The 72,089-nt window shown below is 43.6% G+C and overlaps 1 protein-coding gene across 1 annotated transcript; it reads right to left on the minus strand.

The window, feature by feature from the left end:
• Positions 1 to 9,457: 9,457 nt before the first annotated feature.
• LOC141148298 (perforin-1-like) lies at positions 9,458 to 38,958 on the minus strand. The gene is made up of 4 exons (XM_073635591.1): positions 38,840 to 38,958; positions 18,533 to 19,099; positions 17,822 to 18,188; positions 9,458 to 15,224 (listed from the first exon to the last, which is right to left on the minus strand). Exons 2-4 carry the CDS (start codon positions 19,069 to 19,071, stop codon positions 14,508 to 14,510), a joined length of 1,623 nt encoding a protein of 540 aa, XP_073491692.1. The 5' UTR covers positions 19,072 to 19,099; positions 38,840 to 38,958; the 3' UTR covers positions 9,458 to 14,507.
• Positions 38,959 to 72,089: the final 33,131 nt, after the last annotated feature.

Genomic DNA, 72,089 nt, shown 5'->3' on the forward strand with positions numbered 1-72,089 from the left:
GGTAAAGAGAAAAAGATTTGCAGTTTTCCCAATCATAAATATGGGTCACAGATTTTGGATGCTTGAAGAGATTTTGGGTGGGAAAGAGCCTCCAACCCTGACTACAGGTACTTGAACCTGAAAGGGTTAATCCACTTGCAAAAGAGTGCTGAAAAGAGCAGGAAGCAGCCATCAGGTTCTCATGAGGTGTTGGATGGAACAGGACACAGTTGTGAAATGGCTGTGAGTTTTATGGATATTGAGACACTGCTAGGCTATTATGAATGCTGGCAATGCTGGTAATGCTGGCAATCAGTGCTGCCTATCAATGCCCATCACTGCTGTCAATCAATGCCCATCAGTGTCGCCCATCAGTGCCACCCATCATTGCCAATCAATGCCCATCAGTACCGGCTATCCATGCCACCTAACAGTGCCCACCAGTGCCGCCTATCAGTGCCCACTATTGCCGCCTATCAGTGCCCATCAGTGCCCATCAGTGCCCACCAGTGCCCACCAGTATTGCTTATTAGTGCCCATCAGTGTTTTCTAACAGTGCTCATCAGTGCCACATATCAGTGCTCATAAGTGCAGCATATTAGTGCCTCCTCATCAGGGCCACCTTCAGTGCCCATAAGTGCCACCTCATCAATGCCCACCAGTTCAGCCTATCAGTGCCCATTAGTGCCGCCTCATCAGCGCACATCAGTGAAGGCAAAAAATTACTTGGTTACAAAATTTACTGACAGAAAAAAAAGTAAAAAACATTTTTTTTTCAACATTTTTGGTCTTTTTTTGTAAAGAGTAAAAAACCCAGCAGTGATTAAATCCAACCAAAAGAAAGCACTATTTGTGTGAAGAAAATGGTAAAAAATCTGTTTGGGTACAGTTTAACATGACTGTGCAATTGTCATTCAAAGTGAGACAGTTCTGAAAGCTGAAAACTGGCCTGGGCAGGAAGGGGGTGTAAGTGCCCAGTGGGCAAGTGGTTAAACCTTGTTGTAGGATAAAAAAGTGCTGGTGATAAGCCAAAGTTTCTTTTTTTTATGTTTCAGTGTGATGGACTAGTTTGCTTGCTTCACCCCTTAAGGACCACCCCACACAGATATACTGCAGCAGGGCAGCCCTCCTGCTCGAAATCACGTACAGGTAGGTGATTTCGTGCAGTGGGTCTGGGGTGCGCGCACGCCACCGGCGACCCATTCCTGCTGTGATTGGACACAGTGGGAGCCAATCAGAGGGTCCAGGGGCCACAATGTCTGCTGGAACCCGCCGATAGCTCTCTGAAGGGGCAGAACGGCGATCTGCCTATGTAAACTAGGCAGATTGCTGTTCTGTGAGGGAGGAAGATGGAGATCTTGTGTTTCTGCTAAGCAAAAACACAGATCTTTGTCTTCCTGCAATCACAGCATTCCCCCTACAGTTAGAAAGCACTCCCTAGGAGCACACCTAACCCTTTGATCGCCCCTGATGTTAACCCGTTCCCTGTCAATGTCATTAGTACAGTGTCAGTTTATATTTTTTTAGCACTGATCACGGTATTAGTGTCACTGGTCCCCAAAAAGTGTCAGTTAGGTGCCCAATTTGTCCGTCGCAATTCGCAGTCCCGCTAAAAATTGCTGATCGCTTGTTTACTAGTAAAAATATATATATATATATATATATATATATATATATATAAAAATTCCATAGAAATATCCCATATGTTGTAGATCCTATAATCTTTGCGCAAACCAATCAATAAACACGTATTGAGATTTTTTTTACCAAAAATATGTAGCAAAATACATATTGCCCTAAATTGATGAAGAAATTTGATTTTTTAAAATTTTTTTATTAGATATGTTTTATAGCAGAAAGTAAAAAATATTGTTTTTTTATTTTCAAAATTGTCGCTTATTTTGTTTATAGTGCAAAAAATAAACACTGCAATGGTGATCAAATAACACCAAAAGAAAGCTTTATTTGTGGGAAAAAAAGGACATCAATCTTATTTTGAATAAAGACTGTTTGTTTTACCCATACATAGCTGGCTAGTGATCCAGAACCCCAAATATCACACTTTACATTAGCGTTTTAAAATAACAATTGAAATAATTTAGAGGTGTGATGAAAGGTTTAGTATAATATAACATGTTTGGTAGTAAAATAGTACATTGTTGGCAGCGGTCAATACATCAGACCAAAAAGGGGGACGACTGAATAGAATTCAGGGACAGAGGGACTTGATACCCAAAGAGGGACAGTTCATCCAAATGAGGGACAGTTGGGGCTAATATATATATATATATATAGTTTCAATGTGTTACATTCACCCTCTCTGAATTCCAGCAAATAGTCATCACCAAAGGCTTAACAACAACAAAAAAATGATCAACGGCGCGATCTGTGATACGACAGATCATTTTACTGGGCTGGCCCTGGTACCATGTGATCACTGTGACCAATCACAGAGATTACATGTCAGTTGAATACATTAGCTTTCATTCATAGCCAGTGTGTACTATTGTTATCTCTATGACTGGTCACATTAATCACATGGTACAGGGCCGACCTGTACCATGTGATAGCTGTGGCCAAACACAGCTATCACAATTGTACACAGTGGCACTCATGCCATTCATAAAAATTATTGCTTACAACAGTGACCATCACCATAATAAAATCACCATAAAAAAAATCCCCAAAGTTGTGACAAAAAATTAGTTTAAAAAAACTCACCATGCCTCTGAACTAAATACCTCGTGGTATCTACTTTCAATAAAGGAACATTTGGGGATATTTGTACTATCCTGGCATTTTAGGGACTCAAGAAACAGAGACAGGCAGTCAGTAAATCAGGACTGGTATATATATATATATATATATGTATATATATATATATATATATATATATATACCAGTGACGGCAAACCTTGGCACCCCAGATGTTTCCCATGATGCTCCACTACACTGCAGAGTGCCAAAGCATCGTAGGAAATGTAGTTCCAAAACATCTGGAGTGCCAAGGTTCGCCATCACTGATATACAGTATACTATAGTTTTTAGACTATAACTCACACAGACTAAATAATATACACTGATTTGAGTTAAATGTAACAGAATGCATTTTGGCCTAAATTTATGAAGAAAGATTATTTATGTGCAAAATCTTACAACAGAAATGAAAAAAAAACTTTTTTTTTTTTCCAAACATTCGGTATTTTTTTTATTTATATAGCAAAAAAACATAAAAACCCCAGTGGTGATTAAATGCCACCAAAGGAAAGCTCTATCTTTCTAAAAAAAAATCATAAAAATTGAATTTGCGTGCAGTGTTGCATGACCGTATAATTGCCATTCAAACTGTGACAGAGCTTAAAGCTAAAAATTGGCCTGGGCAGGAAGAGGGTAAAACTTTTCAGTATTGAACTTGTTAACCCCCCTCGTGCCTAAAGGTAAAACAAATCTAAATGCCTAAGCACAATTTTGCAACTTTGACATGTGTTAGTATCATATCACACGTTACACTTCAACACAACTACTTTGTACAGCCAGGTTGGGTTTTCATTTGGTGGTAAATGGTAATGGATATCTCCTGATTTTTTTTTAACTATTATTATCAAAGGAAAACTGACCCAAAATATTTTTAAAAAATATATTTTTTTATTTTGGCTATGTATTTCTTGGTACTACCATAACCTTCCACCAAAGAGCAACCCCAAATAAATTCCCCTGCTCCTGACAATCACAGTGATACCACATATGTGTAGGTTAGTTGTTGTTTGTAGTACAGCCCAAAAACAATAGTGCGCATTTTGCTTTTTTTATTCTACTTAAAACACACTGGCAGTAGTCGACACTGATTCAAATTACAAAAAAAAATCTGTCCCCCAAAAATGTGACTCTGACATTTGACCCTGACCTTGACCCAAACACTTACCCTGGCACTGACCTACATCAACTTTGATCTAGATTTTTTTTTGTATTTTTTTAAATTTTATTTTTGATTAATGTATTTTGTTTACACACATTTTGTTTTTTCTCTGCAAGAAGAGAGAGAGATACAATGTATCTTTCTCCTCCATTCACAGGGAAAGAAAACACGGGGACGGGCTTCACGGTGACTGATTACTGTGATAGTCAATCAGAGGCTATCACAGCGATCAGGTGACCCGGAAATCTCGAGTTTGGGTCCCAATCATTAGTATGGGGGGCCCGGGGCTCTCATGAGACCCCGGTCTCTGTGTTGGAAGCACGCAGTGTAGCACGCTCCCAGCACAAAGGGAGATAAGCAAATATGTGGCCCCCATGGAAAAAAAGCCAAGTGTAGTGAGGCCGCACATTCATGTTACGTCGGCGTGAAGGAGTTAAACATATGTGCAAAAAAAAATGGCTCTGGTAGAGAAAGGGTTAGATAATCATGACTTTACATACTTGGTAATCATGTGTTGGCATTTACATTTAAACAAATATGGAATATTTTATAGTGTGGGGGACATATGATAAGAGTTTCAGGTTCATTTCTAAATTCCTTAACTACCGATACTTAGATATGTGTGTTAGTAGCCACTTTCCTATTTGTGCAGATGCTGCCAAAAATAAAAAAGTCTGAAGACATGTTGACCTAAGAAGATTAAAAGCAATAACTTAACACCTTGTACTCTGTCCTTTATACTTCACCTTTTCCAGTAGGTTATTTTTTTTTTTTTCTTTTCTTTTTCTTTTCTTTTTTTCTTTCTATTTTTCATTTTCTTCTTTCTTTTTCTTCTCTGAATAAAATTGTCTCTGTGCCAACAAATGTCGAATGTGATACAAAATAGGGAGAATAAATTGATTCAGTTGCAGGACACACAAAAGGTATCTTTTTTTTCCAAACAAATAATTATCTTTATGTATGATTGTTGTATCTTCAAATGAACCTTCTACAGTAAATGTTTTTTTTTTATTATGAAGTGTAGATATTGACAAGTAAAACTATAGCTACAGTGGAACCTTTGATTACATGCAAAATCCGTTTCAGGAGAATGCTTGTAATGCAAATCACTTGCACATCAAAGCGTATTTCCCCATAGAAGTCAATGGAAACGAAGATAATTCATTCCTCATTGACTTCTATTACATGCAATACCGCATGTGGCCAGAGGTGGGGGGGGGGCGGCGGAGAGAGCCTCGGAAATACTTGGGAAATACTCAGGGACAGCTCGGAAAGCCTCGGATGGAGTATGTCTGAGTGTTTCCGAGTATTTCTGAGTCATTCCGAGTATTTCTGAAGGGCTCCGAACCATTCCGAGTGTGCCCGGCACCCCTGCACCTCTGGGTAACTGTGGTATTGCACAGCCCATTAGCTTGAATTTTGCTTGTTTTGCAGGACAACACTTGCAAACCAAGTCAGAATTTTTTAAAAAAAGTTGTTTTTTTTAAAATGTTCATTAACCGCGTTACTCGTAAACCAAGGTTCCACTGTATTTGCTTTTAACGGAGAAGTACAGCCAAAATTTGTTTGTATGTACTTCTGTGGATCACAGGAGTGCAGTTTGTTTTGCACTCCTGTGACTCGTCTTCAGCAGACAGTGGACTGAAGCCTGCTGTCAGCTGACATCTCAGAGCCGGTCCAGGCTCGGAAAAGATCCCAACCATATGCTCGGTATCTGCCCACATGTCTGGACTGCTCAGCCTCTCAGAGAGCCACTGAAAGCCTGAGCAAGCCGCTACAGCCCCTCCACAGCCCAGCACTCCAGAGAGCGATGGGGGGCAGAGCAGAATGAAGTCACCAGCTCTCTGCTCATGGAGCTCTGAGAACTGAGCGATAAATGGTGTTTGATCACTTGGTTCTCAGTCTTAGAGGAAGTGGGGGACAGATGCAGCATCCACCTACAGTAGGTATGTTGTCAATGTTCTTGTGTAGAGCAGAGATAGGACAGTGAGCATTTCTCTGTAGACTTACTATGGATGGTGAGGTGAGGCGATGATATGAGAGAAAATATCCAGAAGATCAGCCTCCATAACCATAAACTTGGTAATTAGGGCTGTAGTTGGGACCTCCTAAGTTGTTTGGGTTTATTGTTCTTGGCTAGGGATGAGCAAACCAAGCCAAGTTTGGCCAAATCAGCAGGAAGTCAATGAACCCCAAACTTAGTGATGAACTCCATTAAATAAGGATTTTTTTTTAATGAGGAAAAAATCAAATTTTCCACAAAATAGCTATTTTTCAAGGGAACTGGGCAAGCAATTGTTGAAAAAAACAAAGGCATGGGAAGCATTGCACTGCCACCGCATGTACAAAAAAGAAAAATGTAAAAAAAAAGTTCACCAGGGAGAGGGTCTATTAAAAGGCAACATTGAAAATCCAAAAATCCTTTAAATGACATGCTTGGGGAATGCCTCAAAGCTGCACATAATGTTATGAAACAATAAGATGCATATCTTTAAAAGTGACAGCGCACATTAACCGCTTGCCGGCCAGCCGCTGTCATTATTCAGCGGTAGGTTGGGCACGATCCCGTGAGCCGTCGTAGCTGTACGTTGGCTCCTTTAAGTGGGATAGCGCGCCCGCTGCACTGCGGGGGTGCCGATGCTCGTGGCCGAGGGTCGCGATGACCGCCGGCCACGAGCATTTGCAGACACGAGAGGCAGAACAGTGACATGTGTGTGTAAATACACAAATCCCTGCTCTGTTCTGTGAGGAAAGACAGATCGTGAGTTCCTAATAGCTAGGAATAACGATCATCTCCTATAGTCAGTCCCCTCCCCCTACAGTTAGAAACACACACAGTAACCAGCGGCTATTTTTAGCTCTGATCGCTGTATAAATGCCAATGGTCCCAAAAATGTGTTAAAAGTGTCCGAAGTGTCCGCCGTAATGTCACAGTCCCGATAAAAATCGCAGATCACCGCCATTACCAGTAAAAAAACAAAAATAATAATAAAAATGCCATAAATCTATCCCCTATTTTGTAGACGCTATAACTTTTGCACAAATCAATCAATATACGCTTATTGCGATTTTTATTACCAAAAATATGTAGAAGAATACATATCAGCCTAAACTGAGAAAAAAAATAGCTTTTTGTAAAAAAAAAAAAAGGGGGATATTTATTACAGCAAAAAGTACAAAATATTGTGTTTTTTTCAAAATTGTCACTCTTCTTTTGTTTATTGCACAAAAATGAAAAACCGCAGAGATGATCAAATACCACCAAAAGAAAGCTCTATTTGTGGGGAAAAAAAGGACGTCAATTTTGTTTGGGTACAGCGTCTCAATTGTCACTTAAAGTGACGCAGTGCCGAATCGCAAAAAATGGCCCGGTCATTGAGCAGCCAAATCTTCCGGGGCTGAATTGGTTAACAAAATGGAAATACATTACATGGGGTTCCCCTAAAAATCCACCCACACACTTAATCAGGCATGCAGCCTGGATGACCAGTAAAGGGAAAGCGATGAGTGTGCTCCTCCCTTACTGTATCACACCAGACCACATGCCTTTCCACATTGGGGGATACCTTGCAAAGAAGGTGGCAAATCCACCCCTCCCCCCCGCAACAAAACTTGTCTCAGTGTTGAGAGACAAAGGCCTCTTCCCCACATCCAGTCCCCCCAAAAGAATGTGGTGGTTGGGGGGAGTTATAAGAATCTGGAAGCCCCTTTAAAATAAGTGCCCCCCACCAGATATAATGAGCCCCTTCCCAGGGTAATGAATACAGGGGTATGTATTATCCCTTATTACTCATTTAGAAAAAAGTAAAATTTCCATTATTAAAAAAATGTAAACGATATCCCCTGATGTAAATCTATGTCAATCCTATCAAGATGGACATTTTATCAAAGATATGGCAGTACTGTGTTGCAGCAAAATCATGTAAAATTGCATATGAAGACCATGTGCCACTTACAATCCAGGAGTCAGTTCTTCTCAGTCCTCAATCGTCTTGGGCAGACAGAAGAAATGGGTGGACTCGGCTTCTGCCTTCCTGCACTGTCTTCTACGCACAACAGGAATCTGACTGCAGAATCCAGCATGAAGTCTCACAGTTTTTAAACTGGAGGTCTTTTTCTCACTCTATATTAGGGCATTTTAATAAGTAATAATAAAGATTTTTTTCTATCGAGTATTTTTAATTTGTGTTTTGAGAGACCTGAAGTTTCAAATGGTTAGCACTTCCGCCTAGCAGCACTAGGGTCATGAGTTCAAATCCCAACCACAGCACTAGCTACATGGAGTTTGCATGTTCTCCCTCTGCCTGTGTGGATCTCCTCTGGGTACTCCGGTTTCCTCCCACAATCCAAAGACATGCTGGTAGGTTAATTAGCACCTATCAAAATGAACCCCTAGTAAATGTATGTACCAGTGGCGGAATGTCCATTAGGAGCGCCCCCCCCCCCCCATCCATGTGCCTGACATATAATCTACATGAAGGGCGCCGGACGCATGGATTTCAATGTGGTGTTTTTTTTGTTTTTTTTTAGGCATGTGATTAGAGCCAGAGGCTCTAATTGGCTTCAAGAAGGGTGGGATCGGGGCACAGAACACTGCGCTCCTAGCCCACCCACTTGTGTGACATTAGTGAATTAATATTCACTAACATCTTCCTGCTTCTCCCGACCAATCAGGAAACAGCTCCTGAGACCCGATTGGCCAGGAGTCTTAGGACAGGTCTCAGGACCCGCCTCCTGTTTCGGCCGGGAGGAGAAGCGTTGGCCCAGGCAGCAGCAGCCTCTCCTAGAGCCCTACCCCAGACTGATTGAGCAGTGCACCGCCACCTCGTCCTCCTCCCCACACCTCTGGCTGTATAACGTAAGGAGGTCATGGATCATGCAGGGGAGAAGGGTGACGGCAGTGTGAGAATCATTGCCTATCGAGCCCTGGGGGGGTGTGCTAGTTTGGGAGTGAGGGGGCCAGGTCTGTTTGCCGCCCCCCTTCCCAAAAAAAAAAATGACCACCGGCTGTCACTGGTATGTATGAATTTGAGTTAGGGACCTTAAATTGTAAGCTCCTTGAGGGCAGGGACTGATGTGAATGTATAATAAGAATATAAAGTACTGTGTAAATTGATGGTGCTATAAAAGTACCTGTAATAAATAAAATAATAAATAAAAATATTGTTTAGCAAATATATGATATTTTTTTTTTTAATTCGGGGTAGATCTAATTTGAATCATCATAACGTTTTTTTTTTTAAATGATCCAGGCCATTTATTTTTCAGCTTTCTTGTCTGATTCCCTGTTGCCAATTTTTCTCCACTTCCTGTCTGGTAGAAGGTTGTCGACTCCACAAAACAGGAAGAGGGGGGTATCACTTTAGGGGAGCCCCAAATAGCAACAAGCCTAACCACAAAAAGAAAAATAATTTGGGCTCTTAATACACTTTAAGTGGTCACAGACACTCCGTAGCAGTCCACCTCTCCACTCTGTGTTCCTTAATGAAGATAGCTACAATATAAAGGGGAGTTAGTAATTGATATAATACAATCACATCAGGCACATAGAAAGAATACGCCTTACATTGCATTGATAGCTTTATTTTTGGTTTACATGGTATATTTATTTATTTTAAATAATTTTTAATAAAAAAGCAAGAAAAATAAATAATGATCATTCAAAGCACATTTTCAGATTTCAAAGAATCTTCATGTATGTTCAAATGTTATAAAAGTGCACTTGTCTGGTGTTCAGATACATTGATAGCTTCAGATTCAATACAGACTTTTAATTATATAATTGTTCATGTCATTATATAAAATCCTTGTTTTACAAATACATATTTAATACAGGGTGATGTCACAGAGCACTAAAGAGAAAGCACAGCAGCTGTTTACTTTCAGACTATCTCTCTGTTTAAAACTCCATTAAGCCTATTTCTACAGAGCAGGAGAGAAGGGGAGGAGAATTAAAGTGTACCGGCAGTCAAGCTATGAACACTAATATTTACATACTCTTAACAAGCACTTAATAAGCTGTTAACCACCTCAATACCTCCTTATAATAAACAGTAGGGAGGTAGACACTATTTTCTGGAGTGCTGTTTAACACACATGAGCAGCAAGCGCTGCCATTAATGGCTGTGGGCAAGCTGTCATTGGATAGTTCAGGTCACAATCACAATGTACAGAGACAAACAGAGTGGCTTTGCTTTGAACCAATCACCATCATCACAAGTGTAACAACTGCCAGCATTCAGCCCATGCACAACGGAGTAATGCGGGCTGAGCAAAAAAAAACAAAAACTGAAAGGTTGCCGTACTAAGTGAGGTTACTGAACTATTGTGTTCTCACAGGGGGTCCGCCACCCCCCCCTCCCGAACACACTGACCAGCGCTTACAGCCATTGTCTAAAAGTGCTGATCGAATGCTGGTTTTCCCGCATGCCCCTTCCATAAAAGTCGATCACTAGATCAGCTTCTGTCGGAAGGGCTGCTGTATACACGGGCCAAATGTCTGACGGTTTGTGTTGAACCAGCCAATAACAGCCAATATTTTAACCCGTGTGTACCAGCCTTAAGGAGAGTGTTGAATGTTTGTAAATATAGTAGGATGAAGGATTGCAGCAGATTCAAGGCAAAGGTGGGAGGAAAGATAAAGTGCAACTGACCACCGATTATTGGGCAATCGTTTTTTCAAAGGTAGGTGGCACTGACCACCAATGAATGTGGATTTTTTTAGTTTAAGGTGTGTGTGTGGGGTGGGGAGGGGTGGCAGGGTTAAAATACCATTGACCACAAATAATTATGAATTATAAATTATGAATTATAAAAATCCTTTTTTTGGGGGGGTGTTAATATTTTTTTTTATTATCTAAGAAAAACTGGCCCAAAATAGTAAAAAAAAAAAAAAAAAAATTTTTTTTAAAATATAACTGTATATTTCTTGCTACTACCATAACCTACCACCAAAACCTTTGACCCTGACCTTGACCTTTGGCCCTGAACCACTAACCTGGGGCTGACCTAGATCAAACCTTTATTTAGGTATTTTTGTATTTTTTTTTCTCTGCAAGGACAGAGAAAGATACAATGTATTTTTTTCGTCCATTCCCAGAGACAGAAAACACGGGGGTGGGCTTCATAGGGACTGATCACCGTGATAGCCAATCAGAGGCTATCACGGCAATCAGGTGACCTGGAATTGGATGTTCCTGGGACCCAATCATTAGAACAGGGCCTCGGTGAGACCCCAGTCTCTGTTCTGGGAACGCGCCGTGCGGCACAAAGGGAAATACACAAATATGCGACCCAAAGGAGAAAAAGACCAGTCCAGTGGGGCCGCATATTGGCGTACGGTCGGCGTTAAAGGGATTAATGGCCAAGTTTGCTTTTCAGGCAGAATTTCACGTTTTATAATAAATAAAAGCCTCTTCTAATGTATTTTTATGTGATCATTTTATTATGTGATCACCCAGGAAACTTCATATCCCATGAGGCACGGCCTATTACATCACAGAGTAGTGTGCATTTGCCACTCTGAAATATACCTCATTATTACACCACCTCTTTTTTTATTTTCACCCATTCTTACTTTTCACATCCCAAAAGGATGAATACCAGGAAATAATGGTGGAATTTTCTATAGGAGACCAGTGGTGGCTGGTGCACAATATTTTGGGGGGGTGGCAAACAAACCTGGCCCCCTCCCTCGCACTAGTACCCACCACCCCATCCCCCCTCCCCCCAGGGAATATGGACGGGAAGGGCCCTTTCACACTGGGGCCAGGGCGGCGTCGGTGGTAAAATGCCGCTATTGTAAGCGGCACTTTACCATCTGTATTCGTCCGCTAACGGGGACGGTTTTACCCCCTGATAGCGACCGAGAAAGGGTTAAAAACCACCGCAAAGCGCCTCTGCGGAGGCGCTTTGCCGGCGGTATAGTCGCGCTGTCCCATTGATTTCAATGGGCAGGAGCGGTGAAGGAGCGGTATACACACCGCTCCGAAGATGCTGCTAGCAGGACTTTTTTTACCGTTCTGCTAGCGCACCGCTCCAGTGTGAAAGCCCTCGGGGTTTTCACACTGCAGAGACAGCAGCGGCACTTTCGGGTCGGTTTGCAGTCGCTATTATTAGCGCAATAGCACCTGCAAACCGCCCCAGTGTGAAAGGGCCCGAAGGCGGTGATCAGCGGCACTATAAACAAAGAGCAACCGAAAATTAAAAAAAAAAAAACAATATTTTTTACTTTCTGCTATAAAACATATCCAATAAAAATTGTAAAAAAAAAAATCAAATTTCTTCATCAATTTAGGCCAATATGTGTTCTGCTACATATTTTTGGTATATTGATTGGTTTGCGCAAAAGTTATAACATCTACAAACTATGGGATAGATTTATTTATTTATATTTTTTACTAGTATTGGCAGCGATCAGCGACTTATGACTGCGATATTGAGGCGGACAAATTGGACACCTAACTGACACTTTTTTGGGGACCAGTGACACCAATACTGTGATCACAATGTGCACCATCACTGTACTAATGACACTGGCAGGGAAGGGGTTAACATCATGGGGCGATCAAAAGGGTTAACTGTGTGCCTAGCTGGTGTTTTCCTACTGTGTGGGAGGTGCTTGTACTAAGGGAAGGCACGGATCAGTGTTTCTCCATTACAGGAACACAGGATCAATGCCTTCCCTACTGACAGAATGACAATCTGCCTTGTTTACATAGGGAGACTGCCTATGTGCTAAAAAATATGCACTGTCACTGTACTAATGGCACTGGCTGGGAAGGGGTTAACATCAGGGGTGATCAAGGGGTTAACTGTGTGCTAGCTGGTGTATTAATGTAGTGTGGGAAGTGCTTTTACTAGGGGAAGGCATGGAACGACGATCTGCCTTGTTTACATTGGTGTGCGCAGCCTATTACATTAGGGTGTGCACCCCAGAGCAAAAACACACATGGGCGTATATCAGCAAAGATTGGTGTCAGTAAGGCAGTAGACAGTGTCAGTAGTTTTTTTAATTTTATTATTTTTAATTATTTTTTCCAATTTTATTATTTTTTCCAATATTTTTTATTATTTTTTTTTTTTCTATTCTTTTTAGGAGCCCCATTACGGGACTTGAAATATCAGGAAAAGAAGGGGCCTGGTAATGACATATTTACCAGCCCCCTTCCCCACTCCTGAGAGGAGAGGAGGGAAGCTAGCAGCACTGTAGGGGGGAGAGAGGAAGCAGGGGGAATCAGCACCACACAGGATGATTAGGGTGTGCCCAGGCACACCCAGCACACCCTGTGCGCATGCCTATGCTTGTTTACATAGGTAGATCGCCATTCTGCCTGTGTCCTGAACTATCAGCGGGTGCCGTTGGACATCGGGTCCATAGGACCCGCTGATCAGCTTCCGCTGTGAAACATCATAACTGGAGTGAGCCGGTGGTGGTGCGCCCCCTCGCCCAAAACCCAGAAGTGCAGGATTCTGTATATATATATATATATACGTGGTTCTGCACAGCGAGGCCGCCCTGTAGCAAGTGGTTAAATTATCACAGCACTGAAAAATGGCCTAGCAAAAGATGGGGTATATACAGGCTGGTACTGGAATGGTTAACTGCTTGCCGACCAGCCGCTGTCATTATACTGCGGCAGGTCAGCGCGATCCCGCGAACCGTCATAGCTATACGTCGGCATTTTACTAGTTAAAAAAAATAATAATAAAAATGCTATAAATCTATCCCCTATTTTGTAGACGCTATAACTTTGGCGCAAACCAATCAATATACGCTTATTGTGATTTTTGTTACCAAAAATATGTAGAAGAATACATATCGGCCTAAACTGAGGCAAAATTTGCTTTTAAAAAAAAAAAAAAGGGGATATTTATTACAGCAAAAAGTACAAAATTAGTTTTTTTTTTCCAAATTGTCGCTCTTTTTTTTGTTTATAGCGCAAAAAATAAAAACCACAGAGGCGATCAAATACCACCAAAAGAAAGCTGTATTTGTGGGGAAAAAAGAACGCCGATTTTGTTTGGGTGCAGCGTCGGACGACCGCGCAATTGTCAGTTAAAGCGACGCAGTGCCGAATCACAAAAAATAGCCTGGTCATTCTGCAGCCAAATCTTCCGAGGTTGAAGTGGTTAAACAAGTCCTCACTGACCTATCTAACTGCAAACGCCGTAGGGTACATCATCATTAAATAATTTCACAAGAGATCCAGTGAAATTGATCAAGTCATATAGCCGCACACTGCCCTCCTGATTTCCTCTGTGCCTGCTCTGTATTTACCTTACAAAAAAGGAGGCCAGCATCTCACTGTTCCCTTATATGTATTTCATCTGTGCATATAGCTGTCTTCCTGGAGTGCAGCTTTAAAAACAAGAAAACTATACAATTTTAATGCCAAAATATATATAAATCAGTATCAGAAATAAATCTATAGCCAGATAAATAAAAAGTACACCCAGTAAGTTTTAGGACCCAGCTGTTGGGGCAAAAACTAATTTCAGTGATCTAACACTTTAGATGCTCAGTAAATCATTTTATCGCAGAACATTGTAACTGGTTCCCTCTTAACCTTTTTAATAAGTTAAGTAAATGGCTGGACTATAGAAAACACGTCTAACTGGTGGAAGGAGCATAGTCTCTACAGAGGGGCCCAGTCAGGTGAGGGAGGCATTGTGCACTCACTGTAAAAGTCACACTGCCATGTTCAAAGTAACAAATGTTGTCCTTCACACCACTGTTGACTTGTTTTTCACATTTTCCAAGCAGGTCATCATCATATTTATTATCCTCATCCCAAACCTCCACCTTAAAGCTAGACACCAAACCGAGTTCCTGAACTCCAAGATCAAAACGTATGTTCCAGTTTGGATTATCATTGTTCCATATGGTCGGTGTCTGAACAGAAGCCAAGCCACTTATTTTTACAAAGGCATCAGTCCTCGAGCCGTAGTCACCCCAAAGGTTTGAGGCACCAAGTACAGTGACCACCACTTTGGCAAGTCCCCTTTTTGAGGGGCAACAGTTTATATTTTTTCCTTGACCACTAAGACAAATGCAGTTGCACTCTCTACCAGGACTCAGCTGTGAACCCGATGGACAAGAGCAGTTCTTACTTAGGGCCTTCTCAATAATATAATCACCGATTGCTTTCTGCAGGCTTTCTTTCCGGGGTCCTTTGAATGAAACCAGATTGTGGATGGGCTCCAAAGAGTAGGTTACGATATCGGGGTCAGTCTTTAGGCTTTCCATCCAAGTTTCAAAAGATGCTGCACCGTCTCCATTCTTTATGTCAAAGGAAAGCTGCTCAAATGTGATCTTTCCTCCTCTTACCTAAAATTCATGAAGAAGCATTAATTTGCTTATTGTTAGTAACACATGCTTATAAATAACAAAGATTTCAAGGCTCCCCATCCTCCCCCCACACCACCCCAACCCCGCAGCATTTGGGTTTAGTCCTCCTTGATGGAATATTCTACTATATTCTTACAATTCCCCAAACCTTATATAGGTTAGGACAGTAAAAGACCCTGCCTCTATATACATGAGTTTAGAAAGGTCACAGGACTCTCAAAGATTCAGTTTGAGAAGTGTCAGCAGATGTTTCGTGAGCAAATAAAAAAACTGTCTTAAGTTTTCTCTGGACTTCCAAAGGTTCCAAAGAGTATTGGGTGGGACAGAGCCTTCCGTCCTGTGTCCAGGCATTGCTAGTTGCCTACAGCTTGTGTAAATGCACAGGTGGTCAGGATTGTTATAAGCCAAATCTGAGCATAGCTCAGGTCAGTTGCTGCCATTCAGAGACAGACCCCCGTCAGGAGACCTGGTTGTCAGAGACTGCGTCCTTGCTGAGGGGGGCTTCTTACCTGAAGCACTGGGGAGGTCAGGACAGCTACGTGGGCCTGGGAGACCAAGAGAGGGTCTGGGAGGCTAGAAAAGCCAAGGCAGCTAGCAAGTCCAGGGAGGCTGGGGGAAGTTAGGAAGTCTCGAAGAGAGTGAGCAAACCCGGGGGGTTGGAGAACCATATTTGGATGTCAGGAGTGGGCTTGCGCAGCAAGGTACTACAATTGAAGCTGAGTGAGCCCAAGAGCCTGATGGCTGCTGGCTCACTCAGCCTCAATTGCAGTATGGCTCTCTATTTTTCATTAGTTGTGTTTGCTGGAGAAGAACCCCTGCATGGGAGACCTGATGTTGTAAGATCTTTCTTTCTGTTTCCTTTTAAAAAAAAAGGGCTGCCATGCCCTTAAACCAAAGTGCCAACTACCGTGGACTCACTGTAAAACTGCATTCACCACTGAGCTAAACACCCCCAGTTTACAAGGGTACAGTATACAGTTGTGCTCAAAAGTTTGCATACCCTGGCCGAAATTGTGAAATTTTGCCATTTATTTTGAGAATATGACTGATCATGCCAAAAAACTGTCTTTTATTTAAGGATAGCAATAACATGAAGCCATTTATTATCACATAGTTTTTTGGATCCTTTTTAAATCATAATGATGAAAGAAATCACTCAAATAGCCCTGATAAAAAGTTTACATACCCTGGAATGTTTGGCCTTGGTTCAGACACAGAAGGTGGCACACACAGGTTAAAATGACAATTAAAGGTTAATTTCCCACATTTGTGGCCCTTTAAATCACAATTAGTGTTTGTGTATAAATAGTCAATGAGTTTGTTAGCTCTCATATGGATGCTCTAAACAGGCTAGACACTAAGCCATAAGGAGGTAGAAAAGAACAGTCAAAAGACCTGCGTAACAAGGTAATAAAGGTCAGGTAGGTCAGGATGCTCTAAGCAGGCTAGACACTTAGCCATGAGGAGGTAGAAAAGAACAGTCAAAAGACCTGCGTAACATGGTAATGAAGGTCAGGTAGACCAAGAAAGATTGCAGCCACAACTGGCGGAAGAATTGCTCAGGATACAAAGAAATACCCACAGGTAACCACAGGAGAAATTCAGGCTGCTCTCCAAAAAGATGGTGTGGTTGTTTTTAAGGAGCACAATTCAACGATACTTGAATAAAAAAGAGCTGCATGGTTGAGCTGCCACAAGGAAGCCTTTACTGTGCCAATGCCACAAAAATAAAAACAATGAGGCATGTCAAGGTGTTGGGCATATTGTAACCAGGCTTTTTGGTGGCACTTGTACAGTAAAGGCTTCTTTCTGGCAACTTGACCATACAGGTCTTGTTTGTCAAATGATCATTGCATTGTGCTCCTTAAAAACAACCACACCATCTTTTTCCAGAGCAGCCTGTATTTCTCCTGAGGTTACCTGTGAGTTTTTCTTTGCAACCCGAACAATTCCTGTGGCAGTTGTGGCTGAAATCTTTCTTGATCTACCTGACCTTGGCTTGGTTTTAAGAGATCCCCAAACTTTCCACTTCTTATTAAGTGAATAACAGTACTAAGTGGCATATTCAAGGCGTTGGATATGTTTTTTATACCCTTTTCCATCTTTGTAAAATTTTATTACCTTGTTACGCAGGTCTTTTGACTGTTCTTTTCTACCTCCTCATGGCTCAGCATCTAGCCTGCTTAGTGCATCCATGTGAGAGCTAACAAACTCATTGACTGTTTATACACAGACACTAATTGTGATTTAAAAAGCCACAAATGTGGAAAATTAACCTTTAATTGCCATTTAACCTGTGTGTGCCACCTTCTGTGTCTGTACCAAGGCCAAACATTCCAGGGTATGTAAACTTTTTATCAGGGCCATTTGGGTGATTTCTGTTATCATTATGCTTTAAAAATGATCCAAAAAACTATGTGATAATAAATGGCTTCATGTGATTGCTATCAGTTTTTTGGCATGATCAGTCATATTTTCAATATTAATGCCAAAAGTTCACAATTTCTGCCAGGGTATACAAACATTTGAGCACAACTGTATATGCCAGCTATACTTATTCCTGTTATACAACTCACCTCCCAACTCTTCTCATTGAACGTCTGATGGAAACTTTCCCCCTTGTTGGATTTTTGGCTTTGTTCCTTGCAGGCACTAAATTTGGCACTTGCTTCAGCTTTTCCAGTGACAGCCGCAGAGGCCTCAATGCTAAGACAATCCTTCAGCTCATCCATTGACATGCCATCCATGGAGATTTGGCAAGTCTTGATGGCATTGACTTCTTGCACTTGGCCTCCCACATCTGCCTGGTTGATATAATGAGTGCCGTAGATGCTAATTAAACGTCTGTAGTGAGCCTGAGTGCTGGCATCATAAGTCGGTGGCAAAGCCTTCAGGGCCCGTCTCAGATCTTTGCTCAGTAGAGGGAGGTGTGAAAGTCGGAAGCTGGTAAAGGGACAACATTTAGAAAGAGTGTCAAGAAAAAAAACTTGAACTTATTTTTTCTACCATTATAACACTTGTATCAGGAGCATTTTGTTGCTCTGTATGGAGATGCCCACATTGTTTATTCAACAACACCACACCTGCCTTAAAAGGTACTGGGGCTGTTGAGTGGCCATCTAGATATTGCATTGCTGTACTGAACAAATTGGCAAAATCTGTTTTATTGGAAGCAAAATAATTTTGCAGCTGGTAAACAAGTCTTTCAAAGAAGTGAATGGAGGAACTTTTTAAAGTCATGACGATTACTGGTTATATGATAATATATGTTATATTTGAAGATATACCTGTAATAGACACAACTCAGATGGTGCTTGATGAAGCTATAACGGTCTGTGCTGGCCTTATTCTTACCAAACTGTGCCACTTGGGACTGAGAACCAGCCATTACTAGCTTGGCATCCACACCCTTGTGATGGAGCTCTAGCCCAGCTTCCCAGTCATTCTTCACTTCAGATGCAGCTTCCTCAGCCAGCGATGTAGAAGATCGGGAGACCTCACTGCTGATCTTCCTAGAACAGGATGACTGGGGCCTCCAGTCCACCATTGCAAGGGGAAGCTTTTGCCAAGCCTTGTTCATATATGGGTTGTGACAGACAGTGCATGTGTTGTCCTCTGTAGAATACTTCTGGAGATCTAGCAGGTGAGCCCTAGTCTGCTTCATGGTCACAATATCAAAGCCTTGACCAATAAGATTGTGACCGGGGACAAAATGGACTTTATCACATTCTGGCTTTTTGGCAGTTCGGCAGGCGTAGGTGAGTTGGGGGTGAGTTTGGCAGAAAGTAGAAGTGGCAAAACTTAGAAGAACCAAGATGAGCCACATATTCAGACAGTTGAGTGGAGTATAAACCCTACAGAAAAAAAAAAAAAAACAAGTCCAAAGTTAGATTCCCTATTGATATGCTATATATGATTTACTATGCAATATATATAATTATTTTACAGATTTTTTCTTTTATATTTCAATACATTCCCCCTTAACGATTTTAGCTAAAGTAAGTAAAAATAATTGTCTTTGAAGAGATAAACAGGAAGAAAACTCCCTGCAGTGCTTTGGACTTCCCCAGAATGGGAAGAAAGTGAAAATCTCTCAAATGAGGACCCATATAGCAATCAACAAAACCTTGATGTCCCTTGCTGATTGGACACCTCCAGCTCTGACTCAGCAGGGGGGGGGGGTCAGATCCTTGCAGAGTGACCACTGCTTCCACACAGAGAGTGAGGGTCCCTCTCTACTGCATGCTGGGAAGGGACAGGCTTTTCTACTCAGGATATGGAGATGTGGCTGCTTTCTAAAGAAAATGAAAGTAGTATTAAAGCCTCTTTGTTTCTAATAGCAATTCATCAGTAATCTTTAGCTGAGTACAACCTAATAAACAATGCATTACTAATCAGTATGAGGGTAGGGTGCAGTGTGGTGCTCTGGCAACAAAGGAACATTCAGAGACTGAGGTGGATGAGATCAATGTATTGAGAAAGTCCCAACAATGTATAATCAGGCCCGACTGGTAGGTACAGCCAACCGGAGCAACCCTCCAAACAATAGCAGAGGATCATACTCTTGACATGATACCAACAGCTTCTGCAGCGTGGAGCGGGAATGTGGCCTGGCCAGTCCACACCCAAATGGTAGGCTTCCTAAGTGAAGATAGAGTAGACCTTGCACTTTCCCTACCTCAAAAACAATTCCCCTGCCCCTAAACTCTGTCTCTGCCAGTCTGAGAACCTGTCCCTACACTAGCCACTCGCACAAAGTGCGCCAAACCCCAGGAGTCATAGTCTAAATAGACTCTGTCCTTCCCAAGATGGCCACCTAGGTTAAATGGGGGCACCAGCATCCAATCGGACAGCTATCTCCCTGGTGACCTCAGGATGTGATAGAGGAACCAACTTTTTTCCCATTCTGTATTCCTGCTTTGGTCGAGTGCCACCTACAGTGGGGAGTAAAAACTGCATCTGCCTACAAGTACATCTTCTATGTTCAATCCCCTATCCTTCTGTTTACCATGTGCAGCTTTCCCAAACTTCCTGTTGGGGAGAGCCCCACATTACATTACCACTATTCTCCTAATTTATTTAGCAGGACTATAAGTCCCATTGTGCTTAACTCCAGTGTGCATGCTTTGCAGTGTCTTTTTTAATGTAGTAAAACTATTGCCTGTGAGTTAAATGTGGAAGGAGGGATTGGGATTTTTAAGGTGCAAATAAATTTGAAAATAGTAACAACTATAATATATAAGAAGTTTTTTATTTTGGAAAAATAAATTGTTGAAACACAACAATTGGCAAGTACATATCAACAAGATTTTATGGATACAGCATTATAAGATGGAGTTCCCAACATGTTTCACCCATATGTCGGGCTTCTTCAGGGGATGCTGTCCAACTAGAGGTACAAGCCTTCTTGGTCTCTTGAAATATTGGTCAATTCACTAAAGGGTCACAGGTGTCTATCTGCGTCCAGAGAACCATGTGCTAAAGGTGACCATAGGGGGCATTCAAGGACCACAAAAACAAAGTTCTGCAGTGGACTCAATACCAAGGAACGAATGCTGTCTAAAACCGCCAGTACTTATTGATAAGACTGAAATTTAGCGACAGCATGTGTGTGTCCCTGGGTTCCAGCAGCCTGTTGCCTATTACCTGTGAGTGTAGGTGAGTACAACATTAGCAAGTCCTAGGATATGGTATGATCCCAGGTGTGAGAAAGGGTTGCTTATGAAGACCCTGCAAAGGAAATGGAGCCACCCTTGCATCAGAAGTTGAGGTCAGCACTTAAGGAAGCACCTAAAATATGAGAAAGGAAAACAATTCAGGATGAAGCAACAGTGAACACTGTAAGCCTTGATTTTTTTATTTATTTTTTTATTTTTATGTCCTAAATATCACTGAAGAGGGTGTATTTATTAAAAAAAATAAAAAATCGCAGAGCTGTTCTCCCATTAAAAACCCATGTAGTAAGTAAGTCATACTGTGTAAACATGGCAAAGAATGTTCTGAAGCTATTGTATATCCTCAACAATTTAAATGTGTGAATTCTGCAAATATGACATCATGGCCACTAGATGGTGTTCAGAACCATATGTATTTGCTTTGATAGTCAGCACCCTTAATGTCCAACAGATGGCGCTGGCTATCTTAGTGTAGACAGGTGCTGACTACAGAATCTAAAAGAAGGAGACATTTCTCTCTTTACAATCAGTTTACGTTCACTTTCTGCTGTTATTCTGAATGTTGTGTTGCACTATCACCTCCAGTCAGCAGAGGGAGAGCTATATAGCCAGAAAAGTCTATGGATTCCTATGCAGAATGCTGAGGATCACCCTTACCTTCCACATAGACAAACCACCAATTTCATGGCGCCTCAATCCGTTCTGGCTGAAGTTGTTGCCAGAGGATGACGACTTGTCATCCGAATGGGAGACCTTCTTCCGGGAAAACACAAACTCTGCCTCCTTCCTGATAGTGTGGGAGACCTTTAAAATACACGCCAGGGCCACCCTAATAACTCGCATCAACAGGATCAAAACAAACTCATCAGACATGTATGAGAAGGCGGAAACTGAATTATCGCGTACAGAACACACATATCAAACTGACCCATCCCAAGCTAACGCCTCCCATTTAAAACTACAATCCAGGGTTATGAATCAACTCCAATACGAAAAAGCAAGACAGAAATTATTTTTTGCCAAACAGAAGTATTTTGAGCAAGGAGAGAGAGCTGGAAAACTCCTGGCGTTCCTGGCTCGAAATGAGGATAGGCCCCCAGTGGTAATTGCACTTCAGGGCCCAGAAGGGCAAAAAATCACAGATCCTCCTGTTGTATCATCTAAGTTCAGGGAGTTCTTCATGGACTTATACAACTCTAGGACCCAAGAGGGACCAGATGAGATGACTCCCTTCCTGGAAGGAATAGCATTCCCTCAACTTACGATTGACCAAAGGGAGCTTCTAGAGGCCCCTCTCACTAGGGAGGAAATAGACACCGCAATTGCGAGTTTCGCCAAATCTAAATCCCCTGGCTCAGATGGGTTACCCATAGAATTTTACTCTCACTACAATGAAATAATCACCCCCAAATTACTTACCCTCTACAATACCATGTTTAAACAATTCACCCTCCCAGCCTCTATGGGTGAAGCCACAATAGTCTTAATACCTAAACCAGGCAAGGACCTGGGTAACCCGGAATCCTACCGCCCTATTTCATTATTACAGGCTGATATCAAGATTCTGGCCAAAATCCTAGCCATGCGACTCAACCGAGCGATACTCAGCCTTATACACGCTGACCAGGCAGGTTTTATGCCAGGACGTAACACTTCCTTTAACCTACGGAAACTATTTATAAACATGCAGGCTACACATGAGAATGTAGGCACAAGAGTGATAGTCACCCTTGATACAGCCAAGGCTTTCGACTCGGTTGAGTGGGGATACCTCTGGTGCTGTCTTGAACGATATGGTTTTGGTCCAAAATTCATTCAATGGGTACAATTACTATACCAGAACCCTAAAGCCAGAGTGGTGGCGAATGGATGGCCGTCTCAGAAGTTCGACCTCCACAGAGGCACGAGACAGGGCTGCCCATTGTCCCCATTACTGTATGCTCTGGTTGCGGAACCATTAGCTATTTCTATTCGGACAGACCCAGAGATCATAGGATTAAAAACTGGAACCCTTACCGAAAAAATCAGCATGTACGCTGATGACACATTATTATATCTGGCGGACCCAGGTCCTTCTCTCCACCGGGCTCTTCAGATAATCGAACGTTTTGGGAAATTCTCGGGTCTCAAAATAAATTGGGGGAAATCCCAAGTTTTACCAATAGACACCTTCCCACTTACGGAATTCCAAGCCACCCTACCATTACAAAGAGTAAACACAATAAAATACCTAGGAATAAATACCTCCAACAATTCAGCAGACTATATAACACTCAATATTAAACCATTATATTCCCTTATTAAAATTAAAATACAGTCGTGGACCAAACTGCCCTTAGGAGTATGGGGCCGCATCAATCTCATAAAAATGATACTACTCCCTAAAATATTATATATACTCTGGCATGCCCCAACATACATACCCCTAAAACACTTTAAAATAATGGAGTCCCTTATCAAACCCTTTGTGTGGGGGAAAAATAGACACAAGATTGCATGGCAAACCCTCAAAAACCCAACAGACATGGGAGGCACAGCACTCCCAGATTTCAATCACTACTATATTGCGTCCCAACTTTCCCAACTTTACCATATAGATAAGGTAGACAGTGAAAGATTCCGGATGCTACTTTGCCCACGGTGGGCCCAAGGAACCTCAGACTCTATATATGCTATCACCATGGGCACTAAGACCAATGAAGGTAACATAAACAGAACATCCCTGATATACCAGTACAGACGCATCTGGGAACTCGCAAACAATAAACTCAACATACCCAGACATAACGACTTCACTCCCTTATGGTGTAACAGGGATCTATCAGAACTCCACAACATCCAGGATCCGCGGCCTTGGATGGAGAGGGGTGTACTATACTTACACCATGTTTGGTCGGGTGGAACCCTTAGGAGTTTTGACACTCTTAGAGAGGAATTCCATTTGGCCAACAATATGGTATTCAAATTCCTTCAATTAAGACATGCAATGCAGGCACAATTTCCACAACTCTCATTACAGTCAGCTTCCAATCCTTTAATAGCAATCATAAAAGACACAGACCCAAAAAAATTAATCTCCTGTTTCTACAACATGCTTACTATCCCAATAGCCACAAAAATAGCATACGGTCTCAAATCCCGCTGGGAAAGGGATCTGGGTAACCTAGAAGATGAGGAATGGGAAGAAGCACTGGACGCGTGTAGGGAGGTGTCCCCCAGACTGTCAGACAGACTGACACACTTATATATAATACATCGCACATACCTAACCCCACATAGGGTAGCTAGATACAAACACAACTACCCAACTTTGTGTCCAATGTGTAAGTCCTCAGAATGTTCATTCTATCACCTCCTCTGGTCATGCCCACAGATACAGGGCCTATGGAAACAGATAGTGACCTTTCTTCACGACAACATGGGCTCACCTGTGACACTAGACCCCAAACAATGCCTGTTAGGGGTATTCCCGAACCCACTGGAAAAATATACCAAGGTATTTCTACAGGAGACCCTCTTCTCATGTAGAAAGATAATAGCTAGGAAGTGGATGCGTCCTTTACCACCCGAGATTAAAGAGTGGAAAGCAGAAGTAAATGGGACACTCCCGTACAAACGAGTGATATACATAAATAGAGGGTGCCCAGACAAATACTATAAAATATGGGATCGATGGATACAGGACTCGGAAACTTGTTCATGATCATTATAAATTGCTTTTACACCTGAAAAATCTCTCCTCAATGAAAGTATAATAATTATATTCTACTTTAAATGATAATATTAATAGAGAACGTCAGTAGAAACGTACAACAAACCATTTATGTATGTAACCATCTTTATTTTACGTACAATTACCTTGTAATGTATACTGGTATAAGTATGTGCAAATAACATAACTTGTATGCAAACTGTTTCACAATAAAATAAAAAACTTTGTTAGAATGCTGAGGATCATAGGTCCGGGACTTGTAGACCCTTTACACTACAGTTCCCATAGAATACCGAGGCAGAGGGGGAGTGGTGGAATAGTTTATAAGAGGCCGATCTAAGAACTTCTCCCTTTTGGTGCTGAGGGAACTGATTAGAGCACAGCTGCTGCATACTGACCAGACAGCTGAGAGGCCAGACCAGCAGAGACACCCAATGCAGTGCAGCATAAACCGCAGCAATCGTATCTGCACCATTGCTGAAAGGAAACCAGAGCATCCTCTCACACTGTACTTCCCATTGCTGAATCTTCAGAGGCATTCTGTGGAGAGACTGAGGGGCCCCCCCTTTCTACAACGAAAGTTCACAGCCCACACCACAAGGACTGGTAAGAGTGCACTGCCAATGTTCACACCACTAGCAAGGACTGAGTTACTGGAGGCAGGACATTAAGTATATCACACCTATACTGCACTACTACATATTTACTGCACCTATACCACACCTTTACAGCATCTTTACTGCAGCTATACTGCATTCTGGTTAATTTAAACTGTTGTTCAGTGCACCAACGCTTCCTAAAGGGCCCCAACGATACCCGGCAAAACAATATAAAGGACTTCCCCTCCCATAAAACTATCCTGTAAGTCACCTCTGTTCCCATCTTTTCTTCATTTCTATGAACAGTGCATATTCAATCTGTTTAAGCCTAGCACATTTGCCATCAATGCACTTTGGAAGTATAGTTCCTGTGTTCAGTAAATCAAGCTTTATTACTGCCCACTGCTACACTTTATGTGACTTTGCTACTGTTTATGTTGATCTGGATGCCAAGTGTCATCTAATGCCTAGTCCTTATTACTAAACACCCTATATGCTAAATTGTGTTATTGCCATTGTTACTCCATTTTCATGCTTGCCTTTTTTACCAATCATACTGGGTGACAATCTATTAAGTTTGCCTTTACTAACTGGTTTGGTGCCTGTTTTCTTTGATATAGTACTACTACTGGGCACTGGGTGTTACTTTCAGTGATTTCCTGTGATATTGTATGTTTGTACACTCAGCCCAGTTTGTCAGAGGTGCTAAGGTTCTTGAGAAGGTTGAGGCAAAAAAAAACAGAGGACCCATCCTATCCAGTGGCTCCTTTATGGGTTGGACTACTTTCGGAAAAAGGTATGCTCTTCAGTGCCATCTAGTGACCATAATGTGGTATGGCCATTCAATGTTGCTAATTATCATAAGGAAATACAGTGCTGTGAAAAGTAATTGCCGCCTCCCCTTGCTAAATCATGAATGAACTGTGATTAACCACTTTTTTTTCACTTGAACTTCACTTGCCACACCCCTGCCTGATTACTGTCAGACCTGTTAAACCAAGTACATTCGCAGTATTCAAAGTATCCTCCTTAGTGCCATCTAGTGGCCAAAATTTGGTATGGCCACTTGGTAATGCTGACTATCATAGGCTATACTATAAGTATGCTTCCCAGCAGCATCTAGTAGCAATAAAGTGGCATGGCGGCTCAGTGGTTCTGACTATAAGTGTTCTCCTCAGTGCCATCTAGTGGCCATAGTGTAGTATTTTTTCTACATTCACATGTTCAAACGGCAGAGAATTTAGCTTGAGAACATTTAATTTTGCCCTATTAACACAAAACATATATTTGCACCCAGTTTCAATGGAGTCAACAAAAAAAGGGGGTGACCAACCAGTTTTAGGAAAGAGAGCCGTGCCACGTCCAATAATCTATAGACACAAAACAAAGGGGTTCCCCTGGATGGACTTTACTGGCACTTGCAAAGGTAAAAAATAATAAGGTGTGTAAAGAATAAAGGGCATTTATATAAAAGGTATAAATTTTATTCGTATTGACAAGTACACTTTAATAAAAACAAGCAGTAAATATCTAAACTAACATAGTGAAAACTACATGGTAGCCATGATAAACAAACAAAACAAGTTGTGATGAAAGGCTCTTCTCAAGTCCGACGCGTTTCGGGGTACTTAATATCTGTACGATCCTTCTTCAAGGGCATAATTTGAGAGAGAAGGGTTCATCTAGGCTGATTGAGAGAGAAATGAAAGAGAGAAAAGGTAAAGTCTGTTGTACATATTTGCACATCTTTCATATGTATTGAAATTGTTTTGTTGTTGCTCACTGTTGTCATACTGTGTAATAATCTATTATGTTTACTGTTCCATGCAGCAACTTACAATTCCCAGTCTTTTGTAAGCCCCCCCTTTCTTGCCCCGACATTATATAACTTGTTTTGGTGCAGGCCACTTGTCTATTCCTCATTGTTGCTTTCTATTTACCGTTTCCCTTCCTTTTCTCATCCCCTTTCCCCTTTCCCTGCTCCCTCATACTTGGAGGAATACACTAAAAAAAATTTCGTGATTGGGCAGTAGCTACTCCATCTTATTGATATGTGTCTTTTTATTTTCCTCTGTGCTATTTACTATGACATATCCTCCTTCTCCCCACCCCCCTTGGGGCGCGTCTGGCCAGAGCGGCTGCCCGGCACGGTAAGCCTCCACAAGAATTCCTTGGGCGGCGCCTAGGGAGGTACTTGGGCGCTCTTCCATCCCACGCCCACTGCCTCCATGTTGACACTCCAGGCGAGCATGCGCTATTCGCCGGAGTGTCACTTCCGTGCCGGTGGGGCGGGTGTGCGTGACGCTGCTCCGAACGCCGTGATGTTTGCGCGCGCGCGGTTGGGGCGGCGCCGCGCACGCTCGCCTCGGGGGGTCATTATAGTGCATCCCGGCTTACGCTGCTCACAACACAGCTGTGCCTCATCTCTGACGCCGGCTGATTGTGGCAGCCATGCTATTTATACCAGCCTCACTCACTTCCTACCAAGACGCTACACATACCGGACGCTTGGCTGTGAGGTTGTGATCATGCACCATCTAAGGTATGACTTTTCACTTATTTCTTTTTATTTTTCCTTACTCTAGCATTTTAGTTCCAGGTACTTTTAATACTCCTCCGCTTAGCTGTACCAGCTACACACTACCAGTCCTGAGCCTGCTCTCACTCTGGTCCCTGCAAGCTATTGGAAGTATTCTTATATAGGCTTTGCATCAATACATTTGTCCTTCTCAAAACTCCATATATTATGGTATTGCTTCTAACTATTTCATCTCACTTGCTACATAATATGCATTATGGAAACTCCCAATATGCATGTTTAGCATATTTACCCGTTGGCGCACAATTATGTATTTACCTTATATTTTGTTTAATTTTAAATTTAAATCCATATATACATATATTTGTACGTTGCCACTAGGGTATAAGGTGAGCTGGACCTCCCTGTTGTTGCTCTCCTTGATGCGACCCATTTTGATGCACTTTACTATATATATATCATCCCCTACATTCTCTCCATTATGAACCTCATTCCTACTAAACTATGAATTTATACATTCAGTCATTACTGTCAATCCACCCACTATGAACCCTCTCTTAAGGTCCTCTCTATATTCTCTTATTTTTTAGGGACGCCTTCCTGTGACCTCAGCACGCCGCTCTGGTTTGTACACGCCCGGGTCGGGCGGGACGGGAGTACTGTCATACCTCCCCATGGTGACTGCAGCCCACCAACCTGCATTTTTCACCGTTTAAGTATTCTGGTCTACACCAGCTATAACACGTATACTTACTGCCATACTCAGCCCTTCCTCCGTGGCCCTCTTTGCTTTTAAAATTCTTACAAGCAAAAATAATCATATATTTTCAGGTAGGTGATGAATTCATCACCCCAACCCTCTACTTAACACTATCTAGAGCTTTATCAATTACTTTACCTTTTCTCTCTTTCATTTCTCTCTCAATCAGCCTAGATGAACCCTTCTCTCTCAAATTATGCCCTTGAAGAAGGATCTTACAGATATTAAGTACCCCGAAACGCGTCGGGCTTGAAAAGTGCCTTTTATCACAACTTGTTTTGTTTGTTTATCATGGCTACCATGTAGTTTTCACTATGTTAGTTTAGATATTTACTGCTTGTTTTTATTAAAGTGTACTTGTCAATACGAATAAAATTTATACCTTTTATATAAATGCCCTTTATTCTTTACACACCTTATTATTTTTTACCTTTGCAAGTGCCAGTAAAGTCCATCCAGGGGAACCCCTTTGTTTTGTGTCAGTTTCAATGGAGGAACAGCTATGTAATTTTCTTAGAAATGCACCCCTAACTGTAAGGCTTTGCACACCTTTGTTATAATGCACCAGGAATGTAATTAGACAATTTAAAATGAAAGTTCAGTTGTGCTTTACAATCTCCCCAGTGGGGTACATACAGCAATAAAAATCTGAGAGGGGTTTTTCCCCTTCCATATTCAGACAAACATAAAAAAAATAGGATGTTTTGACCACTAGATGGCTCTGACTCTCGTATGAAATAAGCATGGTCCTCAGCTCCATCTAGTGGCCATAATGCAATATTTTCCACATTCATGCATTGGAATTGCAGAGAATATAACCGTAGGACATTCAATTTCACCTCATTACTATGGAACAAATTACATGCAGTGGACAAACAGCTATGCAAAGTTTTTTTTTTTTTAGAAATACACCTCCAAATCTAGGCCTTGCATACCTTTTTGTTTTGCTGTACTAGGAATGTATTCAGCTGATTTAAACTGAAAGTTCAGTTGGGCTTTAAAATCTTCCCAGTGGGGTGCAATAAAAAAATTCCAATAGGGGTTTTATTTCTTTCATAATCAGTCCAAAACTAAAAAAAAAAAAATCAGATGTTTTGACCACTGGATGATGCTGACTATCATATGAAATAAGCATGCTCCTCTGCTCCATCTAGTGGCCATGATGCAGTGTGGCCACTAGATGGTGCTAATTATCATACGAAAACAAGTACGCTCCTTAGTGCCATCTAGTGGTCAAAATGCAGTATTTCTGTTAATTACAAAGAATATAACCTGAGAACATTTGATTTTGGTCCATTCGCACTGAACAAATTTGCATGCAGTTTTGAGTGGTGAACAGTTGTACAATTTTTTTTTTTTTACAAACATACTTCCTAACTGTAAGGCTTTGCACACCTTTTGTTTTGCAATGTATTTAGCAGATTTGAACTGGGAGCTTAATTGGGCTTTAAAATCTTCCTAACTTGGGTACAGACAGCAATAACAATCTAAGAGGGATTTTGTCCTTGTCATACTCGGTCCAAAACACAAAAAAAAAAAAAAAAGACATTTTGGTTAGATTTCTGATTTAATATGATTAGAATAGCCTGAGGAGCCTGCTACCGGTGATATCCACAAAGCTTAGAGAGTCATAAATGGAACATCTTAGTAAGTAGATGTCTTGCATGACTATGACCAGCAGACAGGAATATATGTACCTATGGCTGGTGTATGAGGATGAGACAAATATACATGTAAAGCCTCACTCACAAACCACACGAGAACAACTAAGACTGAACCTGGAAGTCATACTGTCCTCATTTCTGTATAGAGATTCAGATTCCTCTTCTTCACACATTGTGTTCTCAGGCACATATTCTATACGAGGGTGATCCAACCACAAGAGGAAAAAACAACAACCGCAACCCTACAACACATTTGTCACTTTAACAAGACACGGCTTCCTGTTATGTTATTGTGTGTCACATGAAGAAAAGAAACTTATTGTAATGATATTATCAGCCCCGGAAGATTTTATCTCTTTCCTGACCAGAGCACTTTTTGCGATTCGGCACTGCGTCGCTTTAACTAACAATTGCGCGGTCGTGTGACGTCGTACCCAAACAAAATTTTTCGTCCTTTTTTTCGCCACAAATAGAGCTTTCTTTTGGTGGTATTTGATCACCTCTGCGTTTTCTTTTTTTTTTTTGCGCTATAAACAAAAAAAAAAAGAGCCACGATTTCGAAAATAAAACAATATTTTTTTACTTTTTGCTATAATAAATATCCCCAAAAAATCTATAAAAAAAACAAATGTTTTCCTCAGTTCAGGCCGATATGTATTCTTCTACATATTTTTGGTAAAAAAAAAAAAAAAATCGCAATAAGCGTATATTGATTGGTTTGCGCAAAAGTTATAGCGTCTACAAAATAAGGGATAGTTTATGGCATTTTTATTATTATTTTTTTTGTTAGTAATCGCCGCGATCTGCGATTTTTATCGTGACTGCGACATTATGGCAGACACATTGGATACTTTTGACACTATTTTGGGACCATTGTCATTTATACAGTGATCAGTACTATAAAAATGCACTGATTACTGTATAAATGACTCTGGCAGGGAAAGGGTTAACACTAGGGGGCGATCAAGGGGTTAAGTGTGTCCTAGGGAGTGATTCTAACTGTGGGGGGGAGGGGTTTCCACTCACATGACAGCGATCACTGCTCCCAATGACAGGGATCAGTGATCTCTGTCATATCACCAGGCAGAGCATGGAAATGCCTTGTTTACTCTCCCCATTCTACTGCTCCGTGACACGATCGCGGGGCACCGGTGGACATCGAGTCAGCGGGACCCGTGGGCACGGTCACGCTGTGTGCGGCGGGTGCGACCACTAGCCCCGTCAATCAAAGGGGACGTACAGGTACGCCCATTTGCCCACCGCTGCCATTGTATATCGGCGTGCAGCGGTCGGCAAGCGGTTAAATAAGCCGATTTATTTTTTCATGCTAAGTCCATGCATTTATATAACATACAAAAATGTATTCTATTAACTTTGAAGTTCGGATGCAAATGGATTCAGACTGAATTTAAATCTGTCCTCCAGCCTTCCCTTTAGTCTTGCACAGCTGTACCGGCTTCTCTCCTGGACTGAAATGGTTTACTCTGATTTCACTGCACACTGTGAGCTTCTTACAATGTGCATTAGAAGCTACAGCAAGTCATAAAGAACACCACCTCATTTCCTGGTTACAGAAATGTCCAGCATTGTCTAGTCTATTCCTCCCCAGCCTCTCAGCCTTTTGCAACTGTCACTGATTTCAAGGGACAGCCCCTGATTTGGAACAATATCCCTCTGTCCCTCTTTCCTCCTCCATTTGTCCCTCATTTGGGTCTGATCTGTATCTAGATGTATACAAAATGCACATTTTTATCTTTCAAAAAGTGTTTTCCAGTGCTAAACTTTTCATCCAATTTCTAAATTGCTGCATTTATAAATGTCAAAAGACAATATAAAAGGAAAAATAGTGGTTGACCACTTCAATACCAGGCACTTAGACACCTTCCCGCCCAGGCCAATTTGTAGCTTTCAGCGCTGTCGCACTTTGAATGACAATTGCGCGGTCATACAACAATGTACCCAAACATATTTTTTATCGTTTTGTTCCCACAAGTAAAGCTTACTTTTGGTGGTATTTAATCACCTCTGCAATTTTTATTTTTTGCGCAACAAATAAAAAAAGACCAAAAATTTAGAAAAAAACGTTTTTCTTTATTTGTTAACATTTTTTGTAAATAAGTGTGTTTTCTTCTTCAATGACGGGCACTGATATGGCTGCACTGATGGGCACCAATGAAGTGGTACTGATGAGGTGGCACTGACGGGCACTAATGATGGGCACTGATAGGCGGCATTGATGGGCACTGAAAGGTGGCACTGGTATGCAGCACTGATGGGCACTCATAGGTGGCACTGATGGGTACTTATGGGTGGCACTGATGGGTACTTTTGGGTGGCACTGTTAGGTGGCACGGATGGGCACTGATAGGTGGGCACTGATGGGCAGGGATGGGCACTGATAGGTGGCACTGCTGGACACTGATGGGTGGCACTGATGACACTGATGGGTGATATTGCTGGGCATCACTGATTTTATTTTGGTACATGATGGTTCCAGCCAGTGCCCATTTGTGGGCACTGACTGGCACAGATTGGTCATCATTTGCACATGTGGATGGCCATGGGGTACATACCTGGCCATCCACATGTTGCCCACTTCCCTGGTGGTCCTGGGGGCTTCCCTGGTGGTCTAGTGTGGGCATCCGAGGGGGCGCTGCACTGATAAACAATCAGTGCATACCCCCCCGTCAGGAGAGCCGACGATCATCTCTCCTCTACTTATGTCTGTCAGACGCGAGTGAGGAAAAGCCGATCAACGGCTTTTCCTATTGACATCATGATCAGCCGTGAATGGGCACGGCTGATCACTTGGTAAAGAGCCTCCACCAGAGGCTCTTTACCGAGATCGGTGGAGCGGTGTGTCAGAATGACACACCGCTCCACTGATCGCCGCGGCATGTTATCCTGAAGGGCGTCATATGATGCCCAGTCAGGATAACAGAACCACTTCCCGGATGTCAATCTGCTACTGACCGGGCGGAAAGTGGTTAAAAAAAGCATTTGTGCGTTTAACTAATCTTTTTTGTTTGTATAATTCTCCTATAAGAGGGCATGGCAGGGTGTGTGCCCTATGCCTACATAGTTTTTCTAATAGGTGTCCCTCGTTCCCATCTCAGAAAGTTGGGAGGTATGCATTTGGCTTAGATCAAGTGCATTATCCAGAGGACCCGGCGCATCACGGATCACAGTAAACGGCCGCTAATCGCGGCCATTTACCATGTGATCGCTCCGTCAAATGACGGAGCGATCACATGTAAACAAACCTCCCTCCCCTCTGTGTACCGATCGGTACAGAGGGGGAGAGATCGGTTGGGAGCCACGCTGTGGGCTGGATGTGTAGTGCCCACAGCGCAGCTCAGTGACATGTACAGTCACATCCATCCCCCCATGCTCAGCCATCCCCCCCCCCAATGCTCTGCAATGACCCTGTGCAATACTCTGCAATACTCTGCAACCCTGTGCAATACTCTGCAATGATCCTGTGCAACCCTGTGCAATACTCTGCAATACTCTGCAACCCTGTGCAATACTCTGCAATGATCCTGTGCAACCCTGTGCAATACTCTGCAATTAACCTGTGCAACCCTGTGCTATACTCCGCCATACCCCGCCATACCCCGCCATACTCCGCCATACTCCGCCATACCCCGCCATACCCCGCCATACCCCGCCATACCCCGCCATACTCCGCCATGCCCCGCCATACTCCGCCATGCCCCGCCATACCCCGCCATGCCCCGCCATGCCCCGCCATGCACCGCCATATTCCGCCATGCCCCGCCATGCCCTGCCATGCCCCGCCATACCCCGCCATATTCCGCCATGCCCTGCCATACTCTGCGATACCCAGCCATACTTTGCCATGCTCAGCCATGCTCAGCTGTACTCAGCCTCTGTATGTGGCCAGGCTGTGGAAGTCTCACACATGTGGTATCGCCGTACTCAGGAGGAGTAGGAGAATCTATTTTGGGGTGTCATTTTTGGTATGTACATGCTATGTGTTAGAAATATTGTATAAATGGACAACTTTGTGTTAAAAAAATGTGTTTTAACCACTTCCTGCCCACCGGCCGTCATATGACGTCCTTGACTTTGTGCGGGGATATCTGAATGATGGGTGCAGCTACAGGCATCATTCAGATATCAGCTTTTTCAGCCGGCGATTCCCTACACCATAAGAATGATCATAGCTGCTGTTCCACTGCTTGATCATTCTTACGGGAGGCGAGAGGGGACGCCCCCCCCTCTCGCCGCCCTCAGGTGCTTCTACCGACTCACCGCTACGATCGAAGCCAGGATCTTTTTTTTTTTTTTTTTCAGGCTTCCCAGCCTAGAGGTGAGATGTGGGGTCTTATTGACCCCATATCTCACTGTAAAGAGGACCTGTCATGCCATATTCCTATTACAGGGGATGTTTACATTCCTTGTAATAGAAATAAAAGTGATCAAAAAATTTATTTTTTGCAAAAAAGCCTCAAACTAAAATAAAGTAAAATGAACAATAAAAAAAAAAAAAAAAAAAAATGTTCCCCGTGTCCCCGTGTGCTCGCAGTCAGAAGCGAACACATACGTAAGTTGCGCCCACATATGAAAATGGTGTTCAAACCACACATGTGAGGTATCGCTGCGATCGGTAGAGTGAGAGCAATAATTTTGGCCCTAGACCTCCTCTGTAACTCACAACATGTAACCAGTAAAATTTTTTAAAGCGTCTCCTATGGGGGATTTTTAAGTAGCGAAGTTTGGCGCCATTCCACGAGCGTGTGCAATTTTGAAGGGTGACATGTTAGGTATCTATTTACTCGGCATAACTTCATTATTCACATTATGTAAAAACATTGGGCTAACTTTACTGTTTTGTTTTTTTTGAAAGCACAAAACTGTTGTTTTTTTCAAACAAAACGTGTTCGAAAAATTGCTGCGCAAATACCGTGCGAGATCAAAGTTGCAACGACCGCCATTGTATTCTCTAGGGTCTTTGCTAAAAAAATATATATAATGTTTTGGGGTTCTATGTAATTTTCTAGCAAATAAATGATGATTTTTACATGTAGGAGATAAATGTCAGAATTGGCCTGGGTGCTCCAGAACGCCTGAAGGTGCTCCCTGCATGTTGGGTCTCTGTATGTGGCCACGCTGTGTAAAAGTCTCACACATGTGGTATCGCCATACTCGGGAGTAATAGTAGAATGTGTTTTGGGGTGTAATTTGTGGTATACATATGCTGTGTGTGAGAAATAACCTGCTAATATGACAATTTTGTGAAAAAAAAAAAAAGAAAAAATGAGATAGGCCGTCAGTACTTCAGGTGTGATCAATTTTCAGAGATTGGCACCATAGCTTGTGGATGCTATAACTTTCACAAAGACCAAATAATATACACCGATTTGGGTTATTTTTACCAAAGATATTTAGCGGTATACATTTTGGCCAAAATATATGAAGAAAAAATTACTAATTTGCAAAATTTTTATAACAGAAACGAAGAAAAATGCATTTTTTTACAGAATTTTCGGTCTTTTTTCTTTTATAGCGCAAAAAATAAAGAACCCAACGGTGATTAAATACCACCAAAAGAAAGCTCTATTTGTGTGAAAAAAAGGACAAAAAATTCATTTGGGTACAGTGTTGCATGACTGAGTAATTGTCATTCAAAGTGTGAGAGCACCGAAAGATGAAAATTGGTCTGGTTATTAAGGGGGTTTAAGTGCCCAGTGGTCAAGTGGTTAAATGACTTTTATCCCTTTAAAAATGTCATTTTGTGCAGGGACTGTTTAGACACCCCCCCCCCCCAGGTACAATATTTAAATATATTTCACTTTTTTTTTCACTTTAAGCATCATTAAAATCACTGCTCCCGAAAAAACGTCTGTTTTTAAAACTTTTTTTTGCATTAATACATGTCCCCTGGGGCAGGACCCGGGTCCCCAAACCCTTTTTAGGACAATAACTTGCATATTAGCCTTTAAAATTAGCACTTTTGATTTCAAACGTTCGAGTCCCATAGACTTTAATGGGGTTCTAAAGTTTGCGCAAACTTTCGGTCTGTTCGCAGGTTCTGGTGCGAACTGAACCAGGGGGTGTTTGGCTCATCCCTAGTCCAACTTTTTTTAAAGGGAAAACTTCAAGGCAAAAAATAAAAAATAAAAAATGAACCCCAATCAACATACAATTAAAACCAATACACACCAAAATAAGTAAAACCCCCAAAACACCACCCCAGAAAAAAAAGCACATTTTTAGGAGACGTCTTGCAGGAAAAAATAAACTGCAAAAGGACCCCCAAAAGAAAGGCAAATCGAACAATACCACCCCTGACACCAAAGTCCACTTTTTTTGAAAGAGAAGCCTTTCAGCCCAAAAAAAAAGCACCTTAACCCAAAAAAGGCTCTATCTACAATAAATAACAAACATACCTCTAAAATAAATAAAACCCCCAAAATGCCACCCTGAAACAAAAGCCCATTTTTTATCAGAAATCCTGCAGGGCAAATACAATTCTATTTAAATGACAATAGATAAATATGACTGCAGAACTCAAACAGACCACAAACTATAATTAAGGGCCGGTTCACACCGGGATCGCACAGGAACGCGGTGCCTGTTCCCATGCGATTCCTGCCTGTTCCTGTGTGGTGCGATTTTTCAGCCTATTTATTTGGGGACACAAAGAAAGTAGTGCGTGCACTACTCTAAAAAAAACAAAACATGCCACACTAAATTGCATGGCATTGCGGTACCGTGTGATTTGGTGCCCACAAACCCAAAGGCAGTGCGTTTTGAGCGCTATTCGGGAAACGCATTGAGGACACCTTTCCTGCACTGTGTTCTGGTGTGAACCGGCCCTTAAGACGTATAAGCCCCCCAATAATAACCCTTCCGCTGCCACTGAATTATGTCCTTCATCAGCAGCAGAGGGGGGGTTTACATGCATGGTGTAAATCTAACAAGCTGTACAGCAGGGGTCTCAAACTGGCGGCCCTCCAGCTGTTGCAAAACTACAAGTCTCATCATGCCTCTGCCTGTGGGAGTCATGCTTGTAACTGTCAGCCTTGCAATGCCTCATGGGACTTGTAGTTTCGCAACAGCTGGAGGGCCACCAGTTTGAGACCCCAGAGCCACCCGATAATTTCCACATTCCTCTAAAACATTCCCCCACACATTGCATGTGCCCCATGTTTTCTGGGTTCTATCTATGGACCAGGAACCCCGAAATGGAGGGTGCCACCACTGGGTAGAGGGGAAAGAGACTGTCAATTTACTGATCTCCCATGGGTTCGGCTGTCGCTTTTTTTTGGATGTTGTGGTCAGGAAATAATCTTTTGGAGCATGATCTGTGGTCTATTAGCTTCAATGGAGGGCAGGTGAGACATCAGGAGTGACCTCTGATGTCCTATTAAAGAGAACCTGTCATAACCCGTCACCTATGTTATAAAATAAAGACTAGCAAGGAATAAAGTGTAAAACAAAAAGTTGCATCTAAGCATTTTAACTTTCCCCAAAAAAACTTTGAGCTCCGCCACCACATAGACACACATAACAATGTAAATACACACATTGGTTGTGCTTACGCATGAAAACGTTGACTGTACTATATATCAGGGGTCTCCAAAGTTTCTGAACAAAGGGCCAGTTTTTAAAGGGGCCAGACTGTGGCCTTTGGGAGTACACCATGTCATGGTCTCAGTGGCAGTAAACAAGGCCATCCTTGGTGTAAGTCGGAAGAATAATGCCCCATCGTTGGTGTCAGTGGGAGAAATAATGCCCCCAGAACCAGATAAAGGCAAGCAAAGGGTCACATATGTCCTAAAGGCCGCAGTTTGGAGGCCACTACTATGCATGTTACATATCGTCTAACATGTCCGAGTGAGAGCAATCATTTTAGGTTCATTATTCACAGTTATCTCTAAACTAATGACCTTTATGGGCTTTTAAAAGGTCACCTATGGAAAATTTAGGCTAACAAAGTTCATCCCCATTTTGCGGGTGCATACAATTTTATGGCTTGATATGTTGGGTATCTATTTACTCAGCACAACCTCAGCTTTTATATTTTTTAAAACAAATGGGTCATTTATTGTATTTGTGTACCCTATAATCTAAAATAATGCATTTCTTACTAAAACTTTGTACTTGATAAAATGTTGTGCTAACATCGCGTGACATAAAAATTGGAACTTCAACCATTTTATTCCCCAGGGTATCTGCTTTCAGAAAATATATACTGTTTATGGGTTTTCACTAATCTTCAGACCCAAAATGATTTTTTAAACACGTAGTTGCCCAAAGAGCAGAATGAAAGTACAGTTTCAGAGTTGACCCTAATCTGTCCCTATGCACTTTGTCAGCTTTGCCTATCCTTTCCCTGTAACAGTTTCTAATACAAGGACACTATAGTGTCTCTGTGCTCTCTTTTATAGTGGAAGGGTGCTGGTACATAACAGAAACCCTGTTATTGGCCTGTATAAGCCTACAAGCCATAGTTTTAAGTTCCTTCCTGTGCATTAGGTTACAAAGAATTTTAGCTGCTGAGGTAAACCATTGTTCCATCGTGAACCTGAACCTTGAAGCCACGGTAGACCCCAACCTGAACCCCATCACTAATGGTCAGTAATTGGTATGAATAGGAGGACAGATGGACTTACCCAGTATGAAGGTTCTGGTCGTCAGTTCCCTGATATGATCTCAGTACTGAGCACACTGACACAGGATGTGGACTAGAGGTGTCTGAGTGTGTTATGTGTGTGAGGGGAGTCACATCCTCCCACCTTCTGTAAAAAGGAACAAATTTTCTGACAGTCCTACCGAGAAAACCCACCACAGATCTACAGACATTTCTCTATAGAAAAACCTCCAACATTCAGCCAGGGCTGCTAAAGATAAAATCTCGGTATCTGTTCTTATTCTGTATGTATGGACTCTGCACAGTACCACTTCACTTGTCCTGTAAGTCGGGTGTAATTCTCAGTATCTGTTCTTATTCTGTATGTATGGAGATTTTTATTTGTAAAAAACAAACAAGATACATAATAACAAACTAACTGACTGAAAAGAACATAAATACAACAATTACTGACATGTTGTTTAGGTCAAAAACTTAGCAGTTAAAGGGCATCAATAGTAATAAATGTGACAATAAGACTCCTTTCCATAAATCTACACTTCTCCAACATTTCATTATAAGTCAGAATCGAAGTCACTCTGCTGACTACCAGTTTCCATATCAGATTCTGCGGATCCAGGATCAGGGGGCGGACGCCTTTTAGTGGGCGGGTCATCGTCTGAGCCAATCACATACTCCTTTCCCACTCTTTTTAATTCCTGCTCCAGTTCCTGGGCCCCCAGAGAATAGGAGTCAGCATCTGAATCTGATAACGCTTCATACCTATTGGTGGAAAGTGCCGTACCCACTTCTGGTGCCCCTTTCACTTTTTTAGCCGGCTTCTGCACTAATGTCCAGTCACTTTCGGGTTTATGGGTAGATTTATCTTTTTTCCTATTCCTCCTCTTCTGACCAGTGATCTTCACAGAGACAGGAACTGGAACAGAAGAGGAATGTGGGGCCGGCTGCTCCTCAGCCTGCTGAACACTGTCCGTCCGCCCGGGAGTAGTCTCCTGGACCTCCGGGACCACCTCCTCCCTAGTCAATACAGCCCCATTCATTAAGGCTTCCTCCTCTAGTTGTTCTGCTGCAGCCAACAATTCATTGTCTGCAGATTCCCCATCCTTATTATGGAAGGCCTCCGGGCAATCCCTATGGAAATGGCCAAGCCCACCACATAGATTGCACTTAACCTTCTCACAGGTAGAACTGATGTGGCCAACCTCCCCACAAAGATTACACTTCAGGATCGTACAAACATTCGCCACATGGCCAGATTTACCACATTTATAACATAACCTGGGCTGACCTGCATAGAAGCAAACTCCTCTCTCCCGCCCAATGAAAAAGGAGTTTGGTAGGTGATGGGTAACATTGTTACTTTGCCTCAACTTAACAAGAACCCTCCAACCACACGTCCAGATCCCATCAATGTCTTTAGTTTTTGTCAACTCAGAAACCATTTCACAATGTCTTCTAAGCCAGATGACAACATCCTGGGGGGGCACAGACTCATTCCAGAACATGATGGTAACATTTGCTGTGTCAGGTTTGGAGATGGGAATAAAGATGAAATTCCTCCAACCCTCTTTGTCCCGCAAACCACTGAAACTGGCCCAGAACCTGTCTAAGTCAGACATGAGCTTAAAGCTGACATCATAACCTTGTCTGTCAGAGAGATTGATGACTGCCAGTATGTCTGCAGGCGCAAACCCCATCTGATGACACAGCAACTCCCTTAATACAAACCTCCTATCAGGGAGCTCCTCTCTGGAACCCCTATGCTTCAATCTGACCACATTCCTTCTCTTAAAGGCCTGACCAGTATAATTGTTACTGGTGGAAAAAGAAGGGGCCCCACGGCTCCAGGCATTCCGAGGAGGGACATGACCAGATGGACCAGCATTCCCTTGTGGAGCAGGTGGTGGATCCACCAAAGGGGGGAAGTCCCGAGAGTTATTCTGAACTGACTCCTCCATCGCTACATTCTCAGAGCCCTCAGACTGCTGATGACCCCATTCAGACATACCAGCATTGATAACATCAGAATTATTCACCACATCAATATTAGTGACATCATCACTGCACCTCATATCATCATTACTAGCAGCATCATTACTAGTTACCCCAGTGTTACTCCCACCATGAACACCAGTCCCCCAGCATGGCTCCCACTATGAACACCAGTCACCCCAGCATGGCTCCCACCATGAACACCAGTCAACCCAGCATGGCTCCCACCAGGAGTACTAGTGGCAGCAGCACTGTTCTCACAATCCATGTGCTGGGAGTCCACCATGTCACTCCTCTGAGTCTCCTGTACTGTGAATGTCTGCTGGGTTATACTGATGTTCCCACCACACTCCAGAGCTGGAAGTCCAGCAGGAGGATCTACTCCAACCTCACTGTCCTCCAGAGGCTGCACAGTCTTCCCTTCAGGAGACACATGTGGTGGCTGCGTGCGTTGGACCGAATCCCCAGAGTCTGACTCTGTAGAAGACTCAATTCTTCCACTCAATCCCACCTCAAATCGATCACGATTGTGGTACACCTCCGCCACTGGTCCCAGTTCTTCCAGAACAGTATCAATGTCCTTTGACACACCGGCCAGTTCAATGCCCAGGGAGTTCAGTTTGCTGTCATATAAAATTTCCTTCTTGGGGTTGGCAGCTTTAAGTCTATAAACACATTCAATCTGCTTCTGGATCCTAGTCTTGGCTTTTCTCAGGGACGCCATTCTTTTTACAAGGAAAGGAATCTTGTCAGCCAGGTGCAGCGCAGGTTCAGACTTTAACACTTTCTGCTTTGCGGCTGCAGGACGCTTGAAATCCTGATCCACCTTCCCATTACCAGTGCTGGTCTGAGGGTCTCTGCTGGGTGTAGATGGTTTCACTGGGGCAGATTGTGGAAAATTATTACCACCCTCCTCTTTATTCTGCTGCAGCTTAGAGCGCGATGAACGTCCCTGGCCGCTGCCCACCATTACACACTGTTGTAAGTTCTATTTAATGGTTTTCTGTTCTAAGGAAGTTCTGGTGTATTTGCGAGGAGTACTGGGAGAAACCGATGTCTCTGCTCCACTCTGAGCTCTATGAGCTGCACTCTGCTGAGCTTGCTGTGGTTGTAATGGCTGACTGGATTGGATCACGCTTTCAGAACTTGGACTGTACTGGGTGGTATTAGTATGTTCCTGGACTGAATGAGCCCCACTCTGCGCGGGGTTTGCATTGACTGTAATGACTGGCTGGATTGAGTTGCACTTCCAGAGTTTGGACTGTGCTGAGCAATAACAGGTCTCTGAACAGACTGAGCTGCACTGTGCTGGGCTTGCAATGGCTGGCTGGATTGGATCACGCTTCCAGAACTTGGACTGTACTGGGTGGTATTAGTATGTTCCTGGACTGAATGAGCCCCACTCTGAGGGGTTCTTTGAGTTGCACTTCCAGTGTTTGGACTGTGCTGAGCGATAATATTATGTCTCTGAACAGACTGAGCTGCACTGTGCTGGGCTTGCTGGGCCTGCAAAGACTGGCTGGACTGAGAAATCTTTTGCTGAATAACATCATCAGACTTCCTCTTATCAGTATTATCGGTACTTTTCATACAAACATTTCCATGTCTACTTACAGTCTCTGCAGATTTCTTCCCATTCCCAGAGCTCTGTCCTCCTACTTCACCACCAACCACAGCTTCACCAGACAGTCCTTGTGTAGGCCAGAAAGCCTGGGACTCTCCTGAAAGAGATCCCCGCCCAGGGGAGCCCAACCCTGGGCTTGTACCAGACATCAGAGGAGCTCAGCACCACACAGACTTCAGCTGCTCCACAAGCAGCCACACCCTCTGCACAGTACTACTTCCCTTGTCCTGTATGCCGGGTGTAATTCTCAGTATCTGTTCTTATTCTGTATGTATGGACTCTGCACAGTACCACTTCTCTTGTCCTGTATGCCGGGTGTAATTCTCAGTATCTGTTCTTATTCTGTATGTATGGACTCTGCACAGTACTACTTCTCTTGTCCTGTATGTCGGGTGTAATTCTCAGTATTGGTTGTTATTCTGTATGTATGGAGATTTTTATTTGTAAAAACAAACAAGATACATAATAACAGACTAACTGACTGAAAAGAACATAAATACAACAATTACTGACATGTTGTTTAGGTCAAAAACTTAGCAGTTAAAGGGCATCAACAGGAAATAAATGTCATGTGACAATAAGACTCCTTTCCATAAATCTATACTTCTCCAACATTTCATTATAAGTCAGAATCGGAGTCACTCTGCCCACTACCAGTTTCCATATCAGATTCTGCGGATCCAGGATCAGGGGGCGGACGCCTTTTAGTGGGCGGGTTATCCTCCGAGCCAGTCGCATACTCTTTTTCCACTCTTTTTAATTCCTGCTCCAGTTCTTGGGCCTCCAGAGAATAGGAGTCAGCCTCCGAATATGATAATGCTTCATACCTATTGGTGGAAACTGCCGTACCCACTTCTGGTGCCCCTTTCACTTTTTTAGCTGGCTTCTGCACTAATGTCCAGTCACTTTCAGATTTACGGGTAGACTTATCTTTTTGTTTATTCCTCCTTTTCTGACCAGTGATCTTCACAGAGACAGGAACTGGAACAGAAGAAGAGTGTGCGGCCTGCTGCTCCTCAGCCTGCTGAACATTGTCCGTCCGCCCGGGAGTAGTCTCCTGGACCTCTGGGATCACCTCCTCCCTAGTCAATACAGCCCCATTCATTGAGGCTTCCTCCTCTAGTTGTTCTGCTGCAGCCAACAATTCATTGTCTACAGATTCCCCATCCTTATTATGGAAGGCTTCCGGGCAATCCCTGTGGAAATTGCCAAGCCCACCACACAGATTGCACTTAACCTTCTCACAGGTAGAACTGATGTGGCCAACCTCCCCACAAAGATTACACTTCAGGATCGTACAAACATTCTCCACATGGCCAGATTTACCACATTTATAACATAACCTGGGCTGACCTGCATAGAAGCAAACTCCTCTCTCCCTCCCAATGAAAAAAGAGTTTGGTAGGTGATGGGTAACATTGTTACTTTGCCTCAACTTAACAAGAACCCTCCAACCACCAGTCCAGATCCCTTCACTGTCTTTAGTTTTTGTCAACTCAGAAACCATTTCACAATGTCTTCTAAGCCAGATGACAACATCCTGGGGGGGGGGGGGGGGGGGGGGGGCACAGACTCATTCCAGAAATAATGTTAACATTTGCTGTGTCAGGTTTGGAGCTGGGAATAAAGATGAAATTTCTCCAACCCTCTTTGTCCCGCAAACCACTGAAACTGGTCCAGAACCTGTCTAAGTCAGACATGAGCTTAAAGCTGACATCATAACCTTGTCTGTCAGGGAGATTGATGACTGCCAGGACGCCTGCAGGCGCAAACCCCATCTGATGACACAGCAACTCCCTTACTATAAACCTCCTATCAGGGAGCTCCTCTCTGGAACCCCTATACTTCAATCTGACCACATTCCTTCTCTTAAAGGCCTGACCAGTATAACGGTTACTGGTGGAAAAAGAAGGGGCCCCACAGCTCCAGGCATTCAAGAGGGACATGACCAGATGGACCAGCATTCCCCTGTGGAGCAGGTGGTGGATCCACCAAAGGGGGGAAGTCCTGAGGGTTATTCTGAACTGACTCCTCCATCGCTACATTCTCAGAGCCCTCAGACTGCTGATGACCCCATTCAGATATACCAGCATTGATAACATCAGAATTCACCACATCAATATTAGTGACATCATCACTGCACCTCATATCATTATTACTAGCAGCATCATTACTAGTTACCCCAGTGTTACTCCCACCATGAACACCAGTCACCCCAGCATGGCTCCCACCAGGAGTACTAGTGGCAGCAGCACTGTTCTCACAATCCATGTGCTGGGAGTCCACCATGTCTCTCCTCTGAGTCTCCTGTACTGTGAATGTCTACTGGGTTACTCTGATGTTCCCACTATCCTCCAGAGCTGGAAGTCCAACAGGAGGATCTACTCCAATCTCACTGTCCTCCAGAGGCTGCACAGTCTTCCCTTCAGGAGACATATGTGGTGGCTGCGTGCGTTGGATCGGTTCCCCAGAGTCTGACTCTGTAGAAGACTCTATCCTTCCACTCAATCCCACCTCGAATTGGTCACAATTGTGGTACACCTCCGCCACTGGTCCCAATTCTTCCAGAACAGCATCAATGTCCTTTGACACACCGGCCAGTTCAATGCCCAGGGAGTTCAGTTTGCTGTCATATAACATTTCCTTCTTGGGGTTGGCAGCTTTAAGTCTATAAACAGAGTCAATCTGCTTCTGGATTCTAGCCTTGGCTTTTCTCAGGGTCTCCATTCTTTTTACCAGGAAAGGAATCTTGTCAGCCAGGTGCAGTGCAGGTTCAGACTTTAACCCCTTCTGCTTCGCGGCTGCAGGACGCTTGAAATCCTGATCCACCTTCCCATTACCAGTACTGGTCTGAGGGTCTCTGCTGGGTGTAGATGGTTTCACTGGGGCAGATTGTGAAGAATTATTACCACCCTCTTTATTCTGCTGCAGCTTAGAGCGCGATGTATGTCCCTGGCTGCTGCCCACCATTACACACTGTTGTAAGTTCTCTTTAATGGTTTTCTGTTCTAAGGAAGTTCTGGTGTATTTGCGAGGAGTACTGGGAGAAACCGATGTCTCTGCTCCACTCTGAGCTCTATGAGCTGCACTCTGCTGTGCTTGCTGTGGTTGTAATGGCTGGCTGGATTGGATCACACTTCCAGAACTTGGACTGTACTGGGTGGTATTAGTATGTTCCTGGACTGAATGAGTCCCACTCTGCGGGGTTCTTTGATTTGCACTTCCAGAGTTTGGACTGTGCTGAGCGATAATATTATGTCTCTGAACAGACTGAGCTGCACTGTGCTGGGCTTGCTGGGCCTGCAATGGCTGGCTGGATTGAGAACTCTTTTGCTGAATAACATCACCAGACTTCCTCTTATCAGTATTATCAGTACTTTTCATACAAACATTTCCACATCTACTTACAGCCTCTGCAAGTGTCTTCCCATTCCCAGAACTCTGTCCTCCTGCTTCACCACCAACCACAGCTTCACCTGACAGTCCTTGTGTAGGCCGGAAAGCCTGTGACTCTCCTGAGAGAGATCCCCGCCCAGGGGAGCCCAACCCTGGGCTTGTGCCAGACATCAGAGGAGATCAGCACCACACAGACTTCAGCTGCTCCACAAGCAGCCACATCCTCTGCACAGTACTACTTCTCTTGTCCTGTATGTCGGGTGTAATTTTCAGTATCGGTTCTTATTCTGTATGTATAGACTTTGCACAGTACTACTTCTCTTGTCCTGTATGCTGGGCAATGCCGTATTCTCTATGGATGTGTAGCACACACCCCCGTAAGGACTGCTGATGAACTTGGATCCCCCACTCCTGCACACCCAGGCACACTGAATTTTCATAAGCACCCAGAGCCAGAGAACAGTCTATATACAGTCTCCTTCACTTGTCTCCAGCTGATTCACTGTAGAATAATCTGACAGTCTCCCGGTAAGATTTTAGCAAAGACCCTTTACAGGCAGGAACTCATAGCCCCTTGTTGTGTAGCAAAAATGTAGTGAAAAAGCTTGTACTTCACCTCTGTGGCCATTGCTCCCAGCACCACCTCTTCATGCACTGCCAACCCACCTGGCTGCAGCTGCCCTTTGACTAGCCCTCCAGGCTAACTCATCACACCAGCCCCACCCGGCTGACTCTCAGGTGATCGCTAAGGGAAGGATGAAGACTTAACTACTTGTGGACCACCCACCGTCATTATACGGCGGATGTTTGAAGTGGAATACTGTTGTTATGGCATCTGCTGCCATAACCCTGGTATCCTCTTCAACAACGAACAGTCCTCTTTCAAATAAAAGTGGTCTCCATGGCGGATTTGCCACGAGATCACTTTTATCGGGAGTGGGAGACGCCCCCTCCCGCCGCACTCCGGTCGTCTCCATAGCTTACCGGAGACGATTGTGTCCTTTCCCCTTTGAGGCTGGATGCCAAGTGAGGGAAAGATGAAAGCCGCTCGGCTCCATAACATTGGATGACGGAAGCAACGTCAAACGTCACTTCCGCCCAACGGTTTTATGCCCCATGCACACGGTCGGATTTTCCGATGGAAAATGTCCGATCGGAGCATGTTGTCGGACACTCCGGCCGTGTGTGGGCTCCATCGGACATTTTCCATTGGATTTTCCGACACACAAAGTTGGAGAGCAGGCTATAAAATTTTCCGACAACAAAATCCGATCGCGTCAATTCCGACCGTGTGTGGCCTGTTCCGACGCACAAAGTGCCACGCATGTTCAGAAGAAATTCCAAGATGGAACAGCTCGGTTGGGTAAAATTAGCGTTCGGAATGGATACAGCACTTTCGTCACGCTGCAATGTCAAAAATAGTTTAATATAGCGCACTCTCTTCTTCTTTATAATGTGAGAAGAATGAAGTAGTTTTGCTGCTCATATTCACACAGATTTCTCACAAACTTCTTTCTTTATTATTTATCGTGATTCCCTCAATATATTTAGATTTGTCACATCGGACCAAATTTGTTTTGGTTTGTTTTTAAATTTTTTTGGTTTTATTCCAGGCTGGTTTTGTATTTTTTTTTTTTTTTTCAAGGCTGTGTTTTTATTGTTGTTTTTGTTGTGTTTTACTCTATAATATTTTTGTGTGTGTTTTGTGTGTCAAGTTACCACAACACCATTGATATCTTGTATTATTTAATCTGTAGGAGATTGTTTGGTGTTGGTGTCTCTTGTTAATTTCACATTGTATATTTGAAATGTACCTGAATCCTCACAAACAAACTATCCTTTTTTGAAGGAAAACACACATAGGCTAGTATAATTGAACAAAAAATTCCTTTATTAAGGGCTCACAACTAAACAAAGAGGGAGGCAGCACTGGAGAAAAGGGTGAAGCCTTGGACCCCCAGGGCACACATCAACTATTTTCAAGCAAAATTAGTGGCCTGAGGAGTCCATATCTAAGGGAGTGCAGTCTGGTCCAGAAGTCCCAGAGATCCGGAAAGCAGCAGATGACATCTGTGTCCCCAGGCTGTGGTCATACAAGAGACTGCATCTTTGGCCAGACCAGATTGAACCCAGGGCCATCACTCTCTGGTCTTCCTTCCACGCTTCCTTCCACGCTGTGGCTGTGGTGGTGGAGTAATGGCAGCAGGAGGAGGAGGAGGAGGATGCTCCAACTCAATCACGTCGGTCTTGGGTGTGATTTCGCCACTCACCCCCTTAGTTAGGACTTTATAAATAAGTTGCTCACACATGAGGCATTGACCCTCCTGCATGCACTTCAGTTTTGTGGCAGCCATGCAGGCAAAGGCCTCTTCAGGAGTGGGTAAGGCTCTGAGGGACGCAGAAGCCTCCTGAATGAGCCTGAGTGCTGAATCCTGCATGTGAGTTGCCTTCCTCGCTCTTTTGTATGGAAGGCGGAGGGGAGGAACCTGCGATTCGGTCAGGCTGCGACTGGTCCCAGGCTTCTCCTGGCAGACACTTAGCCCCACCTCCTCCTGGCTGCCACTAACCCCTGCCGCCTCCTGGCTGCCACATTCCACAACCTCCTCCTGGCTGAGGTCTTCCTGTGTATGAAAAAGGGACATAGTTTTAGTTTTTTATTCATCAATCACACACAATTTTCACCTCTTGACTGTTGCAAATTGAATGTGAACAAATATAACAGACTTAATATATGTGATTAGTCCGCGCTTAGGACTGGCAGGGTTTGCAGCCTCCCCTAGTGAGTCCCTGCTGGGACCCGAAAAGCCGAAATACCCGAAAAGTCCCAGCAGGGACTCACTAGAGGAGGCTGCAAACCCTGCCAGTCCTAAGCGCGGACTAATCACATATATTAACTCTTAGATCACCTTAGGGTGAAATCCGTCTGCAGCTATGGATATTTTTGGATATATGCATACCAGAAATATAGATATAGAAGCAATATTTAGTCAGGAGCAATCGATAACACTGACCTCATGAAAGACTGGTACTCTCTCTTCAACAAATGTGAAGGAGAGCTACTCCAGAATATCATAAAAAGGAGACAGTTCAAAATGAGAGGGATTGAATCTAACATTACTGAAATAAAGAACCTACTCTTACCTTTTGCTCACCTTAAAGAATATAAGGATAAGGAAAAAGAATTGCAAGAATCCATCAAAAAATATGACAGCAATATACAAGCTAAGAAGCAGAAAAAATTTAAAAGAGATGTGTTAGACTACAAAAATTCTAAAGTATACAAATGGCAAACATATGGGGAAGACCAGGATGATACGGTTTGAGATACATATAATCTTTTCTATGCTCTAATCACAATTAGCCCATGCAGAGTACAGGTTTCGAATATATAGGTGTAGTAAGTGGTGGCACTCCACAAACACTCTACCTTGAAACACTAATTCTTGTACTGTATATAATGTATGTACACATTGAGACCTGTTTGAACTTACACCGCTAGTGATATTCTTTTTAAAGGGATTTTGTCTCTGGATGTTACACATTACCACACATTAAGGGCGTCTGCCAAAGGGACATATTGTCACAGTTTAGACACTGGACACCATTATCACTCAGTATTATTATTATTTTTTTTACAAACCTAATGCACTTTTATGGAATTAAGTACAGTGTGGTAGAAACATTGGGATAGTAATATCCTCGTTCATTTTATGACATAGGTAATCATTATAAGACACATATAGGGTAGCGCCATTTCCCCATCTATTATATCAAATATAACAGACTATCCTTCTGAGCCCAGCATTTTTCATTCTTGTCCCAATTTTTTGTGCCCACTACTGTGTATTGATATGTAAAACACTTTTTTCAATCAGCAATTAGTGATCAATAATAACATCTAGTAAAGATCATTTATTTCTTGACAATAAATCTGTAGAAGAATGCTATACCTGACTCCAGCTGGGCTCCTCCACTTCTTCCTGGCTGGAAGGCCCAGGTTGGACATCGGAAGCCTCAGCTGGGGTGGAAGGAAGAGTGGAAGGAAGAGTAGCGAGGGATTCCCTGACTTCAGTGTTGTCTGACAGAAATTGCAGTCTCTCATAGTACCACAGCCTGGGGACATAAACATCATCTGCTGCAGCTCCGGACCTCTGGGAATCCGTGACCTTCTTGCGCTCCCTAAGATAAGTGCTCCTCAGGCCACCAATTTTGTTTTTTAAATAGGGGATGGTTTCCGTGGGGACCACCGGCTTCACCAACTCCAGCAGTTTCTCCAGTGCTGCCTGCCTCTTTTGTTTATTATTATAATGAGGATGTCTCACCTGCCACAGACAGGGCAGCTCCCTGTATTTGTCTATGAACAGGGGGAGGAAATTGTGGTCATTGAAGCCATCCATTTTCTCTGCAAGACACAACACAAGACAAACACTAATGTCAGGCGAAACTCTCCTAATCTTGTTACAATATAGGCCTCAATTTAGAAGCGGTATAGGCCCAAGTTTAGATCTTACCTTCGTTTTCACGATCGGCACCTCCGATACTGATTCCACCGTTCACAGATCGTACGTACTACACACGCGTGCTACGCTTTATAGACACTGCGCATGCGTGTAACTCCGCCCACCCCTGACGTTCTTTCTAGTCTATTCCCCGCCCCTTTTCGTTCGGCGCAGTGGGGGAAGAGCACATGGCGGAGACACAGCAGGTGCGTGCTAATTACAGCAACGAGGAGGAGGGGGAGGAAAGCCCGGATCCGGAAACGTCTGGATCAAGAAGGAGAAGATTTAAGGCTTCAAATATGTCCTTTGGGGAGATGTTGGAGATGGTCGATATCCTGAAGAAGGCCAACTATGATGGAAAGTATGGACCTTACCCCAACCCCAATGTCCGAAAGGCCAAGATAATGATGAAAGTGGTCAAGAGCCTGCACCGGAATTTCGGGGTACGTCGATCGAAAGATCAGCTCAGGAAGCGGTGGTCGGACCTGAAATTAAGAAAACAGGAGCAGTACAGAAAGATCCGGAGAGTGCTGCAAAAAAATAAGTAGTTGTCCAGTGTTCCTATTCTTTTTGTGTTTATTACGTTCGTGCTGCTCCATGTGCTTTTCTTAACTGTTGTATCAAATATTTTTCTTTCGGACTATAAAACACCATTGTTTTTGCCATATGCATTTGACCACATTTTTTAGGGGCTACTTGTATGAAACTAATTTGGTTGTGTAGATGTGTTTGTTACTAGAATGAAATGCAAACTAGATTATGTGTAAGGAGAGGACACTCAGCAGCTGTTTTTACATCTGGACACTGGAGCACTAGTGTGGGACACAAGAACAGCCCACACAGGTGCTCCACAGGTGCACACATTGTCTGGCATATTGATGGCCCCCCTACCCGCAAAGAACTCAAGGTATCTTAGCCGTACATCACGGGCACTGAGGGAGGGCAAGCCAGGACGGCCACTTTTAAGCGCCGTCAAGGTTGTTTCATGTATAATTCCGGCCTTAGGCCCAACTGAGCCAGAATAGTTGTCAGAATGTTGACGTAAAAAGTTATGTAGAACACAGCATGCCAGGATAATATGATTTAGTTTATACTCCGCCATATGTATAAGTGTAAGAAATAGGCGGAACCGGCTGGCCATGATTCCAAATGTGTTCTCCACCACTCTTCTGGCTCTGGCCAGCCGGTAATTAAAAACCCTCTGGTCCGGGGTGAGGGTCCTCATCGGGAATGGCCGCATAAGATAGTCCCCCAGCGCAAATGCTTCATCCGCAACAAAGACGAATGTGACTCCATCCACAATCTCTTCTGGAGGTGGCAAGTCCAAGCTGCCATTCTGGAGATGCCTGTAAAACTCAGTCGGATCGATGACTCCACCATCCGTCATCCGGCCATTCTTCCCCACATCAACATACAGGAACTCGTAATTAGCCGACACCACCGCCAACATCACAATACTATTGAACCCCTTATAATTATAATAGTACGACCCCGAGTTGGGTGGTGGGACGATGTGGATGTGTTTCCCATCAATTGCCCCTCCGCAGTTACGAAAGTCCTACCGCTGGGCAAAGTGGGAGGCCACAGTCTGCCACTCCTGTGGCGTGGAAGGAAACTGTTGAGGAAAACAAAAAAAAACGTCTTTTGGCACATAAGCATGGAAAGCAGATTAGACACAAAACTTCTTGGCCAACATCCAGATAACATTTATTAATGGGAATTTTTTAAGACCAAAGTATAAGGTACACCTATCAGATTCCCCCCCCCCTCTCATGGATCATTTCTAACATTATAGGGGGGGAGCTCTTGGACAGGTAACCTTTTCCACTTCATTGAGAGATGAATGCCTAAATAATGTGTATTACTTTGAACAGCCCCTCCTTAGTTACACTATTGGCAACCCACTGGACAGGTAAAAAGTGTCATAATACAAAGATATAAATACACATTGTACACATTTGAGCACATTTGGACATTCTGCTATTACCTATCAAGATAATAATAGTATACAAAAACTTTAAACAGTACCATTTGAAAGTATACAGGCAGGCCCTTGCACTACATGCTTTGGGGAATTCATCCATAAATCTGAGCACAAAAGAGGTGGGTATAGTGTGTATGGGTTTGGCAAAGTCAGCAGATAGATGATTGAGGATAGATAGAGAATTGGTATCAGCTGACTTAGCAGTTGGGGGGAGGGAGGGTTCCAAATGATTTGGGGACCCCCCCAAAAAAGCCTCTGGCACTCTGCCAGAATTTAAAGCACAAATCACATTTAAAAACATTTTAGGGATTGCTTGGGGTAAAACACTACTATGGAGCTGATAAAATAGATTGTTAAGTGACTACATGAAGTGAATATAGGGCCAGGAGAGCATGCTGGGGAGGTAAGTGAAGACAAATATGTATGAAGGACAAAAAAAAATAAGTACATAAAAATCCAGCATGCATGAGGATAAAGGGGACATTCACAGCATATTACAATCATGGAAATTAGGGAATGAGGAAAGAAATACAATATATTATCAAACATTAAATACAATAAAATGTGATATTAAGGATAAAAATCTTACCTTCATATATTCCTTCTGCAGGACCTGGATGATGGCAGAACAGGTCTCTGGGATAATGATCCCCAGAGCCTGGGGGGAGATGCCTGTCGAGAACTTCAAGTCCTGCAGGCTTCTCCCCAACGCCAAGTACCGCAGGGTGGCGACGAGCCTCTGCTCTGGAGTGATGGCTTGCCTCATGCAGGTATCCTGCCTGCTAATATAAGGGGTCAGCGAAGCCAACAAACGGTGAAATACGGGGTCCGTCATCCTGAAAGTTCCTGAAATCATCAGGATTATTCTCACAGATCTCACGGAACAAAAGCATATGACAGAACTGGTCACGCTGAAGCAACCAATTCTTGGTCCATGAACTCCTCCCCACCCTGTTCATGGACTGGACTTGTGTCAAGGTCAGGACCCCAACACCAAGCCCCCGCACAGCACGAACCCTACGAGGAGTACGTATACACAACATGGCTAGAAAACGGTCGGCTGCTCAGAACGAAGTAACAGAACGCACTGAAGAACAGCAAGGCCTGTGAAGAGTGACCTGAAAAACAGTAACGAACGAGCAAGAACACAATGACTATAAGTCACGCAGAACTTGCTTGCACGCACTGAAGAGCAGATACAAACCCACAAGCACAAACAGAACAGCAGAAAACAATCTGGAAACCACGAGTCTGAAAAAGCGCGAATCGTCTCTCACCAAACTTTTACTAACACGAGATTAGCAAAAGCAGCCCAAAGGGTGCCGCGCTTGGTTCTGAACTGGCCTTTTCTAGGCTTGTCGTACGTGGTTGACGTCACCGCATTCTTGGCGATCGGAAATTCCGACAACTTTGTGCGACCGTGTGTACGCAAAACAAGTTTGGGCCAACATCCGTCAGAAAAAATCCTAGGATTTTGTTGTTGGAATGTCCGATCAATGTCCGACCGTGTGTACAGGGCATTAGAGGGGATTTTTTTCTTTTTTTTTAAAAGACATTTTAATTTTTGCATTTAAATGTACATGTAAGATCTGAAGTCTTTTTGACCCCAGATCACACATTTACGAGGTCCTGTCATGCTTTTTTTCTATTGCAAGAGATGTTTACATTCCTTGTAATAGGAATAAAAGTGACCCCAATTTTTTATTAAAAGGACAGTGTAAAAATAAAGAATAAAAAGTAAAATAAATAAGAAAAAAAATTTAAAGGGCCCCATCCCACCGTGCTCGCAAACAGGAGCGAATTCATATGTAAGTCATATAAAAACGGTGTTTAAACCACACATGTGAGGTATCGCCATGATCGTTAGAGTGAGAGCAATAATTCTAGCCCTAGACCTCCTCTGTAACTAAAAACTGGTAACCTGTAGAAATTTTTAAACAGCGTCAATGAAGATTTTTAAGGGTCAAAGTTTGTTGCCAATCCACGAGTGGGTGCAATTTTGAAACGTGACATGTTGAGTATCAATTTACTCTGCGTAACATTATCTTTCACAATATAAAAAAAATGGGCTAGCTTTACTGTTGTCTCATTTTTTAATTTAAAAAAAGTGTATTTTTTTCCCAAAAAATTGCGCATGTAAAACCGCTACGCAAATACGGTGTGACATATAGTATTGCAACGATCGCCATTTTATTCTCTAGGGTGTCTGAAAACAATATATAATGTTTGGGGCTTCTAAGTAATTTTCTAGCAAAAAAAAAATGTTTGTAAACACCAAGTCTGAAAAATAGGCCTTAAGTAGTTAAGCACACTGCTGTCTTCAGGGATACTGGCTACATGTGGCAGTCTCCCCCCTTGTCAGTCTCCAACAGTGCTAACTACTCACTTTGTCTTCTCTCTTGCCCCAGTACCTCCAGGAAAGACTTCCTCCCGTGTGTTATGGTAGAATTCTTCCAGCACTCAAGCCCCGGCCCAAGGCAGGACACCCCCCCCGACTGGGGTCACCCCTGAGGGTCACCGACAGCCTCCTCAACACTGTATCTCTAGCATGCACCTGAATGCACGGCCGCCATGGCCCATGTCTATTTATGGAGTGGTCTCAGCCCCCTGCCAGCCTACCTCTGAGGATTGGCTGAGGTTCCGTAAATATTCAAGGCAGCTAATCCTAACCTACACCTACTAATTCTAGAAGATTTTTCAACCTTCTAGACCAGGATGAGTCACCCAGCCCTGAACTTTAGTAAACCCAGACCGAGATTCCATAGCTCAGGCTTAGCCCTGAGCTAAACTATGTTTTACCTACTCTAAATTCTAACACACTCTACACTAGCTCCTAGCACACACTGGAGGGTGCTACAGATGCGGTGCACATGGGCCCCAAGGAAGGGGGGCCCATTATACTCTCACGCAATGCACAATATATGGAGATGCCCCTGTGCCTTTTCTGCATGCACTGATTCAGCAAGTTACACTCAAGTGTTCAATGACATTGCGGGGGAAGGCCCTGAAAGGGCCGCACATAACAATTCCATACCTGCTGGGGATAGAGTGGAATCTGAACCCCACAGCTGCCGGTATCTTTCCTATGTAGCCAGCGGCCGCTACTGAAGCACCTGCTAGTTACTTACAGCTGTCATCTCACAGGAGAGGGGGGGCAGTGGTGTCACTATGGGGGTGCAGAGCACACCTGGGAGACATCCACCAGAGGGGTAACACCAGGGCTTTTTTTCCGCCACCTCCGGCGCATGACCTGTGCTTTTCATTCACTAATGTCACTTCTAAACACAGATGCAAGGTTTCTGTATTTAGAAGTGACAGCGCTCCTGTCCAGGCCACTAAACTGAACCCTCTCCAGGAGCAGCTGGTGTACTAATGCTGGGCATGTATCGATTCTTGGCACCCGCAGCATCTCTTGCCCCCTGTAAACATTTGCTAGGTTCCTTCTCGGCTCTGATGTGTCTTATGACAGATTATGCTGGGAGGAGGGGCTTCACTGAACTTCATTGAACCACGCTGTATCTGAGGTCTGTGTTTGGAGGGAGAAATTCAAAGTATTTAGTGTGATAATTGTACAGGAAGGGTGTTCCTAGCACCCTCCTGAACTCTACACCTTGTACCTAGCATCTTCCTGAGCTCTGCACCCTGTACACCTTCCTAAACTCTGCACCCTGTACCTAGCACGCTCTAGAATTCTGCACCCCGTACATAGCACCCTCCAGAACCATGTGCTCTGTACTGTACATAGCACCTTCCTGAACTCTGCACCCTGTACCTAGCACGCTCTGGAATTCTGCATCCTGTACCTAGCGCCCACCAGAATTCTGCACCCTGTACCTAGCATCCTCCTGTACCCTTCACTCTCCTGAACTCTGCACCCTCCTGAACCCTTCACTCTCCTGAACTCTGCACCCTCCTGAACCCTGCACTCTCCTGAATTCTGCACCCTCCTGAACTCTGCACCCTCCTGAACCCTGCACTCTCCTGAACTCTGCACCCTCCTGGACCCTGCACCCTGTGCCTAGCATCCTCCAGAACCCTGCACTCTGTATGTACCACCCTCCTGGTATTTAATGCCCCTTTAGGACCCTCCCATGCCCCAAACCTGGGGAAAGGTGTGGGGCGTGGTTGAGTTCCTGTACCTATTCTCTGAGAAAAATGCCCTGGGTGACACTATCAAGTAACTTAAAACCATAAGTGCAGCGCAACATACCTATCACTGAAATAAAGTGCAAGTTCTAAATATGAGATAACAATGAATAGGGATGAGTCGAACACCCCCTGATTTGGTTCGCATCCAGAACATGTGAACGGACCGAAAGTTCGCGCGAACATTCAAACACCCTAAAGTCTATGGGGCTCGAACGTGAGTAATCAAAAGTGCGAATTTTAAAGTTATGCAAGTTATTGTCCTAAAATGGGTTTGGGGACCCGGGTCCTGCCCCAGGGGACATGAATCAATGCAAAAGAAAGTTTTAAAAACTGACGTTTTTTCGGGAGCAGTGATTTTAATGATGCTTAAAGTGAAAAAATAAAAGTGAAATATTACTTTAAATATCGTACCTGGGGGGGTGACTATAGTATGCCTGTAAAGTGGCGCGTGTCTCCCGTATTTAGAACAGTTCATGCAGAAAATTACATTTCTAAAGGAATAAAAGTCATTTAAAACTGCTTGCGGCTGTAATGTAATGTCAGGTCCCAGCAATATGGATGAAAATTATTGAGAAAAACGGCATGAGTAACCCCCCAGCCCATTACCAGGCCCTTTGGGTCTTGTATGGACATTAAGGGGAACCCCGCATCCAAATTAAAAAAAGAAAAGGCGTGGGGCCTCCAGGCCCTATATACTCTGAACAGCAGTATACAGGCAGTCCCCGGGTTACAAACAAGACAGGGACTGTAGGTTTGTTCTTAAGTTGAATCTGTTTGTAATTTGGAACAGGTACATTTTTTAAGTGTAGCTCCAGCCAAAACATCTATTTTTAAGCTTTTTGGATAACATAGGGAAGGGTTATCATCACCCCTGTAACATTTGTTTTGCTGTCTGTGCCCCTGTTCAGAAGATGTTACCTCACTTTCTGTTCCAATGACAATCGGATTTTGAAAATTTTTGGGTTTTTAGGGAAACAAGGATTGGTGATAATAAAGCATCAGTGGAGACACCTTTTTTCCATATTAACTCTTACAGGAGAGAATTTCCCTTCCTAGGGGTAGATTTCCTCTCACTTCCTGTTGTCTCCCTCTGTTTGTAAGTAGGAGTAGTTTGTAAGTCGGATGTTTGAAAGTAGGGGCCCTGTATACACTGCAGAAATTTGGGCCTTAGGTGTTGGTGGTACCAGAACACTGTAAGCCCTCACAGTTACTCTTGGTGGGCGCTGGAACTGGCCCTGCTGTGAAATATTTAATCAAGAACTGTAATTACATGCCCTGGTTGAACATGGGCAGAAAAATTGGCCTTTGGTGGTGGTGGTGCCACAACACTGTAAGCCCTCACAGTTACTCTTGGTGGGCGCTGGAACTGGCTCTGCTGTGAAATATTATATCAAGAATTGTAATTACACGCCCCTGTTAAGCAGGGGCAGAAAAATTGGGCCTTTGGTGGTGTGGTGGTGTTGCCACAATACTGTAAGCCCTCACAGTTACTCTTGGTGGGCGCAGAAACGGGCCCTGCTGTGAAATATTATATCAAGAATTGTAATTACACGCCCCTGTTAAGCAGGGGCAGAAAAATTGGGCTTTAGGCACTGGTGGTGGTGCCCAGAACCAAAAATGTTCTTAGAAGCTATCAACATGAACATTGAGGAGGAATAGAATAGTCACTCAGCATAACAGGATAGTCACTCAGCATCAGCATAGGCAGTCTTCAAGGGATCTCACATTCATAAAAAAATTAATCGGTTACATCAGCATCAGGTGCTTGGTAGCTGGTGATCCAAGACTGATTCATTTTTATGAAGGTCTATGGACAAGCGCACTCTGTGATCGGTTACAAAGCCTCCAGCAGCACTGAATGTGCGTTAAGATAGAACGCTGGATGCAGGACAGGCCAGTAGCTCAATTGCATACTGCGCAAGCACTGGCCAGTGATCCAGCCTCAAGACCCAGTAACCCAGTGCATTTTCGGTTGGAAAGGTCTCCAAGTCTGATCTTGCCCCAAGGTATTCCTGCACCATGTAAATCAGATGCTGGCGATGGTTGCTGGAACCGATCAGACCTTGGGGCTGCAGACTAAAAAATTATCTGAACGCATCGGTCAGATGGCCACCTTCTCCACCGCTCCTTCTGTGACTGACCGAAGCCTCAGAAACACGTTGTCCAGGAGGACCAGGAAATTGTAACCTCCCAGGCTCTGTAAGTTCATTGCTCAAACCTTTCTGCAAGGCTTCTCGAAGATGTTTCATCCTCTGCTCCCTCTGCAAAGGCTGGATAAGTTCCGCAACCTTAGCCTTGTAACGTGGATCAAGAAGTGTTGCCAGTCAGTACTGATCCCTCTCCTTGATACCACGAATCCGAGGGTCCTTTCACAGGCTTTGCAGGATCAGGGAGGCCATGCAGCATAGGTTTGCTGAGGCATTCAGTCCAAGGTCCTCTGGGTCACTAAGGATGATATGATCTGCAGCCACCTCCTCCCAGCCTCGTACAAGTCCATGGGTTTCTGGGGACTGAAAACGATCCCTTGAAGGCTGCTGCTGATGCTGAGTGCCAGGCTCCACCTCCATGCTGACACAATCCTCTTCCTCCTCTTCCTGTGTGATAGGCTGGCCTGAAGGAATACTGTCTGGATAAAGGGAGCCTTGAGAGGTAATAAAGTCCTCCTCTTCCTCCCTGGAAGTGCCCTGTCCATTATTCCACGCAGCGTGTGCTCCAACAGGAAGACAAGAGGGACAGTATCACTGATGCATGCACTGTCACTGCTCACCATCCTCGTGGCCTCCTCAAATGGTGACAGGACAGTGCATGTATTCTTGATCATTAGCCATTGAAGTGGCGAAAAAAAAGCCAAGCTCCCCTGACCCTGTCCTGGTGCCATACTCGCACAGGTACTCATTGATGGCCTTTTGCTGCATGTGCAGCCGCTGCAGCATTGCCAACGTTGAGTTCCACCTAGTGGGCATGTCACAGGTGAGACGGTTCTTGGGCAGGTTGCATTCCTTTTGAAGGTCAGCCAGCCGAGCACTGGCATTGTATGACCGGCGGAAATGCCCACAGACTTTCTTGGCCTGCCTCAGGAGATCCTGTAAGCCCTGGTACCTGCACAAGAACCGCTGCACCACCAAATTAAGGAGTAAGCCAATAGGGAACATGTGTCAAGTGTCCCTGTCGGAGGGCAGAAAGGAGGTTGGTGCCATTGTCGCAAACCACCATTCCTGCCTGAAGCTGGCGTGGCATCAACCACCTCTGAACCTGCCCCTGCAGAGCTTCCAGAATCTCTTCCCCCAGTGTGGCTCCTGTCCACTAAGCAGACCAACTCAAGCACCGCATGGAATCTTTTTTCCTGAGTGCTTGCGTAGCCCCTAGAACGCCTACAGAGCACCGCTGGTTCCAAGGACAAATCTGCACAGGAAGAGGCCATAGAGGAAGAAGAAGAGGAGGGGTGGAGGAGAGAGGTGTGGCAGAATCACCACTACCAGCATTTTGGAGGCGTGGTGGCAGAACAAGCTCCAACATTACTGCACCCTGTCCTGCATCCTTCCCAGCTGACAACACGGTTACCCAGTGCGCCGTGAAAGAAAGGTAACGTCCCTGTCCATGCCTGTTGGACCTTGAGTCAGCGGTACTATGCACCTTAACGCTGACCGCCCTGTCCAACGAGGCCAAGACATTGCCTTCCACATGCCGGTATTGAGCCGGAATGGCCTTCCGAGAAAAAAAAATGGCGTTTGGGTACCTGCCACTGAGGTACCACACATTCCACAAATTCTCGAAAGGGAGCAGAGTCTACCAGCTGAAAAGGCAGCAGTTGGAGTGCTAGCAGTTTAGCCAAACTAGCATTCAGCCGCTGAGCATGTGGATAGCTGGGACCAAATTTCTTTTGATGGTTTAGCAACTGGGATTGGGAAATTTGCCTGCTACAATGGGATTTAGGTGTACCGCTAGCAGATTGCCCGCAAGTGCTTGGGACACCTAATTCTACACCTTCATTCCTCTCAGTGCAGGTCTCTGAGAGGACTGAAGGTATAGTGGGGTTGGAGATCCCAGCTGATAAGGAGCAAGGAGAGGTCTGCCTTGTTCTTTGGTGTGGGTCTTTTAAGTACTGTTACCAAAGAACTGCATGGGAGCTCGACATATGTCTGGTCAAGCATGTGGTGCCCAAGTGGCTGCTGTTTTGGCCACGCTTGATACGCTTCAGACATATGTTGCAAACAGCAATGGTGCGATCTGCTGCACATGTCTCAAAAAAGGCCCACACCAAAGAACGTTTGAAAAACGCGCAGAGTCAGCAGCGCCCTGCACATGCGGAGCTCTGCAATGTGATGCAGTCAGTTGACTGTCCTTAAGCTGGCCCCTGGAGGGCATCCTGCCTCATTGGGGATGTGTCTCCTCCTCCTCCTCTCTTCTATCAGGCACCCACGTAGAGTCAGTGACCTCATCATCCCCTCCCTCCTCGCCACTGGAGCAAACCTGGTATGCTGCAGCTGGTAACAGAGGATGAGGAGGATGAGGACAGCTTTGTGATCCACTCTACCAACTCTTATGCATGTTGTGGCTCAACACGGCCAGCTGTCGAAAAAAGGACAAGCGTGCCCCATGGCCACGTACTGAGGATGCACCGTGTCCACGACCAGCACTGTTGGCTGTAGAAACCGAGCCGCTTGCCCTCTTTTAGTGGCCTGTGAGTCTGCCTTTTCTTTGGTGGCCTTCTAGACATGCTGTAAAATTGGATTATCAAAACACTGCCTGAAGTTTACTAGAAAAATTACACCAGGAATGGCCTGCAGTCAGGTATAGGCTTGGCTAGACTAGAATGCAGTGGACATATATGTAGGAGACTGTATGTATATCTTTATGCACTGCAGATCACTGAATCACCTGCCTGCCTTCCTGAAAGTGTCGCTGAAAACGTACACCAGAAATGGCCTGTAGCCAGGTATAGGCTTGGCTAGACTAGAATGCAGGGGATATATATGTAGGAGACTGTATATATATCTTTATGCACTGAGTGCAGATCACTGAATCACCTGCCTGCCTGAAAGTGTGCTTGAATACGTACACCAGCAATGGCCTGCAGTCAGATATAGGCTTGGCTAGACTGGAATGCAGTGGATATATATGTTGGAGACTGTATATATATGTAATGCATTGCAGATCACTGAATCACTTGCCTGCCTGCCTGAAAGTGTATTTGAAAACATACACCAGAAATGGCCTGCAGTCAGATATAGGCTTGGCTAGACTGGAATGCAGTGGATACATATATGTTGGAGACTGTATATATATTTAATGCACTGCAGATCACTGAATCACTTGCCTGGCCTGCCTGCCTGAAAGTGTATTTGAATACGTACACCAGGAATGACCCGCAGTAAGATCTAGCTAAACTGGATACAGTGTATATATATATATATATACTTACTATGTATATATTTACTAAATACACTGCAGCTAACTAAATAAACTGCCTGCTCAAAGTAAATGAAATGACACTCTCTCTATCTCTCTCTCCGCCAAGAACACACTATACAAGACCGACGTGCAGGCAGCCTTATATAGTGTGGGGCGTAGACTTAGCCCCCTGAGCCATAATTGGCCAAAGGCATCCTGCCTTTGGACAATTATGTCTCTCTTTGCTGATGGCGCTGTGATTGGCCAAAGCATGCGGCTCATAGTGCATGCTTGGCCAATCATCAGCCAGCAATGCACTGCGATGAGGCAGTGCATTATGGGGCATGACATGCCTCTCGAATTTGGCGTTAACGCCCCATAATGTTCGATCTTTGTCGAACGATCGAACAGCCGATGTTCGAGTCAAACTCATGTTCGACTCGAACAGAAAGCTCATCCCTAACAATGAATATCACATATATAGTACACATGTACGGTTATGTTAAATCAGCTAAAATAATATAATATGTGCCAAGTGTTCATATAGTTACAAAAAAAAACTGAATGTAGCACAACACACTTATCAATAAAATAAAGTGCAAGTACAAAATATCAAATAGCAATAAATATCACATATATATATATAAACTGTGTTGGTAAATCACTTGCGATGTGATAATCTGTGCCAAGTGTTTATATAATTCAAAGAAATAATTCAAATAAATAATTCAGCAATAACAATCTAAAAATCTTCAACCAATGTGCATATATAATAAAGGAAACTGAAAAGTGCTTGTGCAATCCTCCACCATTGCTCTCTGGCCGTTCACCTCACGTTATGACTCCTGTTTTACCAGTGAGTCATAACAAGCTGCTCCCTTTAAGGGATATGGTCAAGTCTGCATGAGGTGCTATTAGAGCTGCACAATTCTGGCTAAAATGAGAATCACAATTTTTTTGCTTAGAATAAAGCTCATGATTCTCTCGCGATTCTCGCGGTGTAACATCTTTCACATTATACAAAAAAATTGGGCTAACTTTGCTGTTCAGTTTTTTTTTTTTTTAAATTCATTAAAGTGTATTTTTTTTTTTCAAATGTGTTTGAAAGACCACTGCGCAAATACGGTATGACATAACATATTGCAACAACCACCATTTTATTCTATAGGGTCTCTGCTAAAAAAATATGTATATCATGTTTGGGTGTTCCAAGTAATTTTCTAGCAGAAAATAATGATTTTTACTTGTAATCAACAAATGTCAGAAAGGGTTTGGTCTTTAAATGGTTAAACTTCCTTCATTTACACGCCTTTCCTTTGATAAAAGAACGCAAAGATACTTTGTTTCTAACTTGGCAGGCTGCCCTGATTTTTATTTTTTATTTTTTTCCCCAGCTGGGAGAACCCTCTGCCATTGTTAGAAAGAATCGTGACATGCTGTTTTGAAGATCGGGAAGAGAAAAAGATTGCAATTTTGATTCTTAACAATTAATCGTGCAGCTCTAGGTGCTATCCTTCCATTTTCCTTTAATCAGCTCCCCGCATCATAGATGTACTCAAGGGATGATGGATGGTATATACAACAAAAATATACATCTAGTGCTCTCCGTACGGTAAAATTTATTAGCATAAAAAAGTGTGAATACACTTACAAGAACGGCATTTGAGCTGTCACAGCTGAATAAGGGTCACATACTCATGTCGGCTTACCGCTGTGTAGCTAAGGATGCTGCAGGATGATGTAAGCAATCTGGCTTCGCCTCCATACTCGTTGCGTCCTGGGTGTGGACCTCTTCAGTAGGGGTCACCAGTGGCGGCTGTTGTTCAACATTTTGAGGGGGCGGCAAACAACCGCCCCCCCCCTCACTCGCACTTACGCCACCTCTGGGGGGGGAGATGGGTGCCGGCAATCAGTGGACCCACCCCCCATGTGGGAGATGGAGGATGGCGATCAGTGGCCTTACCTTAAGAGGCCGATGCTGCTACTCGTTCCAGCTTGGGAAGAGCCAGGGCCATTGCTTCTCCTCCCGACCGAAAAGGAAGTGGGTCCTGAGACTCGACTGATCAATCGGGTCTCAGGACTCGCTTCCTGATTGACTGAGAGGAGAAGCAGGAAGACAATAATGAATATTAATTTGCTAATTTCACACAACTGGGTGGGCTCAGGGTGCAGTGCTCTGCACCCCGAGCCCACCCTTTTTTTAAACCAATTAGAGCCTCAGGCTCTAAGCATGTGCTTCAACAAAAAAAAGATTGAAATCCAATGCGTCCGGCACACTGCATGTAGATTAGCGGCCGGGCACATGGCTTAGGGGGGTGGTGCCCCTGCGCCCCTAATGGAGTGGATTCCACTGGGGGTCACATATTCCCATATTCACTTTAGTGATAGGAGGTTGTGCGGCTTAAGATTGATTTTGGCTATACTATCAAGTAGCATTCTGGCAGGCCGGGGAGGGTAGCTGCATGATATGCTAGCCTGCTCAGTGCCCTACTGCCTGTCCTGCTGTCACTCCACAGCTGCAGGACAGAGCACTGTAGCAGGCTAGCCGCAGGGGGGGGTGACACCATGTTTTACTGCACAAGGTGACACCAACCCTAGTGACAACACTGTGGAGAGGGATCTTTCATCCAATACTCTCCCCTTACTGCTTCCCCGGTACCCAATCTCTTTCACATAACAAGCCCTAGATGGATCTTTACTGCAGCTGAGATCACCACTTCAGAAAATATAGAATGTTTGACTGTTTTAACTAATCTTCAGGCCTAAAATTTGCATTTAAAGTGGTTGTAAACCCATAAAAAAAAACACCTGCAAGACAAAGGCATAATGAGCTAGTCAGATTGACTTGAGTGAGGGAATAAATAGGATTATAAACTTGAATCCAAAAAAAGTCTCAATTTGGGACATTGCCACCATATGTGATACATTGTCCCCTCTTCACCACAGCCCCTAAAACACAATGGAGAAGCTATCCTCTTCGGAAACCATTTTTTTCTGTAAGGTATATTTGATTGCTAAATAATTTTGTTAGGGTCCTGCATTTTTTTTTTTTTTTTTTTTTGTTTTCTGGGTCAGCAGCAGCATTAACTTAACACAGGAAGAACTGACCTTTGTTCTGCATTTTATTGTGGTCCATTTTTAGTCCATCGCAGCACCACAGTGTCAAGTGCTTCAAAGTACCACATCCTATATTCTCTACAAGCTATACATACATATCTACAAGATATTTAAATAAATATGATTAGTATGATTATACGCAACATACAGTATGTGTTTATTCTGTATGCTGTTGTTGTGCCTTTGATATGTGTTTGAGTGCATGTGTCCCCATATCCACTATGCAATGCCGACCCTAGTGTGCCTCACCATGTGCCCCCCCCCCCCCCCCCCCAAAAAAAAAAAATTTTTTTTTTTTACAAAAAATCAATGTCTAAGAGGGAGAGAGTCCCCAGTCAGCTCCTGCGGGTGATTCCTCCCCCCTCCCCTGCTCGCTGACACTGCATAATGCGAGCGTTCACACAACCACGGCCGCCCGATCTGCTCCTTCCCCTGCATCCTCATTGGCAGGGAGAAGAGTGAGTTGCAGGAAGGACTCCACCAGGACTTTCAGTTACTGAAAAAACAGACTGATTTCTCCCGTCCTTAGGACAGGAGAACCAGCCTGTAAATTTCAAGAGATGCCAGACCAGAGCAGTCAATAGCAGGGGCAGCACAGCAAGAGGAGGCTGGGGAACCCCACAGTGGCAGAACACCAGGGCCCGGAGGCAAGACAACCTTTGCAACCCTGATAGTTCTCCCACTGCTTTGGATCCTTATATTTTCTTGATATGCTGGTGACATATATCTCTTGTTTTCTGCCACCCTGGGGGGCCCCAATACAGTAGGAAGGGAGCTCACTGCAGAACATGTGAAAGGGCCCGTTGTGGGGTCGTAGTAAAGGGCCCCAGGATATATATATAGATATATATATCTATATATATATATATATATATATATATATATATATATATATATATACATACATATACATACACACAGTATCTCACAAAAATGAGTACACCCCTCACCCCTCACATGCATGCATTTTATAGTTGCCCCCCTACTTTTGTCCCTGTCCCCCCATATGCCCCCCCTAAATTTGAAAGCTGGAGACGCCACTGCCACTATGATGCTCCTGATGTTTTTAATCTGAATTTTAACTTTTCTTTTTTTTTTTTAATTCATTAAAGTACTTTTTTCCAAAAAAAATTGCATTTGAAAGGCGCAAATACAGTGTGACATAAAATATTGTAACAACTACCATTTTATTCTCTAGGGTCTCTACTAAAAAAATATATATAATGTTGGGGGGTTTTAAGTAATTTTCTAACAAAAAAAAATGATTTTAACCTGAAACCAACAAATGTCAGAAAAATGTTTAGTGTTTAAGTAGTTAAACTTTCCTCACTTACACAGAATTCTATTTAATTGACAAATTGTTACAAGGTTTCTAGTTAAGTTCACTGATAAAGAATGTTCTAATTCTTGGCAGACTTCCTGGTTTTTTGGCTGAGGCTTCAGAAGAGCAGAGAGAGTTCTTTGCATAGCAAGAATCGTGAAACTCTTTTTTCAAGATCGTAAAGGGGAAAAAAATCACGATGACGATTAATAGTGCACCTCTAATAAATATGCATGGAAATCAAGGGGGACAACTTTTCATGTGACTCTGAGGTCCAAAGCTCCATGAAAAGTCACCCAAGTGTGAAAGTAACCTAATGCGATTAATTGATAACACCTTTGAATAAGGCCCCATTTGCACTTGTGCGACCTTAAAATTGCACAGCTTTGTCATGACTTGAAGCAATGTCTGTGTAATCTTGTGGTGTATGGACCTCAAATTGCATCAAAGTCAAACCAAGGTAGTGCAGGGACGAATTTGCTACACCTTCAGGATGCACAAGTGACAATAGGGCCAAATTCAAAGGTGTTATCCTTGAATCTCATTCACACTGCTGCGACCTGAAAGTCACACTATTTTGCTGCCACTTTGCCGCTGCAACTTGACCCAACTTCTGGGAATGCCTGTGTAATATTGTACCCGATATACCTCAAGTCACACCAAAGTAGTACAGGGACTACTTTGAAGTTGGTGCGACTTAAAGTAGCACAGATATGAATGGTTGTCATTGAGAATCATGGGGTACAACTTGTCATGCAACTCAGAGGTCCAAATTTGCTGGAAAATTCGCCCAGCTGTAAAACAAGTCATATATATTTTAATAAAAGGAGCTCTCATTTATACTTGCATAGTCCTTACTGATTTACATCAGCAGAACAAATGCAGGAAGTGATGTGTGCACATGGGACAGAAGCAAATGTGTGGTGATGCCAAACAAATCAATGAACCCCACCCACACCAAATCTAACTACGACATCCACCCCCACATTGATTAAGTACAAGTACATATCCTACACTTACCCAGCCAATAAGCAGCACCTCCTCTCTGCTAAAGAGACCTCACCATGTCCACGCGCGGTCGTGCGACGTTGCACCCAAACAAAATTGACGTCCTTTTTTCCCCACAAATAGAGCTTTCTTTTGGTGGTATTTGATCACCTCTGCGTTTTTTATTTTTTGCGCTATAAACAAAAAAAGAGCGACAATTTTGAAAAAAAAAACAATATTTTGTACTTTTTGCTGTAATAAATATCCCCATTTTTGGGGATGAGACCAAAATAAACTTACTTGGTTCAGATGGTGTCAAGCCTGTGTGGCGGTACCAGGTGAGGAGTACAAAGACAAGTGTTTTTTGCCTACAGTCAAGCATGGTGGTGGGAGTGTCATGGTCTGGGGCTGCATGAGTGCTGCCAGCACTGGGGAGCTACAGTTCATTGAGGGAACCATGAATGCCAAAATGTACTGTCACATACTGAAGTCGAGCATGATCCCTTCCCTTCAGAGACTGGGCCGCAGGGCAGTATTCCAACATGATAACGACCCCAAACACACCTCCAAGATGACCACTGCCTTGCTAAAGAAGCTGAGGGTAAAGGTGATGGACTGGCCAAGCATGTCTCCAGACCTAAACCCTATTGAGCATCTGTGGGGCATCCTCAAACGGAAGGTGGAGGAGTGCAAGGTCTCCAACATCCACCAGCTCTGTGATGTCGTCATGGAGGAGGGGAAGAGAACTCCAGTGGCACCCTGTGAAGCTCTGGTGAACTCCATGCCCAAGAGGGTTAAGGCAGTGCTGGAAAATAATGGTGGCCACACAAAATATTGACACTTTGGGACCAATTTGGACATTTTCACTTTTTCACAATTTTCAGGGGTGTACTCACTTTTGTTGCCAGCGGTTTAGACATTAATGGCTGTGTGTTGAGTTATTTTGAGGGGACAGCAAATTTACACTGTTATACAAGCTGTACACTCACTACTTTACATTGTAGCAATGTGTCATTTCTTCAGTGTTGTCACATGAAAAGATAATAAAATATTTACAAAATGTGAGGGGTGTACTCGCTTATTTTTTATGAATGGCATCAATTCATGTGTCATTATGTATTATTGCAATAGCTGTGATTGGCTATCACATGGTACAGGTGTGCTGTGATTAGCCCTGTCTGTACCATGTGATCACAGGGACCAATCACAGAGATCACAACAGTACACAATGATTGGCTATGACTATAAGCCATTGTGTACATTTGACATGTGATCACTGTGCAGTGCTGCCAACCTACCAGATTGAAATTTACTGACACAACATCCAAAATTTACTGGCACAGCCAAGTTTTTACTGGAATTTTCCAAAAGTAGATATTAAGTTAAAAAAAATATATTTCTATCTTATTTTTGATATAGTAAGTAGCTCACGGGGCAAGAAATAAGAATGGGGAGGCACGCACACACATGAAACTGACTCTCACAATGACATTGACAGCAGTGTGCAGCAGCACAGATGATGATGACACCTCACCGACACCACGCGTCTCCTCCTGAATCACAGTCTCTCTCCACACCAGGTGGTCCCTTCAGTCCAAACAGCACTGACAGCCCCACTCCTGTCCCACAGACCTGCACACGAGGCTCCGGTCGCTCTGCTCAGCTCCCTTGCACCATCACACGACATGCTCAGGCATACCTGTGGTAGACCCGCCCCTGCCGGTGCTGCCCGAACACACTGTAGCAGGCACTTCAATAGTCTCGGCCGGCTCCAGACCAGAATTGTACATGTGCAGTATCAAGCCAACCGTCAGACATTTTTTTACTGGCAACTTCTTCCTGTCACTGGCATTTACTGGCAGTAGAAAAGTGCCTGTTTTTTACTGGCTGCCAGTATAAATACTGATGGTTGGCAACAATGTCACTGTGATTGGTCACAGCCATCACATGGTACCAGGGCCGGCCCGGTATAGCGATCTGTCTTCCGCTGTGTCTGGTGGACACAGCAGGTCACAGATTGTGCCACTGCACGGCCCCTGTTTTGTCACATATGGCGACCCATCACATTTGGCTACCCGCTGGAGTGCGCATGCGCGACAGCGCCCCATATGCGTTCCAACACTTTTAAAACTTTACGTTTTAAAAGTGTTAAAAGTGACAAAAACACTTTTTATTTTTTTAAACACTTTTAAAAAAGTGTTAAAAGTGACAAAAGTTTTATAAGTGTTGGAACGCATATGGCGGCGTCGCGCATGCCCACTCCAGCGGGCAGTAAAATGTGATGGGTCGCCATATGTGACGAATCACCCCTAGGGGACACACAAGGCACGCAACCGGGAGGGTGTCATATAACGTCCACCCAGAAGACAGAGGCTCCGGGGCGGCTGTAATTTTACAATAGACCAGGCAGGAGGTGGTTAAACCCTACACAGCTGGAATGCCAAAAGGCTTTTCTTAAACAAGGTTGGCCCAAGGCCATCTCAAAAAAGATCCAACTGCTCAACAGACAACCATACCAATCAAATAATACTTGGGAAGCTCGTGAGAAACATAGAAGGATGGTGCCAGAAAAAGGCCATCAATGTAGTCTGAGGGCCTACCATGTAGTCTGAGGGCCTACCATGTTGTCTGAGGGCCTACCATGTAGTCTGAGGGCCTACCATGTAGTCTGAGGAAATACCATGTAGTCTGAGGGCCTACCATGTAGTCTGAGGGCCTACCATGTAGTCTGAGGGCCTACCATGTAGTCGGAGGGAATACCATGTAGTCGGAGGGAATACCATGTAGTCGGAGGGAATACCATGTAGTCTGAGGGCCTACCATGTAGTCTGAGGGCCTACCATGTAGTCGGAGGGAATACCATGTAGTCGGAGGGAATACCATGTAGTCTGAGGGCCTACCATGTAGTCTGAGGGCCTACCATGTAGTCTGAGGGCCTACCATGTAGTCTGAGGGCCTACCATAGGACCTACCATGTAGTCTGAGGGCCTACCATGTAGTCGGAGGGAATACCATGTAGTCGGAGGGCATACCATGTAGTCGGAGGGAATACCATGTAGTCGGAGGGAATACCATGTAGTCTGAGGGCCTACCATGTAGTCTGAGGGACTACCATATACTACATAACTATTCCAAAAGGAGTTTGTGCACTAAGAATGTAATGACTATGACTAGCTTTAGAAGACCATGACATGACTAATGTTTTGAGTGAGACTGTAATTGATTTCCTTCAAACCTTCATTGCAAACCCAGATGGCATCATATTCTTGGGCCATTCAAACTCCGTGGTGTGAATTCTGATCCCAGATTCCACCAGAACTACGGCTTTAGAATCTGGCCTGTCAATCAAAAGTAAAACAGCCAATTAGGACTGCGACAAAGAAAAACAATTGTTGGAGAGCAAGTTAAATATACAAAGACACATGGCAAAATAATTGTATATATAGTTCTGTAATGTTACATTCACACGGTTTACAGAAAAGGTGCCATGTACAATGGGGGAGATTTACTAAAACTGGAGCACTCAGAATGTGGAGCGGCTGTGCATGGTAGCCAATCAGCTTCTAACTTCAGCTCGTTCAATGAAGCTTTGACAATAAAACCTGGAGGCGGATTGGTTTCTATGTAGAGCTGCACCAGATTTTACACTTTCCAGTTGTAGTAAATCTCCCCCATACTGTCAGCGCCTAGCAAACACCCAGTCCAAGAAGGTGTATGGAGACAAATTGGCTTAATACACATTCCTGCTTTTATCGGACATTGCATTATGCCCGATAAAATGTTGAGTTCTACGTTGGGAGCAACAGCATCTTAATTCTACAGGCGATCAAACCAAACTCAGATCGGATGCTTTGGAGGCCATAGGAGAGATATGGGTTCTGAAAGACCCCAGATCTTACCATAAAGAGGACCTATCAAGGCTCATGCGGTCACAAGGGATGTTGTTCATCCCTTGTGATAGCAATAAAGTTAATCCAAAAAAAATTTAAACCTCCTGTGTAACTCTGAATTGGTAACCTGTCAAGGCTTTTAAAGTGTCTCCTATGAAAATTTTTAGGTAATATAGTTTAGCGCTGTTCCACGGGCATACACAATTTTAAAGCATGGCGTGTTAGGTGTCTATATACTCGGCGGAACATTTTTTTTTTTTTTTACCAAACAACTGAGTATTAGACTGCATTTCTATGTACTAAAACTCAGTGTATTTTTTTCCTAAAAAGTTTGATAATTGATAATCCACTATGCAAATATCTTGTGACATAAAAAACTGCAACACCCACCATTTTTAATCTCCAAGGTCTCTGATTATAAAATATATAATATTTGTGGGTTCCAAGAAAAAAAAAACGAATTGTTCCGTGTATGAGAGAGATGTCAGAATTGGCCCAGAATGGAAGGTGTTTGTTACCCCAACATTTCCTATTCCTGATATGTGCCTGCTGTACCATGTACTTGTATGAGAAAGTCTCCTGTTCTCTTTGTTTTGCTTCCTTTATGTGAAATCCCTGGTGTGTCTGTCAGTCCCTCTGCTTTCCTAATAAAAACTGACCACACTAAGCAGGAGAGCACAGCGTGGTCAGTTCTCTAGCTATGATGGGAACTCAGCCTGCTCTCCTCCAATGATCAGACTTGTCCTGACACCCCCCCCCACCACTGCACAGCTTTTCACTGAGAAGATCAGTGTGCTGCTGCTTCTCCTCCCCAAGCTCTTATGCAGCTGAGAACAGAGGGAATGTGATCACTTATAATAAAGGCAACAAAGATATTTATAATTTTTTTATTTTTTATATCTATACACAAATGTTTTGCTTA

This window comes from Aquarana catesbeiana, linkage group LG06 (assembly GCF_042186555.1).
Source record: "Aquarana catesbeiana isolate 2022-GZ linkage group LG06, ASM4218655v1, whole genome shotgun sequence".
NCBI classification, from domain to species: domain Eukaryota; kingdom Metazoa; phylum Chordata; class Amphibia; order Anura; family Ranidae; genus Aquarana; species Aquarana catesbeiana.

Coding starts and splice junctions, on each gene's coding strand:
- LOC141148298 (XM_073635591.1), bottom strand. CDS start 19,071: ATGTGGCTCATCTTGGTTCTTCTAAGTTTTGCCACTTCTACTTTCTGC. Junction 18,189..18,532: donor CTGAGTTGTGTCTATTACAG/GTATATCTTCAA, acceptor TCCCTTTACCAG/CTTCCGACTTTCACACCTCC. Junction 15,225..17,821: donor TCAATGAGAAGAGTTGGGAG/GTGAGTTGTATA, acceptor CATGAATTTTAG/GTAAGAGGAGGAAAGATCAC.